Raw genomic sequence first — 60,948 nt, forward strand, 5'->3', positions numbered from 1 at the left:
TCAGTAATTTGATTAAGTTAAGTTCATAATTTGGTCTAACTTTATTCATATGAAATGTTCTACTATGTCTTAGGTTTCCATCGGTTCAAGAATCGCCTAAATCGGAGTTTTGTAGAGAGAGTTATAACCCTTCAAACATTACTGCTCAATGGAAATTCTGCAGAGTTGCAGGTTTGGTAACTCAACTTTGCTCAATAATTTGAATGGGTTAATGGCATAATTTGGGGTGGTGTTCTTCATGACAGTTTTAGATCTATATCTTATCTAATTGCTGGTAAAATTTCAGGTCAATTTGACCTTCCTAGCTCGAGTTATGACCAAATGAACACTGTTTATTTAGTCAGTTTGGTGCAGTGGCAGCCTGCTCTCATTTCACTTTGGTCAATTTGTTCACCCAGTTTTGGTCAGTTTTTGGGCATGGTTCCTTAATGAAAATTGTGCTCTTTTATGTCTATTTTCATCTACAATTGGTGGCATATCAATTGGACTTGTAAAATTTGAGTTTTGGTCCTTCAAAGTGGGTTTGGTCATGCTGCCAGTAGCATGACCATTTGACCTACGAATTTGGTTTTCATTCCAACAATTCCCACACATTTCCTTTGGTCATTATTGACCATTTTTCAGTTCACAAGTGGTCAAAGGTATCATTTATGCATTTCTTCAAAATTTGGTTCACAAACCCTAATTCCCAAAACCCTAACTTACTAAATTATTGTATTTCACTACATTTATGCATCTTTATCCTACTACCATACTCATACAAACTTACTAACACCTTTAATTCATTCAAAATATATCAAACTTTCCTACATCCATGGCTGGCCGAAATTTCAGTTTGTCCTTCCCCATATTTTTATTTCATTTTAACACATTACAAGCTAATTCAACAACTAAGATGCATTAAAAATGGAAAGTAACAAGTTAACATGCTCACCTTTCTTAAATCCTCAAAACCCTATCTTTAGCTCCTCTTTCTTCTTGAAATTCTCTTCTCAAGTTGCAACTACAAGCTTTAATGAAGTTCTTATGAGAGTTATTAAGGTTGGGTAATGAAAAATTAAGCTTAAAGGTAAGCTTAAATGAAAAGCTTTCATGGAGGATTTATGGAAGAGGGGAGGTGGCAAACAAGAGAGAAGAAGAAGGATTTTTCTAATTTGTTTTTCTTTTGTTTCCTTTATTTATTTAGGCTTAGGGAAGACCATAAAAAATCTAATTTCATAAATATTTAATTAATTCTTTTATGACATCATACATGAGGTCATGAATGATATCATCACCTTTTTACTTTTTGATTTTCCTTTCATTTTTTTTTCTATTTTTCTATCAATTCTTTAATTTAATTCTCGATCCCAAAGTTTTCCTTTCTCTGATTTTATTTGACAGTTAGGTCAGGAGTCAGCTCTCGGGGTCAATTGACCAAATTGCCCCTCGCCGGTTCATCCCGGTTTGCAAATAATTCCATATTTCTTTCGGTTCCCTGACCTAATTATTTGACTGACTTAACAGTTCTTTTTCATGATTTTCTCTTTTCCACTGTGTCCATAATGGTCCTAAGGACCAATGGCGTCACTTTTACGGTTGAAATTTGGGTTTAAAATGACTTGTGATCGTTCGAGGAGGTCACTCATCGCTGTGACTCTCGGCTCGTTTAACCTCTTATGTTCTGTTTTTCTTATTTATAGTTAACTAATTAAACATTACTAATTATTTGTATTTATGGCTTCTCAAGTTGTCTTAAGTGTGGCCCTAATCCCAATAATTGTCCGGACCAACACCGGTCACCGGAGCAGTGAAATATACCAGGCTATACCAATAGGGGTGTTACAGATCTCACGAATTCCTTTTAGTTAACTTCTGAAGTCCCCCGACTGCCATCGTTTCAAGTAACCCTCTAACGAGTGTTTATGCTATGGTAACTTATTGCCTCTTGATTTTGAGCGCCCCCCCCCCCCCCTCCTCCCCCTTATTTCTCCGCTATCTCTAACTAGGAGCGCTCTTTTCAGGTTTTCACCCCTAGATTTTTTTTTTATGAACTCCCTTTTCCAGGGTGCCCTCCCGGGTTTTCACCTTTCACTCATTTTATAGAAAAGCACCCTTATGGGTTTTTGCCTTCTTTCTCACATTTTGTTAGGAGCGCCCTTTCAAGTTTTTACCCCTACCCCTTTTTTTTTATTAACTCCCTTTTCTAGGGTGCCCTCCCGGGTTTTTACCCTTCACTCATTTTGCAGAAAGCACCCTTGTGGGTTTTCGCCTTATTTCTCACATTTTGCTAGGAGTGCCCTTTCGGGTTTTCACCCCTATCCCTCTTTTTTTTTTTTTTTTTTATTTGCTGGCCTTGGCAATTCTTCCCCATCCATGTGAGTCAAAATCAATGCACCACTAGAAAATGCCTTCTTAACCAAATAAGGCCCTTCGTAAGTTGGTGACCACTTGCCCCAAGAGTAGCTTTGATTTAGGAGGATCTTCTTTAAAACTAGATCTCCTCGTTGGAATTCACGTAGGCACACATTTTTATCAAATGCTCTAGCCATTCTTCTTTGGTATAACTACCCGTGACATACTTCTGCTAATCTTTTCTCATCAATCAAATTCAACGGATCTATCCTTGATTGAACCCATTCAGCTTCGTCTAACCCTGCCTCCTTTAGAATTCTCAAAGAGGGAATCTCCACCTCTACTGGTAAAACAACTTCCATTCCATAGACTAGCGAGTATGGAGTTGTCCCAGTTGACGTTCTTACTGTAGTTCGATAGGCATGAAGGGCAAATGGAAGCATATCATGCCAATCCCTATAAGTGATGGTCATCTTTTCAATTATATGTTTGAGATTCTTGTTGGCAGCTTCTACAGCTCCATTCAGCTGAGGTCGGTAAGGTGATGAGTTGATGTGACGTATCTTATATTAATCATATAACTTTTGAACATTCGGGCCATTCAGATTCTTAGCATTATCAGTGATGAACTCATTGGGAAAGCCATACCTACAGATGATGTTATTTCTGAGAAACTTCAGAAATGTATTTTGAGTAATGTGAGCATATGAGGTAGCCTCGACCCATTTAGTAAAATAATTAATGGCCACCAAAATGAATCTATGTCCATTGGATGCCTTTGGATTAATTGGACCAATTACGTCAATGCCCCACATTGCAAAAGGCTATGATGCGACAAGACTATAGAGTTAATGAGGTGGGACATTCATCCGATTAGCTTAAATTTAACACTTGTGACATTTCCAGAAATACTCAATGTAGTCCTTTTCCAAAGTAGTCCAAAAGTAACATCGCCTTAAAATTTGCTTGGCCATCATATACCCATTGCTATGAGTAACACAATTCCCTTTATGGATTTCAAAAAGAATTCTCTTTGCTTCTTTTGCATCCACACACCTCAATAATTCTCCATTGGAGCTCCTCTTGTATAGGATTTCGCCACTGGGAAATTATCCCAGCGCTAACCTCCTGATCATTCTTCTTTCATTTCTACTTGCTCCAAGAGGGTATTCCCTAGTCTTGATGTACATCTGGATGTCATGATACCAAGGTTTGTCGTCTATCTCTTCTTCAATCATAAAGCAGTGTGCTGGCTCACTCTGTGCTCTGATTCATAGTAACTGCGTTATCTATCCCTCCTCTATTTGAGTCATCATAGCTAGAGTAGCTAAAGTATCAGCGAATTGTTTCTTATCACAGTTCAGGTGAGTGAAGGAAATTTCTTCAAACTCCTTGATTAGTTTGAGGAGATATTTCTGATATGGGATCAGTTTTGGATCTTTAGTCTGTCATTCCCCTTTGACTTGATAAATGATTAGAACATAATCGCCATACACCTCAAATTTCCTTATCTTCATTTCGATGGCAGCTTGTAAGGCCCTCACGCAGGCTTCATATTCTGCTACGTTGTTGGTACAGTCAAATCTTAGCTTGACAGCTATTGGGAAATATTTCCCATCTGGGGATGCCAGCACTGCCCCAATCCTATTATCGGATAAATTGACTGCTCCATCAAAATACATTTCCCAAACGTCAACTGGTGCCTCAGCATCACTGTCTACTGCATTAATATGCTCATCTGGGAATTCAAAATCCAGAACTCATAATCATCAATAGGGTTTTTTGCTAGAAGATCAGCTATCACGCTTCCTTTTATTGCCTTTCTTGTCATGTAGACAATATCATATTGAGAAAGTATGACTTGCCACTTTGCTATTCTTCTGGGTATGAATGGACTTTCAAATACATGCTTGATTGGATCCATCATGGAGATGAGCCATATTTTATGATTCAACATATAGTGTTTGAGTCGATTCGCTGTCCATGCTAACGCACAATAGGTCTTTTCCAAGAATGAGTACATCGATTTGCATTCATTGAATTTCTTGCTTAAATAGTAAATGGCTCTTTCTTTTCTCCCAGTGTCATCGTGCTGCCCCAGAACACAACCCATTGAACTTTATTGGACTACCATATACAAAATTAATGGCTTGCCATCACTAGGGGAACCAATATAGGTGGATTTGATAAGTACTGCTTAATCCTTTCGAAGGCCTTTTGACAAGCTTCATCCCACTTCGCGGTATTGTTCTTCTTTAGTAATTTGAAAATGGGTTCAGCCTTAGCGATGAGATTAGAGATAAATCTTGAAAAGTAGTTCAATTTTCCCAAGAAACTAAGTACATCCCTCTCTGTCTTTAGGGATGGCATTTCTTGAATGGCTCAAATCTTGTTTGGATCTACTTCTTTTCCTTTCTCACTGACTATAAACCCCAGCATCTTTCCCGATCTGGCCCCAAACACACATTTTGTCGAGTTCAGTTTTAGTTGATACTTTCTGAGCCTTTCTAATACTTTTCTTAGTACCTGGACATGGCTTTCAGTCCCTCTGGATTTAATGATCATGTCATCCACATAGACTTTCACTTCTTTGTGCATAATGTCATGGAATAATGTGACCATGGCACGTTGATAGGTAGCTCCCGCATTCTTTAAGCTGAAGGGCATCACTCGATAGCAAAATACTCTCCATTGGGTGATAAAAGCAATCTTTTCTTTGTCATCTTTATCCATTAGAATCTAATTATACCCTGAGGCACTGTCAATACATGAGCATCTCCCCAATCCTACTGCATTATCCACTAGCACATCTATATATGGGAGAGGAAAATCATCCTTCAAACTTGCCTTATTGAGATCCCTGTAGTCAACGCATACTCTTACCCTCCCATCCTTTTTCATCACAGGGACGACATTAGCTATCCACTCAGGGTATTTTACCACTTCTAGGAATCCGGCATCGTACTACTTTTTAACTTCGTCCCTAACTTTAAGCAGCATATTAGGTTTCATTCTCCTCAATTTTTATTTTACTGGAATTGTTCTCATAATTAAGGGAATTTTATGTGTCACTATTTGGGGATCCAATCCTGGCATATCATCATAACCCCATGAAAACACATCAATGAATTCCTTTAACAATTGAATCATGGCTTCCAATTCTTCATTATTCACAATCTTGGGCTCCTTTTTGTATTCTTTAGTCCCCAAGTTTAAGGTGTTCATCTCATCTCCACAAGGCACCAGAGTGGGCTCATTTACTTCTGTTTGTTCTTTCATAGACTCTTTTTCATAATCACTTGTGTCAATGGCGATTGTGGGACTTTCACAGTTAACATAGGGAATTTTAGAGTCAATTGAATTATTATGTCTAGATTGATCAACGGTCCTGAAGAATTGAAAATGGAGTATATTAAAGAATGGATTTTAACAATGAACTTTTTAAAAGAAAATATTAGACACAGAATTTGGAAAAATGCGCTATTAATTCATAAATGTTTTATCATAAGAAAAGGGTCCATTACAGAATTACACTTGTTACTATGGATGGAGTAATCAAGTGTTGGTAACAAAATATACTTTACTCGAAATAAAGCATACGGATATCCTCAGCCTCCTAATTATCAAGTTCTTACTCTTCAGTGATTGGTGAAATAAGCATCTTGAACATGTTTGTTGGTTGTAGAACATTGATGGATAACTCTGAGGGAGATTCTTCATCTTCTTTTAGGTTTTCAATAATCGGTCTAGTGAAAACATCTGCAATCTTTGGGATGCTTTTCATCTTCCCGAGTGGTTTGTCAAATCTTTGATCCCTGAGCATGTTTCTCATCCAGAACCTTCCATCAGTCAGAGCATCCTCCCCATATCCTAACCCGGAGTGACCATTTCTCTGAATAGCTAATACAGGTTTAACAATTCCTTGTAATGTTGTGCCTAATCCCTTGCCTTCCTTATAACCGTTTCTCAGCATTACCTTTGGGACCATAGTTGCAGCTCCCCCATCACTCAGGATGGTTCCTTACAATTCTAATGCTTGGAAAGAACTCTCTAAGGATCTTTTAGTTGTTTTTATGTAAGGAACTGATTGGGGCTTGGTAACCAGCATAGCTTCCTCCCCTCTCACCATGATGATTTTGCCATCCATGATGTACTTGATCCTCTAGTGTAATGTTAAGGACACTGTGTTTGCTGAATGGATCCAGAGTCTTTCTAACTGCATGGTATATATAGGCTCAATATCCATCACCTGGAATGTGACGTTGAAAGTACATGCCCCAATCTGAAGCGGCAAATCAATATCTCCTATTACATCTCTCTTTGTACCATTAAATGCCCTCGGTACCATGGTACTTTGGCGTACAACAGATGAGTCAACTGGGAGTCTTGCCAAGGTCTTATTAGGAAAAACGTTGAGTGCTGAACCATCATCAATTAGAACTTTAGCGTCCATATATCCCTTACACTTAACTGTTACATAAAGAGCTTTGGTGTGCTTCAAGCCAGCCAAGTCTATTTCATCCTCTGAGAAACTGACAAAATTGAATGCCTAAATTTATTCAACTATCTTCTCAAATTCTCCCGGTGTGATGTCGAGGGTTACAAAGGCTTGATCCAAGACCCTCTGTAAAGCATGGCGATGCACCTCTGACCTCAATATTAGTGACAACAAGGAGATTCTAGCAGGTGTTTTTCTCAACTGTTTAATTACATTGTATTCACTCTACTTTATTATTTGTAATAACAATTCGTCTTCTTCTTTCTTCTCAATGAATTCCCCTTTCTCAACCTCTATGGCCCCTCCTTCTACATTCGTAGGTAACTCTCCCACCTTTACTTTCCCTTTATTTTTCCTTTCCATTTCATCATTGCCATAACACCTCCCACTTCTAGTGATAAATTCTATTTCTTGATCAGGCATGGGTGGGTTATTGGTTGGCACTAGTTTTGGTGTTAATTGGGGAGCAGTATCATTAGAGAAGTTAGAGGGTCCCATATAGGTCATTTTAAAGTGAGCATGGGGGGTGAAGCATGGTTTGGGGGTTATAATGTGTTGTGTATAGGTATGGTTGAGAGTTGGGGTAGAAGTGGTACTGGATGCACTTTGTGTAAAAACTTGGAAGTTGTAATTCTAAGGGATGGCATGAGTATTGGTGACCGGGAGCTGTAATGGAGTTTGTGTGACTGTTCTTAGCAGTACTGATGCTGCTGGTGTGGTAGGCGCAGAGAAAATTATTTTTGGAGTAAAACTCAAGATGTCTTCGCCATACTTAGTGGTGTTTAATTCTTTCTCTTCTTTTGACTTCAGTTGACATCTCAAGATTATAAATGATAACATTCTCAAAACTTCTTCCTTAAGTTAATCACAGTTTTGTAGCTCATGATTAGTTTTTCCCTCATGAAATGGACATTCTGTGCCGGGCTGACCATTTTCAGAGTTGGATCCCCACGGGCTTATGTACCCTTCCCGTACTGCCATCATGAAAATTTCATTAAAATATGGGACCAATTGATTCACTTTCATGATCAAATTCTCGTCTAGGGGCTCCGGCATATTCACACCATTCCCTTTTCCCAGGTCATGATTGGGTAATGGGTTTGAAGTCACATTAGGAGCAGAATCATTCCCTTCAATCTTCAACCATCCATTCCTAATTAGGGACTGTACCCTTTCTCGAAGTGATCCACAGTTATCTATTGAATGCCCCACAACCCTACCATGATATTCACATCTAGCGTTGGCATCGTACCACCATGGATATGGCAGCTGGACGGGGTCTAGTGGGATGGGTATAATCTGATTGATGCCCAGCAAGTAACAGTAGATTTCACTGAGCGGGAGAGGTAGTGACAGGTTAGGATTCCTTGATGGTCTTGGGCCAGGTTGAGGAGCAGGTGGTCTGAATGGAGCAAGTTGGGCAGGTCTTCTAGGATTATAAACAGCTTGGGGTGGATATTATGGGTGGACAACTATACCTTTACAGTTGTCAACATACCTGTGTCATTACCCATCAATAGTATATCATCCACATATAAGACAAGGAAAGTGATAGCACTGTCACTAACCTTTTTATATACACATGGCTTATCCTCATTTTTTATAAAACCAAAGGATTTAATGGCTTCATCAAAATAGATGTTCCAACTCCTCGAAGCTTGCTTCAACCCATAAATGGATCGCTTTAGCTTGTATACCTTGGAACCATCTTGGGATTCAAAACCTCTAGGTTGTTCCATGAAAATGTTTTCTTCAATGTATCCATTGAGAAAAGCTGTTTTGACATCCATTTGCCAAATCTCATAATCATAGTATGCAGCTATTGCTAATAGAATCCTAATTGATTTAAGCATGGCAACAGGCGAGAAAGTCTCCTCATAGTCGATTCCTTGCCTTTGGCGAAACCCTTTCGCTACTAGCCTTGCCTTATAGGTCTCTACCTTTCCATCAGAACCAATTTTCTTCTTGAAAACCCATTTGTTCCCTATAGGTACAATACCTTCAGGTGGGTCAACAAGATCCCAAACTTGATTCTTATACATGAAATCAATTTTGGATTTCATAGCATCAATCCATTTTGAAGAGTCTATATCTGATATAGCTTCTTCATAGGTAAGTGGATCATCTTCATGAGTAGACAACTCTTGTTCTTTTTCATGAAGGAAATCATATCTCACTGGTGGGTGAGATACCCAGGTTGTTCTACGAGGAATAGCTGTAGATGTTTCATCAATGGATATAGGTTGACAAGATGGATCTATATTCATCTGATCAGTTGGTTGATCAGAATTCTCCAATTCCAACTCTATTTGCCTTCGTTTGCCTCTTTCTTGAACAAACTATTGTTCAAGAAATGTGGCATCTCTACTCACCGCAACCTTTTATGATGTAGGCAAATAAAAATAATATCCAAAACTATCTTTTGGATATCCAACAAATTGACCCTTTTCTAATCTGGTTTCCAATTTATCAGTGTTCAGCTTTTTGATATAAGCTGGACAACCCCAAATCTTAATATGCTTAAGAGTTAGTTTTCTTCCATGCCATATCTCATAAGGTGTGGAAGAAACTGATTTTGATGGAATCCTATTCAGAATATACAAAGTTGATTCCAATGCAAATCCCCATAAGGAGATTGGCATATCAGTATAGCTCATCATACTACGTACCATATCCAATAGGGTACGATTTCTCCTTTCAGATACACCATTCAGCTATGGCGTTCCTGGAGGAGTCAGCTGGGAAACAATGCTGTGCTCTCTCAAGTATTCATCAAATTCAGTACTCAAATATTCACCTCCACGATCTGATCAAAGAGCTTTAATACTCTTTCCTGTTTGATTTTCTACTTCAGATTTAAATTCTTTGAACTTTTCAAAGGATTCATGTTTGTATTTCATCAAATACAAATACCCAAACCTTGATTTATCATTAGCAAAGGTAATAAAATAATGAAAACCGCCTCTAGCCATTTCCTTAAATAGACCACATACATCACTATGTATTAGCTCTAAAATATTTTCAGCCTTTAGCCCTTGTCCAATAAAGGGTGATCTAGTCATTTTACCCTGAAGGCAAAATTCACAAGTTGGAGTAGGCTCAGAGCCTAATGAGGATAAAATCCCCATTTTCTCCAATTTTGCAATCCTATCTTCTGCAATATGACATAACCTTAAGTGCCAAATATATTTTGAACTTGAGTTGGTTTTCACCATGGCATTGCATTTATTTAGATCACTTGCATTCATTTTGTGTTTGTCATTATTATCCAAATAATAAAGACCATCATTCATATAACCCGAACCAACATATTTATTTCCAAAATAAATATTGCAAACATCATCTGCGAACTGAAATTCATAGCCATTTTTAGTCAAACTAGATATAGAAATGATGTTCTTAAAAGCATCAGGTACATATAAAATATTATCCAAACACAAAACATGTCCAAACATGCAAAAAGATTTAGATCCTATGGCTAAAGCTTCAATAGTTGAGCTATTGCCAATCCGGACTCTAACATCTTGAGAACGCAAGCTGCTACTATTTGCTAGTTCCTGCATATCATTAGAAATGTGAGAACTGGCACCAGTATCTAAAACCCAAGCTGTAGATGAACTATGAGTATCATCAGAATCTAAATAACAAGATATGGACATACCTTCCGAAGGTGTATCCTTCTTGTCCTTCAGAGAAGCAAGATACTCTGGGCAGTTCCTTTTCTAGTGCCCATCCTTCTGGCAGTGGAAACACATTCCTTGCCTCCATCAGCTTTAGTCCTCCCTTTCTGTTTAGCTATTTTCTTAGAAGGATCAGGAATCTGAGGTTTCTTTTTCTTATTGCCCTTCTTCTTGTTGGACTTTCCAGCAGAAGAAGATGCAATCAAAGCAACCTCTTTTCCTTTATTGCCCAGCATATTCTTTTGGGCAGTAACCAGCATGTTGAGTAAATCAGCTAAAGTGCATTCCTGTTTAGTCATATGGAAATTTGTCACAAAATTCCCAAAAGACTCAGGAAGGGACTGAAGGATCAAATCCGTCTGTAGTTGGAAATCCATGTTCAAGTTAAGATGTTCCAACTGCTCAATCAGCCGAATCATCTTGTGAACATGATCCCCAACATTCTGTCCCTCAGACATCCTCATGCGGAACAGCTGCCTAGATATCTCATACCTAGCATTCCTACTGTGCTCACCATACAACTCTTGTAGGTGAAGGAGGATCTCACTCGCACTCTGCATGTTCTCATGCTGCTTCTGTAACTCATTACTCATGGAAGCAAGCATGTAACACTTAGCTCTCATATCATGCTCCTTCCACTTGTCCAAAGTTTCATGTTCCTCTGTAGTGGCCTCTGGAGGTAAGGGACCAGGAACATTTGAATCTAGAACATATCTTATATGTTCAAGGTTCAGGACAAGTTTCAAATTTCTTAACCAATCAGAGAGATTAGGTCCTGTCAACCTATTGCGATCAAGTATGCTTGCAAGGATATTGGATGGTGGTGGTTGTTCTGTGCTCATTATTATCAAAAAATTAACTGTAGAAAATAACCAGATTAATTAGTAAATGTATCAAATAATTAACCAAAATGATTATGGTCTTTTAATCAAATTGGTCCTCCCACTAACTTAGCGAATCTTACACTTCCAAAGTAGAAAACGGAAATCCTAGTTAGATGGATGATTGAATTCTTATAATTCTATTGATCATCCTCAGGTACATCCGTTATTGGAATTACAATAAACTATAAGTGAGCAACTCCTTGCCCATCACATCTCATGTGAGGTTCAATCCTTTACCTAGCCCCTAATGCATAAAATCTCAGGTACATCCATTATTGACTTATCTTGCATTAGTTAAGTTGATCCCATTGAGCCAGTAATTATGCAAATAATTTTAATGTCCTTAGGTACATCCAATATTGGCCACCAAACCATTTACATAATTATAATATCTCATGTTAAACAATTATTCTTAAGAAAATCTCTTAAATTAATTGCATCTTATGCAACTATTTAAAATTTCTTAAAATAATTGCCCCAGTGGAGGGCCTATGTTATAATTACTTTAATTATAGCATTTCCAACTTAATCATTTGTTTGGAAGATTTTATGGTCATCCTAATTACTATTAAGGTCTCCCTTTGCACATTATCCATTTAGCATGCATATATCATATAATTGCATACATTCCCATACATCTCATGCATTCATGGATAAGCAGTAAATATGGTATGATTATGGACTTTCTAAGGGATTCAATTCTGAGCCACCAAGAATTGAATCAGGGCATTCCTAGGTGCATTTCATTCATTCATTTTATAAGAGTTGCTGAAGGAGTACATAATCAACACTTGATTTTGAATTCCTCCCACTGGTCCCACCAATGCTCTTGAACTTCTTGCAATCCAATTACATAGTAATCCTTAGCAAACCAAGGCGAATTTACTAGAACTAAATAAATGAAATTACAACCTAAAAATTATTACAACCTTAATAATACATGCCCAAAATAAATTAAAATAAATTAATTAATTTACAATCCCAAAGAAACATAAAAGAAATAAATCCAATCACACTGGTCTTTTATAGTACATGATCATCCATCATGCATATCACTATTTAACAATTAAATAAAACATACATACTTAAATTAAATTGAATATCTCATAGTCAGCTTAAAAATCTAGATTTGAATATGATTCAAATAAATTTAAAATTTTAGATTTGAATCTCATTCAAACAAATTTAAAAATTCAGATTTGAATCACATTCAAACAACTCTAAAAATTCAGATTTGAATCACATTCAAACAATTTTTAAAAAATCAGATTTGAATCACATTCAAACAATTTTTAAAAATTCAGATCTGAATATTATTCAAACAACTTTAAAAAATCAAATTTAAATATAATTCAAACAACTTTAAAAATTCAGATTTGAATCACATACAAACAACTTTTAAAATTCAGATTTGAATCACATTCAAATAATTTTAAAAATTCTGATTTGAATCAAAATTTAATTGTGTGATTAAAATTCTAATTAAACAATTTAATTAGACATAGGATGAGCTTTTAGATCATACAACAATTGCAAATTAGAAAGCCAAACCTTGAGCCACTCATGAAGCTACAAACCTTGCGCACCATGAAGGTGTTCTCTAAGCATACCGCCACACCTCCATTGCAACCAGCAATGGATAAATCATCTCATGATCAAAACACACAATTAAATCATATAATCAACAATCTAAATGACAAATATAGTGGCTCTGATAACAATTGAAGGAACGAAAGCGTGAAAAACATAAGTTTATACCATTGAATTCAAAAATTTTCACCTAGGGTCACATGCATTATGCAAGATTTATTTTTATCTATTTGATTTCAATGATAAAAAAACATATTAAAACTCTTTTAATATGTTTTTGGATATGTATTTGCCATTTAAGATTTTAAAATTAATCAGATTAATTTTAGAACCCTAGATTAAATCAAGAACAAACACACTAACCTCTTAATGCACTGCAGTGTATTTGCGCCTTTGAGATGCGTCTTCAGGACACCAGATATTGTCCCTCTAGCTTGTCCATATCAAGAACACCTATGGAAGCCCTTGAACAGCTTTTAAAGCTTTTTCTATTATTTAGAAAATCAAGTTCTGCCTTTTAAGAGATTAAAGATGTAAACAGGACACTAGAAATATTTTCTAGTATTTTTAATTCAAGAGATTATTTGCTAATCTCTTGGAATAGATGAAAGAATGAAGAAGAAGAGGAGAGAGCCTCTTGGGTGGCAGCACCAAAGGGAATAGCTACTGGTTGTGTAATTTTCTTTTCATAACAATACTTATATAGCTAGATCAACACATTAAACCCTTGCCACATGTCACCCTCTAATTAGTTCTAGGTTTAATTGACCCAATCACATTGTGCCAAGTGTCAAACCTATATTTGATCTTAATTTTAATCATCTTACATGATTAAAAGACATTTGGCAAGCTTATGTGTAATGCCATGTGTCACCATCTCATGGTGCCACATGTTACCCTGTGAAATAACCAAAATGCCCCTGTGTTTTAATTTTGAGTTCTCAACCCAAAATAATTATTTCTCTTCTTTTAATCAATTTATATCAAATAGAAATCAATTAATTAATTTCTCATTAATTAAATTCGTATTTAAACACTTTAAATAAAAATTTAACTTATACTGTACATCCAATAACCTAGATTTGGTTTCAAGTCATGCTAGGGACTTTGTAATCTAATTGCAAACCAAACCTATTTAATTAATCAATTAAACTCTTTAATTAATTAATTAAATCATATTTAATTAGGTGATAACTTGTGTATGTGTGTGACTTACTAGGCTCATCACTAATTGGCAATGAGATATGATATCAACTCTTAATATCATCAGAACTCTTTCTTACCATAAATGATTTCTCTAAATCATTTTATGCACCTCATAGACCATAGTTAACACCTAGCATAGCATGCCATGGCTACCCAATCAATAATAAGGTTTACCTTAAATGAACCTATGATCATATATTACCATGCACTAGAATCTCTCTGTTACAAAATCCCAACTCAAGCTGGAGTCATGGTTTATGTCAAACTCGATTTGCTATGAATATTATGTTCTCTTTTAATTCCAATTCTTGATTAAAAGATTTTCTCATCAGAAACTCTTTTCTGATTAAATCTATCTGTCCTGGCTAGGAACTTGAAACATCAAGAACAATTAAATGAACATAGGATTTTATCTTTATTTACTTAGAGGAACAGATTCCATCTTGATCAACACCTACCTCTATATATAACTAGTAGGAGCCAACACATGCCCATATACACATACACAGTACAAGTATGAAAGCAGTATCAAACTCAAATTACCTATATACAAGATAATTGTACTATCTCAGGTCTAAAGATTATATGCACTAATATGATTTATGACAATACGTTGACAGTAGTAAACTCCATATGCATGTCATAAGTATCACTGGTTCGGCCTACTTATCATGTATAAGTGCCTATCATGTTTGTTATATGGCATGAGACTCACCATTTCATCTTATTATATCTCATATAAATAACTTGGGAACAAACATGAATACAATCTTTCTAGATAAGTCATGTCTTTATTATGAAGTATCCTCGATTGTGAACCTATTTATGATACTTTATACTATAAATACTGTCACTCATATTCTTAACAACTTAAGAATAAAATTTTTTAAAAAATATCAATGGAATTTTTCTATTATACATAAATATATTATGTAAACGGAAAAGTGAAAATGCCTTTTATTAATAAAACATGTACAAGATACAAACTAAATGATATGTTCTAGGGCATACTACTAACAAGGATGAGGATAATTTGGGAATGGGGGAGGAATGTTTGCCACCACTAGGCTTTGAACCGGAGGGTATGGGTGAAAATTATTTTGGGGTGATGAGGGAGTTTGCTTAGAAATGGAGTGTACATCCCCTTCTCTCTTTTTCCCAAAGTTAGTAGTCTTTTTCGAAGAGCTTTCCCCTGCCACTTCCTGTAATCTCCCCAACTTGAGATTTGCTTCAATCATTTCCCCCGTCTATATGATATCAGAGAAGCTATTGGAAGTGTTCCCAATCATTAAGTTGAAATATGGGGCTTTCAATGTTTCAATAAACAAGGGGTATAGTTCCCCGTCTGTTACCGAATGGTAAATCTCAGTCGCTTTTTCTCTCCATCTCTGTGCATATTCCTTGAAACTCTCCCCTCTTTTTTGCATTAGGTTTTGGAGATCTCTTTGTGTAGGGGCGATATCATAGTTAAATTTGTATTGCTTAAGGAAAGCATCTGCCAAATCTTTCTAAGAGCACAATTTACTCCTATCCAACTATATGCACCATTGTAATGCTGCCCTTGAGAGGCTTTCATGGAAGAAATGCACCAAGAGCCTATCGTCCTCTGTGAGAGTCGACATCTTGGCTATGTAGGTAGCCAAGTGAATGTGGGGATCTGAATTGCCACTGTACTTGTCAAATTCTGGGACTTTGAATTTTGGCGGTACCACCACATCTGGCACCAGTCTCAGTGAAGACACATCTACTGAGCCATACATATTTAGTCCCTCAATGGCCCTTAGTCGTTCCTCCAGAGCAGAAAATTTCTCATTCTCTTTCTCTATGTTTTCTCCCCCTGCTACATATACTATTCCTTTGGTCGGGAGATTAACCGTAGGGTAAACTGAAGGGACTAGAGCTGAAGGGTGAAATTCTGCATTTGGGATAGTCTGATGGTAGGAGACTGGTGGCTCATTAACTGGAAAAGTTGGATTGAAAGTAATTACTGGATCAGAAATAGGAGGTTGAAAGGTGAAGAAAGTTAAGGCTTGATCATAAAGCCTTTGGGTATGAGAGTCAGTTATGGGTGGGGTGATAACTGGTAGAATTGGTTCTTGCGATGGTCTGGTGGCTTCTTTATTTTGGAATGCTTCTCTCATCATTTTCATTAGTTCTGAAACTTGTTCCTTTAATTTTGAGACCCGCCCTTGCAAGTTTTGTACTTGTTCTTGCTCTTCCATTATCTTCTTTGTTCAAGATCTTGTTAAGTAAACTCTTCTTGGTGCAACAGCTTGCTCAGTTAGATTTGCTTTGTTGGGAGTAATGTTGGTTTCCTGTGGAGAAGATGTATTATCAGTTTCCTAAAATATTTTTATCATAACTAGCGTCCTGATTGATTAAAGGATACGATGGCAAACAATTACCAACATGGTGTCTGCTAAGGGTGAATCGCATCAACTTTATTATGGCATCATTCGATAGTCTAATCGTGAATGATGGGAATGTATGCATGTCTATGATACTTATTCATATGGCACATTCGTCTTTTCGCATAGCTCTAATGAGGATAAATCCTATGGGAGTTACACTATTCATTCATAACTTTCACAAAACATGATTCAATTAATCCATTAATCGTTTGCTTTTGAAGTATACATAGAATTTCGCTATTGCCTAGGCTCAGGGAGGCTCTTTAAAATATGATGACATCTTTTGAGATATTCATTGAGTCTTTCCTCTTGTTTGGCAGGATTAAATGTCTTTAAAGCGTACTCAGATTTTGGCAACAGTTCTTGTTTTCCTTATGCTATCATCCTTTTTAACCGGTCAATATTTTCTCACAGCTCTTGATAGAGGGTTACTTATCTCTCCTTTTCTTTCATTTTCTTGGCATATTCCTTCAAAATGTCACTGATTAATTGTGCCTGCTCCTTCAGTTCAAGCTTTTTCCTTTTATTTTCTTGTTTATATTCTGCCACTAATATCTCATGATATTCCAGCTCTTCTCGCAACTTATCGCCTTATACCCCTGCCTCTTTTATTGTGCTTTGGAGTAAAGTTTTCTCTCTTTCCCATTGGGCTTTTTGTCCTTTGTACTCTGCCTCCACTGCTGTCATTCCCTCTCTGAGCCTTTTTACTTCTTTTTTCAAGATTTGCTGTTGACCTTCTAACTGCTTTATACGTTCCTTCAATTGCTGATTCTCAATGGTTAAACTTGGAATAGCTGGCCCGATGCAAACTTCTTCCATGCAGACTTCTTTATGAGGCATATTGTATTCTGGTTTTATTAATTTAGGGACTTGATACCCCTTATCCCTCCTGTTTCTCCATATGAGATATTCTTCTGTCATGCTTGGCCCTTTGGGTGATCGTTCCATCAAGATTATCTTTTCCCAGGATTTGCGTAGGACTTTTAGTTCACTCTCTTTACTAGGTTCATAATAGAAGTGAGCTTGATAGAACCCTTTAGTGCTGGGAATAAACTAAGTCGAACCAAATTTTCTCATCACCATAGCTGGGAGATAACTTGTGCATCTAGTTAGTCCTATCAAGGGTACGAAATAATAATCTCCTATACTGAACAAGATGGATTGGCCAGTGGTCCACAATTTCCTCCAGGAATAGTTGTGGCTATTAAAGCTTAGAATCTATTCTTGCCATTTTTGCTCATTTTTCACATTTATTGCTAACTTTGTCATCTTCTCAACAATTAGCTTATTGAATACCAAGTTAAACCCTTAGTCTCCAGTGGGCAGACGTGACTCAGGGTCCAAAGATACAACAATTGAAGGTAGCACTTAATGATCCCTTTATCCTGTTGTTGGCAGGCAGCACTTAATGATCCCTTTATCCTGTTGTTGGCAATATGTCAGGGTCAAAAATGTTTTAGCAAGAACGATAGGGATCGGATTAATATTTTGTTTTTCTACTGCCCAAAACATCTCCACACCACCTTGGGTTACAACTCCCGGGGGTCTAGGGAATAAGATCAGTCCATAAATACCTAGAGCTAGTGTTGACAAGGCTTTTTTCCATTTCTCCTCCTGAATATACTAGTCCAGATGCTTCTTAACGTACGTCCAAGGCCACCCATGTGAATTGCCCTTAAAAGTTTCGTTTGCTTTCGCTTCTTCTATTGAGACTCCTATTATGTGTGCGAATCTTTTCCATGTTTGCTTGTGATCAAGATGAAGATAAATGTGATTTTAAACCACATAAGGGATCTCGAGCAGTGCCTGATATTCCTCAATTATTAGTGATGTGTCGATGTCGTTAAAAGAGAAGACTCTATAACTAGGGTTCCAAGTAGATAATAAGGCTTTTAGTGCAGGAATTTGTACTTTGACCCGTATCAAGGTGGCAATTTTCCCATACTTTTCCTCAAATTTTATCTGAATATGGTTGGGCAACATTCTCCAATTGTTCAGCAAATCGTCAAAGCCGACTGTTCTGATTTCAATTTTGTTATGGTCGAATGGAGGTAATGGGCAAGCCTCTATTTCTACTTCATCTGTCTATGTAGTTTTTGAGTCATGGATCAATCTGGACCATTATTGAGCACTCTGTTTTTATTTTGAAACCTCTTCGGCTGACTGACACGAAGATGCCATTTTAAAGTTTTCCTTGCCCCCCTTGCAGACACTTGACACCTGGCAGAAAACAAATTAGAAAAACAGATGCATGATTCAAGTAATTTTGAATGATATTGCTACGACGATAATAACTGCACACCTATAAAAGTATTAAGGCATTTAGATTATCCTGATAGTATAATTCAAAATTACCCTCGTATTATGTAAGGAAAATAAAAGAAGAGTAGTGTGAGAGTAATCATGTCCCTTTTGTCCTAGAATAAGGGAAACATTATCACCGGGTGAGTGCTATTTAATGACATGGTTCTACCTTAAAGGGTGGCTTACTATGGTTTCAGTTAGTGTGATAGTTTAGCTTGAGTTCTAACTTTCTAAAGTTCAAAGGTCCCCAAATTGTCCCTACTGTACACAGTAGAGCCTTATCCCATCATCATGATACTAACGGGAAAATTCCATGGGCATCACAATAAATGGAATAAGTTTCAATCTAAGTAGAAGCCTTCACGGATACTAACAGGGTAGATCCCATGGGTACCACTACTCGACTCCCTCCTACTTCCTAAAGGGTAAGAAAGCCTGGGTATAGAGCTAAAGTGTGTGAGGACATTGTGTAAGTGTTTAGTGTGTAAAGGGACATATTTTACCTCTTCCTTATTTAGGGGAATTCAAATGAGGCTTGTTGTAACAAATAATAGGTCAAATAATTAAAACAATCAAAAGTAAAAAAGAATAGTGATAATCTAAATGTTAAGGTCTTCGACTTCGTAAGTTAAACCCCCATAATTATCGATTTTAATTTACAGGAGTATAAGATTAAATCTGCTTTTGGACTTCTAAACCGGGGTTAATTTGAAAACTCTCCAGTGGAGTCGCTAAGCTATCACAAGGGTTTTGCGGTCGCCGAACGATTCTCACCGAAGTAGAGAAAGTGAGGAGTTACCACTTTAATTTTGAGGAAATTAAAGAAAACCATTTGTAGAAATAAGATTTATGAAAACCACTTCTGAGACAGAGATTCTAGGTTCGGGGTCCAAATACGGATGGAGAAGGTGTTAAGCACCCCATCTCGTCCCTCAACAAGGGTAAGTAGATTTAACGATATGCTCTTCATAATCTAAGATGGTAATTTTTGGGGTTAGAATTATGATGTTGGTCCCTGTTATTGGTAAAAGGAACATTCAATATTTCACCATCTTGGGTTTCCCAAGAACACAAGTATATGGGGTGACCCTACAGTGAATTGATATTGTGTTTGTTTCATTTGTTATGTATTTATTAAGTTCCTCTCTCTTCAAATTAGGACTCTAATTTCGAAGTGGTGTTATTTGATTCTTAAATATTCATGTGAGGATGACTCTCGGCTCGCACATTATGTACCTTATCATTGGCGTTCCGAATAACTGAGAGTGCGGTGTGTGTAATGGATTTACAAGAACTGATATAAGTATAGATTTTCATCCCTCTTAATTAGGAATCTAATCCAAAAGGGATGCGTTAATTGAAACCTAGAGAGCTCTCTTCCTTAATGAGGACTCTTAGTTAATGGAGGGAGGTCTTATCATCGGCATAATTACCTATGAAATCTTTACCCATATCATTTCATGCAAAATTATTTAATGTCTTTTTTTAATAATAATATTTCATTTAATTAAGTTAATCTGGGGGAAGAGATTCTTCCTTGGTAATGAGGAGACCTCTAGAAGGACTCTCCTTCGGGTCTCAAAAATTTGGGGTTCTTAGAATGACTCTCTCGTGAACCGAACATTGAAATGTGTTTCATAAGTTCTGTTAAAAATAAGAGTTGGTAAGATATCCATAAAAATAAATTTAACATTGGTAATTTCAGGGAAAGGAGTTGCCCGATTTCCGCAATGAGCTTTTTGTAAAAAGGTGTAAAAATAGTGAGAGTTTCCAGAAAAGGACTCTCTCCCGATCTCTCCCATTTTATATTGGAATTTTAAACTAGGTATTCAAGAAAGGACTTTTTCCTGATCTTTTAATTTAACATTAGGGTTCGAAGACACAGGCACTTTCAGGAAAAGACTCTTTCCTGACCTCTGTGATCTGGAAGATATGAAAAGGAATGCGAGGATGTTGAACCGAACTCTTTGCTGAACTTCCACGTAATTTCTCGATCTCTTGGTTCTTTGATCTTTCTTGATTCTGATCTCCTAAAGCTTTGTCCAAACGCTTTGGCTCCGGATTTCACGTCTAACAGTCTGAGGCCGTCTCGGGTTTTTAATTGCCTATCTGTTGTTCGAGCTTGTCCTGATTTCTGATCTTACAGCTTATCATCTGAGCTTGTTTCGCGTTCTGATCTCATGACTTACTTGTTTGGCCTAGTCTTAATTTGTGACACCTCCACCTATCTTAATCTTTCTATATCGATCCTATTCTTCCCATTATTTTCCCCATTTGTTAAAATCGAGTAGAAAAATTTCGTGTCATTGTTTCCATCCACATTCCTTATGATATTTATGGGATCAGTAGCCTTTGTACCACCCGAACTCATATTTACAATATAAAAAGGTAAAAGGTGACAATGATAAAAAAAAAAAAACAAAGTTCGTGGATGTCATGGTATAAAGTCATAAATAACATTAGTAAAATGAATTAAATTTGGTGCTGTCCTATTCTGAAAGCACTACGTGACATAGTAACTCAAAGATTCTTATGTCATGAACACCAGCTAATCATACTCGAGTCATAAAGTTGGAACGCTTACCTATGGAGAGCTAAAGCAATAAAGGAGCCAATATTGACGTCCCATGAATTTGGAGAGATTAAGATCGAGACGACGAAAGAACTTGAGCTGCCAAAAGTGATGAAGGAGAAAACTTGATGACAAACTAAGATTGAATTTCCAGGGTAATGCACAAGTATTGAAAATATGGATCACAGGACTTATAGCTCTTCAGATGAGATACTTCAGAAAACTCATTTCTAAAGTCTCTAAAAACTTTAAGAGCCTTTTGGATCAAAGACCATAGTCTTTAATTTCAGAGATTTTTTTTTATCATTCCCACCCTCTCTACAGTATTGCATGCAGGTATTTATAGGGAATGGGTACTCAAAATAGAGGGTCAGGATTCCAGCAGGAAGAGATGGAGGGCTCGGATTTAAAAAGACGTGATCCAACGTCTTAGAATTAAAGAGAATCAAGATTGAGGGTTGGGATTTGTTTCAGAATCTCTGTCCTTTCATTCTTTAATCCAACGATCAGGGGTCTTATCTTACAAAATATATCTAAGGGCTGGGAATAAAAAGTGTCGAATCTGTTATTTACTTTTGATCCGAGGGCCTCAAATCCATCCTTATAATTATGATAAACGGTGTAAGTTGAGATGTACTGGGCTGCTTTAACCGTTTGAAATCTAACGGCAAAGAGTGTATCCTTATAAATGAAATGGGTGGTGAGGGCTAAATCGTACCCAAAATGCTTTAACTGACTCAGATCTGACGGTAGGAGAATTATTCTTATGAATTAAGGGTTATGATTAAAAGCAATTTGACTCCCCAAGCCCTCCGATCTCTATAAGTCATTCCTCGGTCTACCTGACCTCTCATTATGATTGACTGATTTGAGGCTCGTTATTCAGATCTCTATCCACTTTTCTGCATCTGGTCTTCTCTTGCTTCTTGATCTCTTCTTATTCCCCGATTCTTTCCCATCTTTCCTCTGTATTTGACATGTATTGGTCAAAGTAATAAATTCTTCAATTACCGATGAGTCGCTTCGAGTTCTGTAGGCATTAAATGTCAAGGCCCTATATATATGCGAGAGGGGACCTGTCATTTTCATACTTATACTTTTCTCTCTCCGGCTAATTTCCCATGTGCTACTTCTCTGATTCTAACTTTTCCCACAAGAATTCCCATCATGATGACGCTTCGATCTTTTTCCGATCATTTTCTTTGCACATCGCCTGAAAATGGATGACTCTGGTGATCAGAGAATTATGAGAGCGTCATCCGATGACGATGAGAGAACCAGACTAATTTACCGATCAGGGTCCAAAATGACTATCGTATCGATCTCCAATCAGTTTACCGGTATGATCTGCGGACCAATCTCGGACAAAGGGACCGCTAATTTCAATCTTGATGTCGGAGACCGCCTCTTGAAGTTCATTTGGCGTAACCATGTCAAAGGTCTCGATTAAGGCTCGATTCTGGTCGATGACACTGAGCTTTTCGTAGTCTTTACCATGGTTGATGAGAGTTACCCTCCCAATCTCCACATATCTCTTAAACGGCTTCTTGAGATTAGGGGTGATCCAAACTATGAAAGCAAGATAGGTAAAATGTAGTGTAGGGACATTTGTAATTATTGATCTTGAAAGATAGCCCAAATGATGTAATCTGATCCTTTGGAAATGAAATGAAGTCTTATTTATTCAAAATTGATTCAATTTATTCTTCTTTTCATTATTGCATTAACTATTATTTTGATCTTTGATAACTATGTCTGATCTGATCCCTCATTGAATCCCCATCCTATAGATCCTTTTGGCTCAAAACCTTATTCTATCGGATATATGGCTGATCCCCATTTGCCGATCTTACTTTTCCAATCTCCTTGCCATGCTTCTGGAATTTTCCTTTGTTGCATCATGGAAACAATCAGATCCCGCTAACTGATGCGTCACCTAGGGCCTCGTGAGCATTTAATGCTCAGACGAGTATAAATAAGAGGGGAGTTAGCCATTTACATACTTTTGTTATTTTCTAATTCTCTGCTCACCCCAAATCTCCTTGAAGGCTTTTCTTAAGTTCTTGATTTCTTCAGTGTTGATTCATCATTAGGTAGTAGTTTTAATCTTTTTCCAGTCATTTTGTCTTTGTTATTTGAAAATGAGTGGCACCGATGCTCAGAGAGTTGCAAGCCCGCTTTTTGTTCACGTTTCTTGGTCTTCTAATGAAGGTGATGAGGCCGAACCGAGCAGGTGACCCGAAGCCGTTAGGGCTATCGTTCCAACCACTAGTCAGCCTATAGAGCTAAACCGGCAATAAGCCTTGATCATAAAGAGAAAGCCTCCCACGGTAGATGAGCTCACCTCATTTCTGGGAATGTCCGATCTTGAGTTAATAAGCCAAGAGTTCAATCTTCCACCCGACTCCTTCGAACTCATTCAATGACGAGGTCGATATGGTTATGGTATATGAGTAGCAGTTGAAGGCCGAGCTGTGGTTTCCTCTAGAGTCATTTTACAAGGACGTTTTAAAGTACACCTGGGTTTGCATCGCCCAGGTACATCCGAACTCGTGGCAAACCCTGGTGGCTTTTAGAGGATTATGCCGACCTAAAGGACTCGAACCTTCGTTGAAGGTCTTCACCGAACTGCACATGCTTGTTCGGCGGAAGGACAATGAGTTCTGGTTTTTTCAGGCAAAACTACGCTGTGGGTTGTTCATCGATCTCCCATCTTCGCTCAAAAATTGGAAAGATCGACTCTTCGTACTTTGAAGCAAAGACCCTCGTGGTTTCGAGGAGATTCCCAAAAGTTGGAATTATTTGGCCAAGAAGCCAGAGAGAAGGGTTGTGCTGACTGATGTCGAAAGTGCCATGGTAAAGGAGCTCAAGAGCCAGGCGAACTCTTGTAAATATTCGAGCCTAGATGTGATCATGGCTGAACTTAAGTGGTGGTTAATGAGTGTGATCGCTCACGAGAACATCCAGCTACAACTCTCTGATTTGGGTCTTGGGACAAGTAAAAACCTTAATCTTTAATCTCTTAGTCCATAGTGATCTCACTAATCTCGTTTTTCTATACAGATATGGCTGGGAATGAGGCGGCGAGGGAAGCTCAAAAATGGAATAAAGAGCTCAGCAAGAAGGTATTAGAAATAAAGAGATTTGAAGCTCAAAAGAGAGCCTGAACTGAAGAGACGAGCTCAGAAGTTCTAATTCAATATCAACTTATCCCAAAAGGGCAAATCCTTACCATGGAGCCTCCCACTCCATCTAAAACTCCTCCCCAACCTCCAATCACTTCAGCTTCAGATGGTGGATCCTTAAGGTAGGGAGCTTTTTCTAGACGACCTCTTTCACAATCTGTAAGAATACTACTCTAATCATTGGAGAAGAATAAATCGATGTGGGGCAATCTCGATTTGGTAAAAGTAGTGAGCACCACGATCTATTTCCCTGAGGATCAGACCAAAATGGGTCCTGAAAATATTGATGATCTTTTTAGCCTTTCAATGAGCTTGAGCTCGGAAGTAATGGCCACTTAGCACGCGATCAGAGAGAAGGTTTATCTTATGAAGAGGGAGATGTTAAGGATGTCTCAAGACATGGCGTCAATGTAGAACTAACTCTCTGCCGTGAATGCCCAAATCATCGAGCTGGAAAAACAAACGAAGTCTTCCGAAGAGATGGCAGCTCAGCTGGAAAAGAAGCTTAACGATGTCCGGGTCAAGTTCGCTGAAGAGATTCAACTGAAGGATGAGGAGGCTCTGAAGAAAGAAGCTGGAGCTTATGTGAAAGCTCATAGTGATCTCCTTACTGAGCTTGTCAAACGTTATCCCGATGAGGACTTCACCTAGCTCGAGGAACTTACTCCAGGTGATGAATCTGAGAGTGAGGGTGAACAAGAGAGAGAGGAGGGAGTAAATGTTGAGGATGTAACTAAAGAGCAGGCTAGGGAAGATCCTCTTTATTTGTGATCAAATCTTGGTAAGATAGAAAAATATTAAATTAAGTACAGATGAGTATTGAATCAACTCCCACTTGATCGAATAAGCTCAGACACGAAACTTAAGATCGGTTATTAATTATAAAACAACTGTTTAAAGGGATTAATCGCGAGTGCAAGATCGGAAAGGCTTGTGACCGAGAACCGATTAAAATTCGGACGCACATATAAAATGATTTGAGAATAGGTGTTAGCCTGAATTTGATGAGTTTGGGACTGCTTATTAAAGATCGGTTAAAACATTAACTTTTTTAAAAACTTGAACCATTTGAGAGAGGTAACTAATCACAAGACATCCCAGAATTTGGAATCTCGGATGTGAGGAGATCAAAAAACAAAATACAAAATCGAATGGTCCGAAAATTAATCAAAACGGGTTGGAGGGAATGGAAATACTTGGTTTGAACGCACTTTGAAGTTTATTATTTATCAGGGAGGTTACTAGCTCAAAGAAAATGACCTAGGGTTGGATAACTAGTTGAGATCAGTCAAATGCCTATTAGGGGGATCGACATAATTGCACTTATTTGAACTATGAAATTTGAAGATTGACCAAAATATGGTGTCTACAGAGATTATTCAAATTTTTTATTCATTATAGAGACCCAGTTATTGAATGTCTGTCGGTGCATTGGCCATTGCAAAACACTATTCTTTGTTAAAAAAATCAAAACTTGAGATCTATTATAGATGGAGCTTATTCAAAAAAAAAAAAAAAACTACATTAATTGCATGGATGCAAGCAAATGTTTTATTTGATGATGCATGTTCATTGGCTTATTGTCAATTTCCAATGTATTGGGTATGGAATGGCAAAGATAAAATATTGACCAGGCAAAAAATAGGACATTGTATAGAAAGAATGTCATATATACATCCAAACTCAAGTAAGCTATATTATTTGTGAATGTTACTAAATGTTGTTAAAGGCATGAGAAGTTTTGATGAAATAAGAACAGTCAATGATATTATTCATCCTACATATCAATCTACATGTTTTGCAAATGGTTTGTGGGTAATGATAAAGAATGGATAAAAGCAATTGAAGAAGTTATACTTTGGGCCTCCTCATCTAAATTAAGAAATTTGTTTGTAACTCTAATTATTTTTTGTGAGGTTTCTAAGCTGAATAAATTATTTGAGAAATTTTGGAATTTTTTTTATGGTGACATAAAGTATCAAATGTAAAGTATGCTCAATATCCCTCAAGTCATGATTTCTAAAAAATATTTAAAAATTATGTTTTTCTTAAATTAGAAAAAAAACTTCAATAAAAATTCAATTTCTTTGGATGATTTTACTTTACCTCTCCCTAACAAGTCTTTTCTACTTGATATTAATGGGTATTACTTGAAGAGTTAAGTTATGCTGTAAACCAGTTAAAAATAATCATGACTGTATGATTGCTACATTAAATTTAGAGCCAAAAGCTATGCATGATGAAATTTTGTCATCTGTCAATAACAACGACATTTAACAATTTTTTTGTTTATGGCCATAGAGGAATTGGAAAAATATATTTATATGAAACAATAAATTCATGACTTAGATCAGAAGGCAAAATTATTTTAGTCATAGCTTCGTCGAGTATTTCAGCTTTACATTTGACTGGTGGATGCCCAACTCATTCAAGAATCAAAATCCCAATCAAGACAGATGAAAATTCAACTTGCGAGATTGAAAAAGAACTCTGTTAACTTCACTTATAATATAGGATGAAGTACCAAGGAATCCCAGACATTATTTTAAAGTATTTGACAAATCATTAAAAGATATTATATCTCATGACTCAATCATACAAAATCTCCCATTCAGTGGAGAAACAATATTGTTAGCCAAAGATTTTAGGCTAATATTACATGTCATTGTTAAGGGAAGCAAAGAAATATATGAAATACATCAATAACTTGATCTTACCTATGAAAATATTATGCATCTTTTAAAAGGAAAATCAAATGTCAAGCTTGTTGGTTGCTAAAATAATTTTACTAATTGGATTGTATTTATTGGAGATGGTTTAGCTGAGACAATTAGAATTCCTAATATTGATAACGAAAATAACTATGTTGAACTACCTTTTAAATTGCTAACTCCAAATATTAATGATCCATTAACAAGCATGATATCAACAATTTATGGAAACTTCACAAAAAACCATAGTGATCCCGTATACCTTAAAGAAAGAACAATCAACTCCAACTAGTGAAATTGTACATGAAATCAATAAAAAAATATTATATATGGTACTAGGTGAACGAAAAATATATTATAGCTTTGATTTGATTTGTAAAACTTTTACCAATACTGATGAACTCGAAGTTTTGTATTCTGTTAAATTTTTAAATACTTTAGAATTTAACTGTTTCCTACAATATGAATTACACTTAAAAATAAATATTCCAATAATGTTAGTTAGAAATTTAAATCCAAGCATAGGCCTTTGTAATGGTACTCGATTAATAATAACTTATTTAGGTAAAAGAATCATTGCAGATGAAATAATTATAGGTTCTTTTGCAGGAAATAGAGTTTGCATTCCTAGAATTGTTTTATCAGCTAATAAAAAAATGGACACTTATAAAAAGAGACAATTCCCAATCAAAATTTGTTACTATATGACTATTAATAAAAGTCAGGGGCAAACTCTTAAACAAGTTGGAATTTATTTAAACGAATCGATGTTTTGTCATGGCCAATTGTATGTTACTCTATCTAGTGTTATTTCCAAAAGAAGGAATAAAAATAGCATTGCCATCAATCGAGCGAATGCCAATAAAGTGTTTTATACAAAAAATATTTTATACAATGAAATCTTTGATAAATTACCTAAATCCCTTGATTTCTAGGTATTACTCATTGCTAATCATTTTTAAATTATCTTCTCTTTTTTTACTATAGATTAATGACTTTTTTACTCTGTTTTACACTACAATTTAATGTTAATATTTTTGGGCTCTAGTTAATTAATGAATCTAAGATATTAAATTAAATTACCCATTTAATATGACCTGGCCCATAACTTAAGCTGGTAGAAGACCAACAGTTGTGGTATTAATTATTTAGAGTTGAAACTAGTTAAATAATTACCTATATTAGTGGGTGGTTATTTAATTAATGGATAGTTATAGATATGTGGTATCTCCAAAATATCTTTAGGAGATAATGGCTTGTTGTTATCCTAAAAGTAAGCCAAGTGGATGAGGGCAATTTTTTAGTTGTAACAAGTGAGGAAGTGGTGCATGTTTATGAATAGAAGTTATAGGTGGTTAAGTGGTTGCATAAAGTGAAGATAATGGTTGCAAGTAGTGGAGAAAGTGATGCAAATTTGGTTATACACAAACTTGGTTACCAAGCAACTTTGCCTATAAATAGAGGTGTTGGGCTTTATTTTAGGATAACACAACCAATCAATCAATAAACACTTGACAAACACAATGTCATAGCTCAATTTTCCTTTTAGTTTAGCATTTTCTTTTACAATTCAACAGCTTTCTTTATTTTTCGGTCTAGTATTAATGTCAATTCAGCCTTATTATTTTCATTCCAAGCAATCATTTTCTAGTTCTTCTGCAAATATTTCAATTCCTGTAATCAGTCTTTTAAGTTTTCAATGCAATTTACGATTTCCTATTCATATTTCAGTTTCTGCAAATCAGCTCTTTAATTTTTCAGCATGTCAATTTATAATTTTCTTCAAATGTTTACATTTTTAAGCAAATTAGTCTTTCAATTTCGGCTAAATTTCACTCATAGTCATCGAACTTTATAGGTTATTATAATAAGGTCACTCAATTTTAATTTTTCATTTAAAAATTATTTAACTTTAATTTGAGTATCATTAAAGTCTTTGTGACCAGATATTGTAGGTTCTCCAGTTAACTTATTGATTTATCATCAGCTTAAAAATGAAATTACCACATTACCCTTTATTAATAACCCCATTTCTTATTTTTCCTTTTCTTATTTTATATTCTATGTCTCTCCAAATTTGCATACCCTCACCTTTCATCTTCTCCTTCTTTTTCTTTTTTAATATTCCTTGCCTTATCCAGAAAACATCTTGCCACCTTTCCCAATTCACCCACCCTCACCTTTCTTCTTCTCCTTCTTTTTTTCTTTAATATTCTTTGCGTCATCCAAAAATCACCATGCCATAGTAGAAAGAAAAAAAAAATTGTATTACCTTTTGGCCATTCCTAAACCTTTAAAATGGGAAGTATCAAATACTCACCAATTACACACACTTTTATTCCAATACTAAAAAAACACCCAGAATCAAGAAGCTCATAGCTCTCTCACGATCTCTCATCTACTCATTTCATCTCCTTTTTTTTGGAAAAAAAAAGCTACATAAGATTTTTTTATCTTCTTACTATATATTGCTTTGGATTTCATCAAGGTGGGTGTGTATATTTTGGTGCCATTTAATTTATTGGTTGATGGATTTTTTATTTGGAAGTTCTTAAATTTGTCTACTTTCTTGAAAGTTTCATTTTTTTTTCTAATCAAGGCTTTAAAAAAAATTACTAGTATGTGGAAAGAAAAAATTTTTATAATGCCCTCACTTTAGGTAGTTTCGTATATTCCACTATTTCAGCAACTAACATCTATTCGGATGGCTGGAATGTCTGAAATTATCCTTAAATTAAAGTGAGGAGACATAATTTAATCTTAAATTAGTCAATTAAGGGTGAAAGAAACCAAAAGGAATGGATTAGAAATAGTTAAATGTGCTCAAGTCTCGGCGATGAGTAACTCCTCTAGGAAATAGCTAAAAATCGGTAATTTGATTCTGTTGCTATTTTTATAAGTTTTGGACTTTATAAGACTCTTATTTAAGATTTAATTAAGGTATAGTTATAAATTAATAAGCCAAAGTAATGAAAAAGAAGCAATTAAGTTAAATTAGAATAGGAAAAGGACACATTTAGCATAATTAAGGAAGATTTAGGTAATAATTAAAAACTAGAATTAGTCATGTGACTTGCACATGACCCATACAGCTAAAAAACATCCCTTAAACCATATTAGAGTGCAGAAATAAAAGGAAAGGAGAAAGAGAGAGAGTGGCCGAACAAGGGAGAAGAGAAAGGGGAAGAAGAAATTCCATCTTTCAACTTGATTTCTCACTTCTAATCAAGGTAAATTCATTCCAAATCAATTCTATGCAATTTATTTTCACTTTTTCTTAGTTAATTCATGATTTGGGGGAGAGGAAAGTTAAGGTTTCATATAGGTTGGAATATGGAAGTTGATGGAAATTTGGGAATTCATGAAAGTAACTTGATTTAATTAGGTTTAATTTGATTTTTAGTATGATTTTAGCATTCTAGACACAAAACCAATAAGAATTTTGCATGAATCAACAAAATTCACTTAGGACTCCAAGTGTCATGGTTTAGCCAAGATGGGGGAGTTTAGGGAAAATAGATTTTGATTCTAATAAATAAGTTAAATGAGCTAATTAAGCATAAATTATGGCATTAGAACACTTGTTTGGATGTTGGATTGAATTTCTTATGAATTAAAGTGTAGAAAATGTGTGAGAAAATGAAGAAAATGTACTTATTAGGCAGCCACTTTGATGAATTTATTTGGTATTGTGTGGATGTTGGTTGGATGATGGTGAATAGCAAGATTAATGTGCTTTTGACAGAGAATACCAAGGTATTTTTCGGGGGTCCAAAAAACAAAGGAAGCTAGTTTTTTTTTGCATGTGAATCTTGCACACTAAGTGTTTGATAAAATGCCTAAATAAACTTGATATAATGTGAGAAGAATGACTAATTGAGTAAAGAAAATTTTTATTGTTTATCGGATAGGAAAATTCTTGAATAAACAACAAAATTAACTCAGTGGGAGTGCTTGTTAGGAATAGTTGAGGAATTTATTCTGAACTGTTTGTATTTTTTTGTATGACAGCAGTTCATAAGGAGAAAGGTGAAAGTGTTGACGTAGGGACCAAATCCACCTAAATTGGAGATAAACAAGTTTGTGCACAACCAGTATTAAACTATTAAATATTTTTATATATTTATGTTGATAAAATGGTTTTATTGTTATATATTTTATATTCTCCATGACAAGATTTTTCTACAATAGCTGATTGAGTTCATTATGGTTATGAGGAATTTTATTTGAAATTATGATTTTATATTGTGTTTTGCATGAAAAGTATATGAAGCTGAGATTTACAGAAAATGGTTCCACATGGTAAATTCATATTCATACAAAAAGGGAAATGACTTTATGATATTGTTTTCATATCGCATAGCTAATGCTGATATGGTTATTACCCATCCCTCATTTATTGAGGTGACACACTATTATTCGAGTGGATGTGATATAAATACCATAGTATATGCACATTGTTATAATATGGTCTCCCTTATGTAAGAGGTGAGATGAGATTTGAAGACAGCCCTTTCGGATTATATACATAAATGTGGTGTTATGGATGGCATGTGCATATTATTATGTTATGGTCTCCCTCATGTATGAGTGAGATGAGATTTGAAGATGGCCTTTTCAGATTGGTCTTGCATTAGGCTAGTGAGATTAAAAATGGAATTGGAAATGTGCAAATGTATTTTAAAGATAGTACCTTGTGAGTAAATGATTTATAAGAAACTGATTTCTATATGTGACCCATACTTTTATGTTTACCTTGTGAGTATAATTGAATATCTATTTTCATGACTTGTTTTGAATATTGTTTTCATGACTTATTACTTCGTGATTTATTTGGTTTATGGTTTAATATTTGTTATGCACCACTACATACATTTGTACTCAGCTTTAGTTGTTTTCTAACTAACGCAAATAAAGGAAAGGAAAAGATTTCAGGCAAGTAGGAGCAGCACTCATTACTACAGTGATCAGGAGCCAACATGATGTAGGTGACTTGGTTCCTTGATTTTTTGCATATATATGTGATGTTAACCATGTGCAATAGGATATTCTGATTTAAATATCTAAGCAGATTAGGATAATATTTTGTTATCTATATATAAATATAAACTTAACGAAATAATTTATAAGTTATTTGAGCAAAGAAAACTAGTATGCAATTATGATACCAATGGGACTGTTGAGTTATGGACTTGCCACAGGTTTTCCACAGGTGTTATTTTAAAGTATTATTTGAACTATTTTAGCAGAAATACAATAGTTTCAAAATTTAAAGTTAAAGCTTTTCTGTAGGAAAACTTATATTTTGAAACTATATCATTTTCTCAGGAAGGTATACTGCAACTGATTTTAAAACAAAATATAAAATTGTAAAGTACTTTGAAAATAGATTAAAATGAGTGACAACGAATTTCTGATTTACAATTGTTTGATAATCTTTTTGTAGTCTGAAGTTCAGTAGCTAAATGTTTATTACTATATTATGTTTAAAAATAAAAATGATTTTAAATTTTTGCCCAATCCCTAGTAATGTTTTCACCGAGTTCTGATGATTCGATCTCGGCATCCGTTGAACATATTACGGGAGGCATGTTACATCCAAGAGAGGGGTAAGGCATGACATTTTTTAATTTGTATAAAAAATATCAAAAGAATATTTGTTATAGCATAAGTGAGGTGGAGATTGATAGTCTATTTTATTCAAGTTTGCTTATTTAAACTGATTCTCTATTTTTGTTTATTAATTTACCGATTCAAAAAAAATACTTTCTCGTTTAATTTCTAGCAATTCCAAATTATTGGTTGTGTGTTTGGTATTTATTGATTCATGGATATTGATTAACACTCTCTTCTCTTTCCTTTCTGCCCTAGATTTTCTTCCATCCTAGATTTTCTTTTGGGATACCTTCATTGCCTTCACAATTGCTTTCAAGCCGCTCCATAATACAGTGCTGACTATGGCAATTTGTCCTTCCCTTAATTCACTAATTTTTGTTGAATTTTGGGTTTCAATAGTTGATATTTGATTTTGTATTTGAATATTTATTTATTGATTTTGAATGTTGGATTCATTGATTTGAAGTTTCAATTAATGGGATTTTGATGCTTGAATATGCATTCTTTAATGTACTTTTTTTTTTTTTTGGGTATCTCTTAAATTTTTGTTCTTTTCTGAGTTTCAAAGTGAGAGTGCAAAGTAGAGCAGAGTGTAAGAAAGAGAGAAAATGAGAATGTAAGGAAAAGGTAGTTAAGCAATTTTATTTTGTAAAATAATGATGGATTATCAGTTTAACTGAAAAACCTATGATAATTAGTCAAAATGACTCTAATAAACTTCAAATTGAAGTTGAATAATTTTATGAAAAAAATTAAAGTTGAGTAACATTACTGAAATAACCTATAAGTTCAGTGACCATGAATGAAATTTACCCTTTAATTTCTCAAAGCTCTCATTTACACTTTTTGTGCATATTTATATTTTCTCAACAAGCAATTTAATCTTTCAATCAAGCACAAATTTTACCTTGTCTGCACAGATTTACTTTTCAAAACAATCAATCATGAACAACCTTTACTTTTTAAGCACAATATTTACTCTTTCATACACAAGCTGTCTTTTAATTTCTCAACAGTCAATTCCAATTTTTGAATTATTCAAGTTGATCAAGTAGAGATCTTAATGAAGTGCATCTTATCAGAGTTAATGAGCCCAAGGAAAAATTTAGTTCTTTATTTTCCACCAATCGTTTCAATTAGAAGTCAAACTAGTGTAAGTACATTTACAAATGGGTTTATACGTGTCCCTAACACACCCACAATCTAACACATACATGTGAAAAAGGCCAGATCCGCTTTTAACATGTTCAAATTGAGTAAAATCAATTTAGCGCAGAAATAATTTTTAGCACAACTAATGGGATAGTCTCACATCAACTTTTTCAATTATTCCCTTTCAACATTCAATTCACACTGTCACATAAAAGTTTTGGACATCATGCCCGAAACAAGGATTTGTTATAAAAAGGAAGCCACAGGGCCTGACCCTGAAAAAGTAGTTGATGAAGCTAAACTCAATGACAATGAACAAGAAGATCCTAATAACGAGTCACCCACAAGACAAGAGGAGGCTCTAGTTACATTTGATATGGCTAGTATTGGCACTTAGATTGCTTAACAAGTAACAGAACAAATTGAAGCTAGCATCAAAATTGATTTTGGGACTAGCTTCAAGACACTATTTGTTCAGCTGGAATGGATTAGCTGAGAGTCCATGAGAATTTTACCAGAAGCTAGGTCGCCCAAAAGGCAAACGACAATCTTAGGCAGTCACGCAATGACTAACCAACAAGACTTTAAAGAGGTGCAAGTAACACTAACCCAGGAAGAGTAACATTACCAACCACCTCAAAGGAGAGAAATAACTCCAATGGCTACTCTTACACAAGTAGTAAGGTCATTCAATGGCTGACAATGAGGTACCCACATGTATATAATGCTGCAAATTTAAATACTGTCTTGAATAATTCAATGAATAATGTGGATAATATTAGGATTAATTATGTAGCACCACCACCACCACCTATGCGTGCACTCATGTTACATCACCCCAAGCCTCATTTTGAACATAAAGCCCTTAAGACTGTTGTTGAAGAGTTGTATGGACCTAACCTTTATCAGATAGGCCATCCTGAGTTTCATAAACCCTATCCAACCTGGGTGGACAGGAATAATCCCTTCCCTAGGGGTTATAAAATACCTAAGTTCACTTCATTCTCAGGACATGGGTTACAGTATGCTTTAGAAAATATTGATAGGTTTACTATATAATGTGGTGCTAATTATGAAAATTTTGACATGTTTAAATTAACGCTATTTCCCAATTTCCTAACTACAATTGCTTTTTCTTGGTATGTCTGATTACCTAGAGATTCTATACAAACTTGGCAAGACATGGAGCACTTATTTCACACATAGTTTTACAAAACAGAACATAAAGCGTCTATTGTTAAGTTATCTAAAATTTACCAAATGCCAGGAGAGTTTGTAGACTCATACATATCTAGGTTTAAGAATATCCAGAATAAATGCAAAGTATTTTTGTCTAAATGTGAGTTTTTCAAGTTGGCCCAAGGTGGTTTAGAAATTAAGCTAAGAAAGAAGTTTTAAGAGATAGAGTTTAGAGATTTCTTTGAGCTTACTACGAAAGTAGTAGGCTATGAAGAACTACTTATGGAAGAAAATCAGAAAAGGAAAACTTCCATTGGTATCTATATTCAAAAAGCTTTTCAAAATGATGGTATTGTTGATTTTGTTAATATGGATAACTATGTTTGTCCTATGTTATCTAGACAAGCAAAACCTCTAGAACCATGGAGGAAAGCCTCTTATAACCATCTACCACCCCACTAATAATATTGTAACATCCCCACTGTACGTGTTCTGTACGTTCTATTGCTCTGGAGACCTAATATCAGTCCGGGTAAGTCAGGATGTCTGGAACTACACTTCAGTGATAGTGAACAGACATATAATGATGAAATAAATAAAAAGAAAATACAAGAAAAATTAAAGAAAAATAAAAGAGAGAAAATGAAACTAAGTTAAACGAGCCGACACCGTAGCGATGGGTGACCGCACCAGGAAGTTACGGCGAAGGCAATTGCTGACCCCAGGACCGCGGGGAACCCTCGGAATTAAATATCGGGACATAATTAAAGGTTTATTGAAATATAATTGACACTAGAAATATCAAAGAAAAATTAATAAATTAGTACAAAGAAAAACGAAAAATCGATAAACAGACAAAAATCGGTGTTACCGAAAAATCGGGAATACAACCCTAAGTGGGGCATTTTGGTCATTTGACACCTAGAGTTGCCTTTTGACCTTAATTTCCATTAAAAATAAATGATATTCCACTTGAAAATGTCATAAAAAATTTAATTGTGATACATTATATAAATAGTGAAAGAAATTAGGTAAATGTGCAAATAATGAAACTTTGAATAATTAAACAATAAAACTAACCTAAGTGCTCCACTAACTCCTAATTTGGGACGCATATGGGACTTTGGGATAGTAGATCCCACTCATTTCATCTTCTTCTTCTACAATCTTCTTCTTACCGAAATGGAGCTCTCAACCAAAACCTCCATGGACGCACACATTGAAGCTTTCTCTCTCCATTATCAAGCAATAATTTCTGCAATTGTTCTTCATTAAAGTTGATCTACACATCTTGGGAAACCTATAGGCAGTAAAAAGTAGAGAAAATTCCAAGGTTTTATCAAGGTCAAGTTGAGGTAAGTGTCCAAATCCCCTCCCTTGCTTTAGTAAACTTCATGTTTAGGTTGAGGTGAGTTGAATGGTGAAGAGAATGGAAGAATTTATTGAGTTATGGGATTGTTCAATTTTGGCAGCCATGAGAACCTATGTTGCTTGAGTTTTTCTTACCTTTAATGGATGGAAAATAATGTTGATTAGTCATTTTAAAGTTATAGTAATTTAATTTCCATGTATATGTACATTGAGCACTTGAATTTGAGGGTTTGGAAAGCAATTTGTATATTTTAGCAAACTGCCACTTTTGGCAGCCTTTAAATTCATGAATTATTGTTTGGTTTCATGAATTTTCTTGATGAATTATGATGAAGATGAATTGAGGGCAATGTATGTGAAGTAATGGTTGGGAGGTATATGTTATAATCAAGTGTTTTCATATATATATATTATGTTAAATTTAACTTTGCAAATTAGGGTTGTATAATGTACATGGAACACTTGTATATTCTGTCCAAATGGACATGATTGAGATATGATGAATGGTATAAAAGTGTTATGAATGTATATTTGTAGTTTTGGGAGGAGGATAAGTGTCATTTGGAAGTGTTCTTTGTGTGTAGATTTTGTGTTGTGAAGGCAGTAGGTAAATTGAACCATAAGTGACAATTGGTGACCCCAATTGGTATGAAGCCAATGGGAGGTGAAACTAAAAACAAAATAGGCCAAATTTCATTCAGAAATGTTATCAAAATTCTACCTAGAAACTGACCTTAAAAATGACCTAATCCAGAATTGGTAAGTGCAAGCCCAGATTTTTGACCATATGAATAGTAGTCACTAAGATGACCATAACTCACTCAAAACAGGTCTAAATGACCTGAAATTTTTACCACGGAAATTTTAGACATAGAGCTACAATTCTTATGAAGACATCAAAGCCCAGAAATGGCCAGAACTAAGTCAAATTGCTTGCCCAAGTTCGGGTACCAAAACTGCCAAAATTGAATTTGACATAAAATTGACCAAATTTTGCACTAAAGATGCAATCTGTCCAGCTTTAGTAAATTGACTATATCTTGGTCTATACAACTCAGAATGACCTGAAATTTGTGCTAAAAGTTCAATAAGACATAAAGCTACAATTTTTCTTATTTGACTAGAAGCTAAAAACTAAGAGAAATAAGACATTAAGCTAGACCAATCTAGCACACTAAAACTAAAAATTTGACATTTACATACAATGAAGCTTGAAGTAATATGGCAATGAATGCCAACTTGTGAAAAGGGTAAATTGCACTATATTGGCAGCATATTGAATTACAAATTGTGACATGTTGATGCTAGAATCAACTTATGCATATTATCTAAAAAGGTCAACATTTACATTGACTTGTGAATTACATGATAACTAGTAAACTCAAAAAAATGAAGAATTAAACAATTAATTTGTAATGTGCCCTAGTTTGCCTAGTTGACTAGTTTGGATAAGTTGGCATGTCAATAGGATTCTAACAGCTGTTCTGTAAATGGCTTTATGCCATATTGTGTTTTACGGCATATTATGCCGCACTATGACTTTAATAGCCTACGGCTATATGGATTGTGTTATTATACTTGGCTTATTGCCTGATTGACTATATGGCTTTTTAGCCACACTGTTTGCACACCGGGAGATACTTTGTGATCGATGGTGTGACGGCCCGAGGTACTATATACCCAGTGGCAGTATATTCGTTTATCCAGTCTGGTCAGTATATAGACTACACAGACAGTTAATTTAAGCATTATTAAATTCAAATAGTTAAATTCAGTTAATTAACATACAACACCACCAAAAATTAGCAAAAATGAAAGGTTAGCAAATAAAAGTAGAATCAACAACTGCAAAGAATATCGATGTCATAAATTCATAAACAATTCATTTATTTTATTTTAGTGTGTATTTCTTTATATTTGGCATTGGAAGGTTGAGATTATCATATTGAACTGTTTTTAACAGGTTTAGAAGAACAGTTTATCTGAAATACAGATGGTACCTTTCAAAATTTTTATTACTATTTTTGAAACACAGATTTTATTAAAATATAAAAATAGAACCAGTATGTTATGAATATCACATAAAGACTTCTTAAATCAAATTGAGTTCAGAAAATGAGATAATCACAAACTAGGTACTCCAGCACGCCGTGTAGCACGCCTTGTTCCGCTACACTGTAGATGGGTGAGGGGTGTTACAAATATATTTTTTACAAATCAGGAGGAGGAGATTTTTTATTTTCTCTTGTAGGAAAAATTTTTGACTTTTCCACAAGGATACAAGATGCCATCTAAAGAAGAAATAAAGGGCAAAAAATACTACAAGTATCAAAATGTTTGGACTCATCACACCAATTACTGCTCGGCATTTAGGAATTTGATCCAGGATGAGGTCAACAAAGGTATTCTCAAGTTCCTTGATAAAAGTGAGACTTCAATGTTAATTGATGAGGATTTGTTTCTACAAGTGGAAACCATTCATGCCACCAGTGTTGATCAAAAAGCACTATTGGAGGAAAAGAAAACTGAGAATCAAATGAAAAAAAAAATCTTAGCACAAAGATAAAATGGGCCTAGTTCCAAAGCAATAGATTTACAAGGTTCCTGACATACAATAGATGAGACCAACAAGGAAGATTGTACTTGTGAGGCAGATCGTAGGACTTGGGCATCAAAAGCCAAATGCAATAAAAGAAAGAGTTCATTTTGTGGTGCATCTGGAGATACACCTGCTAGTGAACGGAGTCTATTTGGCACAAGAAATTTCCTAAGAAGCTAGCCAAGACATAGAAATGAAGACCACAATCGCTAAAAGTTAAACAACACCATAAAAAGAATTTAATACCAAAGGCTCTATTGGGTGTCAGAAAGTGGCTCAAGCATACAACAAAAGAGTAAACAAGAAGAGTTTTATGGAAAGTGAGCTAGTATGGAAAGTCATCTTGCTACTAGGGATAAAAGACAGAGAATTGGGAAAGTGGTCACCTAACTGGGATGGGCCATTCAAAGTGCACACAATTCTAAAGCATGATGCATACCGACTAGCTAGCTTAAACAGAGTCCCACATAGGAAATTCATCAACGCTGGCACAATCAAAAGGCTCAAGCAAAATAGTGTAAGTCCATTAACATGGCCTACATAGGGTTGGCCTCATAGCCAACATGCTTATGGTATCATCAAAGTCAAAGCAACAGTACAACGAGTAAACAAGTTCTCAAGAAGTCATTCTATTATTTGTATCATGCATATATAAATTAGATAAAGCATGAAGAGGGCTTTATAGCCTGTTGGGTACTTGCTAAAGACAATTCATATACATAGTGAAGTGGGTGACAGTGGCACAGTAGAGGGCTTAGCCCTATTCATCAATTCACAATCATAAGCAAGGGCTCAACCCCAGTCATCAAGTCTTATCATTTCTCAAAAGCCAAAAACACAGGTGTCCAAATCATCAGCAAGATTCTTGAGTTCAAGCAAGATTCTGAGTTCAAGCAAGATTCTGAGTTCAAGTGTAGTAGATAAACCTCAAAAAAATAATACAGGATGCATAGCTACATTAAAAAAAGCTAAAAGTGAAAAGAGGCATGGAGACAATCTCTTTATTCTTACTGCTCTCTCTCCTCTATTAGGCAAATTGTTGTCTCCTGGTGAGCCATTCCTTAGCTTACTGGTATCTGGAGCTCAAGGAAGATATAAAGTCATTGTAGGCAAGCTTCCTCTTTAGTCTGTAGGCAAAAAATAAATAAATAAATTATTATACCTGAATAAATGGAGAAGCTCTAGAGCTGTTAACTAGAGCAAATGAGTGAAAATTGAAAATGGAGTAACTGTAGTTAAGAAACAAGTTAGAATACAACACATCAAGTACACTGTATGTAGTAGAGATTAATGGTGGTACCTAGAGTGATAGCTATGGTAGTATGGGATGCCAACACTCCCATAGTTGTGCTAGCGGAACTTGAATAGTCTATAGAAAGTCAATTGAAAGCAAGCAAGCCAGTAATTTTATTGCATGCACAAGAAGGATTGTGATACTAACTGAGATTAATAAATGAAGGCCTGTCCATGATGGCAACAATAGAGGCAGCAAAATATCTTTCGAGAGTTTTGGTGGGATGCCAACTCAACTCTAGCTACTAAAGCACAAATACAATCAACAAGGAAGCTTGAAAGGTATTATCTTTGCCTTAGAATTTTCATTTTTTGAGAATATAACTTTACTAGAATGATTTCCTATGAGTAAGGCTGGGGGATAGCTAGAGATGAGATTCTGATGAAGTATGTCTAGTCCTAGGTGTTGAGGTTGAATGGCTGGAAGTGATTTAGAGGGCTAAGTTGAATTATAGTGAGACCTAAGGATTAGCTTTCTACCATTTGGCATATTTTCCATCAAAATTGCCTTATTAAAAAAATTTTGGGAGTAGCCTTGGATCTTGGAAAAGATGAAAGTGAACTATGAAGTGGAAGTATAGTGAAGGATTTTTATGGTTAAAGCTGACAAGTGCACTAAATCTTGGTATCATGAAGTCAAGTTGTGTTTCTAAAGTGTTTGTGCAAGTCTGGTGGTGAATTGGTACAGGATTTAGTGAAAGACAATTGAGAAATAATGAAAGGATATGTTGTAGTATTGTGAAGTGAGAAACTAAATGGTATAATTATGCAAAATATTTTTACAGTTTATCTACATTGGGCAAGCAGTAAATAAATTGCATTGGCATCACAAGTCAGTGTTACAGAAATTTGGCCTAGAATTTCTCAATAAGCAAAAATATTAGTCTTATATAATGGATATTAGTTTTGCAGTGAGTAAGAAAAATTGGTGTTATAAGGTACATTGTGATGCTATAGAAATTTTGATAGCATCTCCTCATAATGTTTATTGTGCCAAAATTTTATTAACACTGCAATGGTCACAATCAAGTCCATAAACCACATATAATAAAGATGTTGTTCAAGGTCTACAAGTTTTTAGGTCACATAGTGCGAAGGTTCAACATGTGAACAAGGTTTTTCTCAATATCAAAGGCCTAAAAAAATTCACATACTCTCAATTCACAAGTATCATCAAGCAGTTATATGGTACTGCCAATAATCATGCAGTACAATTTCAGTTTTATCAAAAGTGCATTACCAGAAAAATTCTAATATCCATATTCATCAGCTTTTGTCAAAGGTGCATTACCTAAATAAAAAATCGTTACAAAAAAATTCCAATACCCAAGATTATTAGTTTCTATTAATTATTCGCTACCCGAAAAAATCTTGATACTCATATTTGTTAGTTCTCTTTAATTTTTTTCATTACGCGCAAGATTCTGATACTCAAATTCCATAAAATTCATCAATGATTCATTACCTGAAATGTTTTCATACCTAGAATCATGTAATTTGACACCAATTTCATCAATTCTATCAATTGCCCATTACTCAAAAATTTATGATACATCAAAAATCGCCAAAATTCTCAAAGATTACATACCTTTTCTTTGTGCTTTTCTCTTTTCCTTCTTTTTCTTTTCTTTTATGTTCTTTCACTTTCTTCTATTTTCCTCGTTTTCTTCTCCCTTGGCACCACCCTTTGTAACACCCCCCACTATAGGTAGTCCGTACATTCTACTGTTTCGACAATTAACATCTGTCTAGATAGACTGGAATGTCTAGAACTACCCTTAAATTTAAGTAAAAAGTCATAAATTAAATTAATAAATATCAAGTAAGGTTGAAAAAAAAATAAAGGAAGTGGAGCATAATCAGTTAAATGAGCACAAGTCCCGGTGATGGGTGACACCATTGGGAAGTGACTACGGGTCTAGTTGTTACTCCAGTTCCTATAGGATCTTGTGAATTAATAAGTCAAGAAAATGAAAAGAAATAAGTTCAAATAAGTAGATTAAAAACCAAAGCTAGAGACTTATCGGGTATTATGGAAAAGATGAACAGAAACCCGGTAAGAGTAAAATTTGGTCAATTAAATTTAGAAGTCAAATATTAACCAAAAATGAGATTTATTAAGTTAAAGAAGTTAGATTAACTTAACTAATTAAGATTAAGATAATTAAACATAATTACAATAATTAGTCAAATCAATGATTAAAGATTTCCAAATAATTACAAGTTTGCCATTTTCACATATTTACAACTTTGCCATTTGAGATTAAAATAACATAAATATCAAATGGAAGAAGACAAATAGCATCATTTTCTTCTTTACCCATCCATTGCCGTCCACTCTCTCTCCTAATCCCTCCATGAAAGCTTCATTTCAAGCTTCAAAAATCCATAATTCCTCCATAATTTTTGTAGCAAATTAAGAGAAAATCATGAATTGAGCCCTAATTTAAAGAGAGCAAGCAAGAAGTCAAAGAAACTTGGAAGATTTTGTGAAGAAAGGAATTTTGGTTAGGGAGATCAAGAAGGAGAATCAAGTTTTGTTAGAATTGAAGGTTGATTGAAGATGGATTAGAGCTTGAAATCGAGGTTAGTGCTAAGAATTTCATAAATTTTAAAGTTATTACTAAGTTAGTTAGGGTTATCTTGGTATGGAGCCTTTTTAATACTATTATGGTTGTATTATGACTATGTGATATGTATTGATTGCAAAACATAAATGATTTGTTACAGAAACTAAATGAAATGGGTGTTAGATATTATGGGTGAATTGGGACAGCTTGAGTCTAGTAGAGTTAAATGCTCATTTCTTGAGCTACAAAACTCCAATTGATGTGAAACTAACAGCAATTTAAAGCTAAGACACTATACTAACATTTTCATGAAGATAAGTTGTCCAAATTTTGTGTGTAAATACTAGAAATAATTGCTAGAAATTAAGTTATAATACCTAAAACCTAGGTGCAGGGCACCCTGGATAGTCTGGATTAGAATGAGTCTAACTCACTCTAAAAAACTCAAAATTAGGTAATTCTTAATTTTTTGAAAAGCTAAAACATAAAGGAATAACTTTTCTGAAGAACAAAATGACAAATTCAAAGTGTAACTTGTTCAAATCTGGACTCTAAAAACTACCCAAACCCTATCCTGTAATTAGTAAAGAACATACCTGAACATGTCCTATTTACTTGGACATAACTCATTGTGTATAATTCTAGATGAGGTAAAATTTACCTTGTTGGAATCTATGACATAGAGGAACAATTTTATAAAGAAAACTTGACCTGAAACTGACTAGAAGATACCTGAATTAGGACTGGAATACGGAAGTGTAAATCTAGAACCCTGAAAAATAATTAAATGAATAGTACACACTAAATTGAGCATAACTCTCTCTACAAAACTCCAAATTGAGTAATTCTTAAAACTGTATAATCCTGAGACACAGGGGAATAATTCATATGAAGACCATGATGATAAATTATGATTGTAACATATCCAAATTTGCTTGAAAAAATGAGTCTAGAAATCTACTTGGATTCTGGAAGTGACTTGAAAAATTGGAAATTGGTCACCTGAACAGTTTTGATAAAATGGCCATAACTCAAGCTATATAAATGCAAATTGAATGATTCCAAAGCCAAAATAAACATAAAACATAGATCTACAATTCTCATGAGGAAGGTATGGCCTAATTCCTACTGTACCTTGGCTAAATCTACTAAGGAAGTTGAGGTATCAAATCCAGAAATTATGAAATGTAAGCATAATTGCTTGAAATGTGAATTGTGCTTAATGCCAATGGCATGATAAGCATGAATGGCACATGAAATTGTGTTTGGGACCTATGGTTCCTATGATGAATGAGATAATGATGAAATGATGAAATAATGAAAACCATAAATTGCTAATGATGATAAATTAGCTTGAGTATGCCTAGACAGTAGTGAATGGATTGGATAGATTAGCATGCTAAGAAAGAATGAGATTAGTAGTATTGCCCATGGCTTTTATGCTCGGATACCATTGGCAGGTACCGAGTGTCCAATATGGTTATCCCTTATTCATAATTTCTTTGAATAATCATTGGCAAGCACCAAGTGTCCAATATAATTATTCCATGGCTTTTATGCCCACTATATTGCATACTCGGCAGGCACCGATGTGTCTGACGGTATGATGGCCCAAGGCACCGAGTATCCAGTGCCAGTAAAACCCGCATATCTAGTCTAGACAGTTCTATTAAACATTACTTTGGACACTGAAATAAAATAAGAAAGTTGAATATCAAAATAACAAAAAGGAAAGATCCTATGAAAATAACTACTTCCAAAGACCATGAAAATATGAAAATAAGAGAAAAACATTGTGAAATGACTGCCAAAGGTTGAGGTTATAAATCCTATATCCTTAAAATGATGTATGAATATTTAAATGTGCATTTTCTTATTTTACACAAGCATGAAATTATTTTTGTTAGTATATTATATTTTCATTATGCTAGTGCACCACTAAGTAGAAATGCTTAGCGCGATGGTTTCTCCTCGTGCAGGTCCAGGTGATAAGACCTAGTAGACTCAAGACAGAGAGTTTGGGATTGATCTGAAATAAGATTCATTGTCACCTCCGCACTTCATTTTGGCATAGATTCTTGGCTCACAGTAGTTCATGATTATGTACATTGAAATTAAACAAATATGTAATTAAATTTTTTTGAATGTATGATAAATGTGTACATATTTTTTAAATGAATGAAATGAAGAAAAGTTACCTATAGACATGGATGCGAATAGATGAGAAATATGAATTGTGATGTTAAAATTATGATATATTTGAAACATTCTAATATGGGATATTTAAACAGGTCAATTCTTTAACAGGTAAAATATTAAAAATATGGGAAAACTCTTGTAGTTTTCCCATTTAAAATTTCCTCAATTAAATTATGATGAAATAAAAATTGATCATCAATTGAATAGGATAAGATTAAGTACTTTAGCACAGGATGTGGCATTATTTTGCTCGGCTACACTATAGATCAGGTAAGGGGGTGTTACACCCTTCTTCTTCATCAATGCCACTTGTTCTTCCTTCAGTGCACTGCCCTTCTCCTCTCCTCATCAATGCCACTTGTTCTTCCTTCTATGGTGGCCATCGATAGTGGTCCAAGGTTCCTCCCTTGGCAGCTAATGGCATTTCAATAGGGCGGGTTTTTCTAATGTCTTGCATGGATGAGAGATTAGATGAGAAAATTGGAAAGAAATTGAGAGAAAATTGAAGTTTGGGTGTTTAATTTGAGAGAAAATTAGGTGAGAACAGAGAGAAAATTATGAGAGTTGAGAGAGAGAGAGAGAGAGAGAAAGATTGGTAGAGAGAGGAAGAAGCCGATTGGGAGAGAGAGACAGAGAGAGAGAGAGAGAGAGAGAGAGAGAGAGAGGTAAGAGTTTGATGTGTCTTGATGCTTTGGGTGCTTGTGTGAAATTTGGGTCTAAATGGGTGAGAAAGCTTATGGGCCTCTTAGGGTAAAAGAGTTACGAGATGCGTCCATTAAATTTAAGAGAGCTTATGGGTCCATTATGTTTGGATAAGAGAAATTGTCTGATTGGGCCCATTTAAGTAAGGAAGCTGATGAGTCCATTATGTTTGGGTAAAGAAATTTGTGAGATTGGGTCCATTTGGGTGAGAGAGTTGATGGGTCCATTGTAATTGGATGAGTGAAAATGTGACATTAGATCCACTAGGTGAGAGGAAAATAATTGTGATTGGGCCTTTGAAAATTAAAATACCACATTATTTTTAATTTTTAGGGTCATCTATGGATAGAGAGAAAATTTGATCCATGGATTGTGAGCTAAAAAAAAATTGAGTGGGGTGTTAAAACAAAATAAAAATAAAAGAGTTAAGAGAAAAATTGTGTGCTCAGTCCCAGGAAAAATTCAAAGCTAAATTTTATTACATAAATTTTCGTTGACACATTACTAGTTAGTTTTTTATTTAATAAAATTAAAATGTTCTCTCACTTGATTTGTTAGGTAAAATTTTGACTCTATCATTATTGCTAATTTTTATTCAATATATTAAGTTGTTCAAGAATATCTCCATAGAAACAAGTCAACAAGTGCTACATGAGAAACAACAAAAATTCAAATCTAGTTCAAGTCAAGCAATTGTGGCCGTCGAGGTGACATTTAATTTTTCTCTACATGTGTATAGCCTAAATTCTCAAACTATACACATGAAGGGCATCTATTTACACCACAATTTAATGTTAATATTTTAGGCTCTAATTAATTAATGAGTCTAAGATATTAAATTAAATTGCTTATTAATATGGTTTGGCCCATAGCTTAAGTTGGTATAAGACCAACAATCAGTAAGTATTAATTATTTGGACCTGAAATCAATTAAATAATTACCTACATAAATAGATGGTTATTTAATTAATGTGCAGTTAAAGATATCTACAGAAGATAATGGTTGGTAGTTATCCTAAAAGCAAGCTAAGTGGATGAGGGAGGTTTTTTAGTTGCAACTAGTGCATCATTTATGGATAAAAGTTACAGTTGGTTAAGTGGTTGCACAAAGTGTAGATAGTGGCTGCAAGTAATGGAGAAAGTGGTGCAAATTTGGTTATCCACGGACTTGGTCACCAAGCAACTTTGCCTATAAATAGAGGTGTTGGGCTTCATTTCAGGACAATACAACTAATAATTCAATCAACACTTGACAGACATAATGTCTTAGCTAAATTTTCCTTTTAGTTCAGCCATTTCTTTGACAATTCTATAGCTATCTTTATTTTTTGGTCTAGTATCAATTTCAATTCAACCTTTTGATTTTCATTCCAAGCAATCATTTTCCAATTTTTCTACAAATATTTCAATTCATGTAATTAGTCTTTTCAATTTTCAGTGCAATTTATAATTTCCTATTCATATTTCAGTTTCTGCAAATCAGCTATTTAATTTTTTAGCAAGCCAATTTACAATTTTCTGCAAATATTTACATTTTCAAGCAAATCAACCTTTCAATTTCTCAAAGCTCTCATTTACACTTTTTGCACATATTTATATTTTCTTAGCAAGCAATTTATTCTTTCAATCAAATGCAAATTTTACCTTTTCTACATAGATTTACTTTTCGAAATAATCAATCATGAATAACTTTTCATTTTCAAGCACAACATTTATTCTTTTATCCATAAGCAATCTTTTAATTTCTCAACAATCAATTCTAGTTCTCAAATTATTCAATTTGATTAAGTAGAGATCTTGACGAAACACATCCTAGTGGATTCAAGGAACCCAAGGGAAAATCTGGTTCATTATTTCCTGTCAATTGTTCTAATTAGAAGTCCGACCAGTGTAAATACATTTGTAAATGGGATCATATGTGTCCTAGTACACTTGCAATCCAGCACACACGTGTGAAAAAGGTGATATTTAATTTTGACATGCTCAAATTGAGCAAATTCAATTTAGCACGGAAACATAATCATAATTTATTTCTTGTAGAATCATGCCATATACAATGTTGTTAGAAATTAATCCAAACAGCAAAAATGTCAGACTCAGATTGAGGATCACATGAACTTGTGACTTTTATAGTCCATATGATCCGAATGAGCTCTTTAGCTTTGATTTCTTGATGATAGATGAAAAGGAATATAAACAATAAATATAAATTTAATTAATATATACTTATTATGACATATAAAGACCACATAATTTATATTATTTTTATATAGGGAGAAACAACGCAAGGATTCATAAAAAAGCAAGATGTTGATGTTTTCCAGTATTATTGACAGAAGAAGAGGCATACAATATATCTGGCTTTATTGTGCTATCGAATCAAAGGAAATACAAGTTAAGCCACCATCCTTATCGAATTGAATTGCCAAAAAATGCATCCATCGAAAAAGCAGATTTAGTGGAAATATTCATTCCATTCAATTGCTTTTCTTTTTTGAAATTTATTGACATTGGTCCATTATGAGGGGATGATACATGTTTTATAGGTAAACATAAAACCTTTTTTTTTTGACAAATTATTAAAATTTCTTTTCTTATTTCAATCAATCGAATTTTTTTTTCTTATGCAGATGCTCTTGGATAAATTACCTATATTGGTCATGTTCAAACAATGCACATGGATGCCAAGATTTGTCGAAAGAGAGATATAAAAATACAAAATAACAAGTAATTATAATAGTAAATAAATAATCTTTTTTTGTTTTATCATAATTCACTTTTATTTAAATTCAGTCCTCTTTTGCGAATGCAAACTGGATTCAGTCCTAGAGGATCACAGTCAGCTGCTAGAGGTATAGGCAGAGGTAGGGGTCCTAGTAACACTCCTGGAAGTCAAAGCACTATTAACCAGCCAGTACCCAGTGGCGCACCAGTCAGAGTGTATACCATGCATCAGAGGGAGGAAGCTGAAACATCAGATGTAGTAGCTGGTAATTTTTCCATCCTTGACCAAGATGTGCATGTGTTATTTGATCCTGGCTCCACACATTCATATGTTAGTGCTAGTGTGATGTGTTCTACTGCTATTCAGTGTGTACCAATGGACTATGATGTGCTAGTAACTAGTCCATTAGGCTAGGAGGTCAGGGTAAATAGGCTATATAGGGACTGTCCTTTGGTGATCCAAGGACACACTTTTCTGTCTGATTTAATTGAAATGCCCTTCAGAGATTATGACATTATCTTGGGCATGGATTGGTTAGCCAGGCATCATGCCATGATTGACTATAGACTGAAGACAGTCACTTTTGGTCTTCCTCAGTATGGTGATGTAGTAATACATGGGGAGAGACAGTTATTACCTTCAAACATCATTTCAGCTGCACTAGCTAGAAAAATGATTAGGAAAGGGTGTGAGGCATACTTGGCACATGTGATAGACACCTAAGTGGGGAGTCCAGCACTGAGGGACATTCCTACTGTATGTGACTTTCCGGATGTATTTCCTGAAGAATTGCCAGGATTACCTCCAGAAAGAGAAATGCAGTTTGAAATTGATGTTATGCCTTGTGTGGACCCAATCTCCATAACACCATACAGAATGGCACCTGTAGAACTAAAAGAATTGAAAGTGCAGTTGCAAGAGCTGCTTGATAAGGGCTTTATCCGCCCTAGTGTGTCACCATGGGGAGCGCCAGTATTGTTTGTTAAGAAGAAGGATGGCACTCTCCGGTTATGCATTGACTATCGGCAGTTGAATAAGGTGACAATAAAGAACAGATACCCATTGCCCCGCATTGATGACTTATTTGATCAGTTGAGAGGTGCAGCTGTGTTCTCCAAAATTGACCTGAGATCAGGTTATTATCAGCTGAAAGTACAAGAGCAGAGTATACCTAAAACTGCCTTCAGAACCCGCTATGGCCATTATGAGTTCTTGGTCATGCCATTCGGGTTAACTAATGCTCTGGCTGCTTTTATGGATCTGATGAACACTATCTTCAGACCATACCTCGACTAGTTTGTTGTGGTATTTATTGATGATATATTGGTTTATTCGAGGAATGCAGAAGAGCATGATAGACATCTGCGGATTGTACTACAAACTTTGAGGGGGAAACAGCTATATGCCAAACTGTCGAAGTGTGAATTTTGGCTGAAGGAGATATCATTTTTGGGGGCACATAGTATCAGCAGAGGGTATTAAGGTAGATCCTAACAAGATTGAAACTGTCCTTAATTGGAAGCCACCTAGAAATGTCACAGAGATTCACAGTTTTCTGGGGTTAGCTGGATACTACCGTCGATTTGTGAAGGGATTCTCCATGTTGGCATCTCCATTAACCAAGCTACTTAGAAAAGATGTGAAATTTCAGTGGACGGACAAATGCCAGCAAAGTTTTGATGAATTGAAAAGATGTTTGACTGAGGCTCCAGTCCTGACTTTACCTACACCGGGTAAAGAATATACGATTCTGACGATGCTTCTCACAATGGGTTAGGCTGTGTATTGATGCAAGATCGAAATGTCATTGCCTATGCATCACGCCAGCTAAAACCGCATGAGAGGAATTATCCGACATATGACTTGGAGCTTGCAGCTATTGTGTTTGCTCTTAAGATCTGGAGACATTATTTGTATGGGGAGAAGTGCTACATCTACACAGATCATAAGAGTTTGAAGTATTTGGGCACCCAGAAAGAGTTGAATTTGAGACAGAGGAGATGGTTAGAGTTGATAAAAGACTATGATTGTCTAATAGACTATCATCCAAGGAAAGCTAATGTTGTGGCTGACGCCTTAAGTTGCAAGACTATGGCAAGTCTACGGGTTACTCCTTTGTCTTTGGTGCATGAGTTAAGGTCACTGCATGCCAGCTTAGAGATTAATGATGATGGGCAGACAGCAGTTGCATGGCATGTACAGCAAGTGTTGATTGATCAGATCAGAATGGCTGCTCAGAATGATGAAAGGTATCATAAGTTGTTGGAAGAAGTCCGACAGGGCAAGAAACCAGAGTTCTCAATCAGAAATGATGGTCTACTGCTACACCATGGTAGAATATGTGTTCCTAATAATGTTGATTTGAGGCAAATCATTTTGAAGGAAGCACATGAGTCTCCTTTTGCTATGCACCCTAGTGGTACAAAAATGTATAGAGGGCTAAAGGAGCATTACTGGTGGATGGGTTTAAAAAGAGATGTGGCAGAGTTTGTATCCAAATGCCTGACTTGTCAGCAAGTAAAGGCAGAGCATCAAGTACCAACTGGGTTATTACATCCACTACCAGTGCCAGAATGGAAATGGGAGAGAATAACAATGGATTTTGTAATGGGACTTCCAAAGACACAGAAGAGTCATGATGCAGTATGGGTCATTGTCGATAGACTGACTAAGTCTGCTCATTTTCTGCCAATTCGAATGGACTACAATTTGGACAGATTGGCCAGGTTGTACATTGATGAGATTATGAGACTTCATGGAGTGCCAGTATCCATTGTATCAGACAGAGATCCTAGGTTCACTTCTAGATTCTGGGGTAGTCTTCAGAGAGCCCTAGGAACTAGATTGAACTTCAGTACTGCATTCCACCCACAGACAGATGTCCAGTCTGAGAGGGTAATTCAGATCTTGGAGGACATGCTATGGGCTTGTGTGATTGAGTTTGAGGGTAGTTGGGATACACACTTGCCTTTGATTGAGTTTGCTTACAACAACAACTACCAATCAAGCATTGGGATGCCTCCATATGAAGCTTTGTATGGCAGAAAATGTAGAACCGCGTTGTGTTGGGATGACGTGGGCGAAAGAAAGATGATTAGACCCGAAATTATTCAACAGACTGAAGAGAAAATTAGGGTGATCAAGGATCGACTTAAAGCTGCATCAGACCGTTAGAAGTCCTATATTGATTTGAAAAGAAGGGATATTGAGTATGCAGTGGGTGAGAAAGTTTTCCTCAAGGTTTCTCCTTGGAAGAGGATTATGAGATTCGGCAGGAAGGGGAAACTAAGTCCTCGTTTTATTGGCCATATGAGGTATTGGAAAGAGTGGGTCCTTTGGCTTATCGTTTGGTACTACCTCCAGAGTTGGAGAAGATACATAACGTCTTCCATGTGTCTATGTTGAGGAGGTATTGATCAGACCCATCTCATGTACTACCAGTAGAAGAAATTGAAGTGAATCCAAACCTCACATATGAAGAAGAACCCATAAAGATTCTGGCTTATGGGGTGAAGCAGCTACGGAACAAGTGGATACCTTTGGTAAAAGTGCTGTGGAACCATCATTCGGGCCAGGAGGCTACTTGGGAACGAGAGGAGGACATGAGGAGACAACACCCACAGCTGTTCAGAGATTGATACCAGGTAAAATTTCGAGACAAAATTTATTTAAGGGGGGAAGAATTGTAACACCCCTATTTGTATAGCCTGGTATATTTCACTGTTCCGGTGACCGGTGTCGGTCCGGACAATTAAGGGGATTAGAACTATACTTAAGACAACTAGAGAAACCATAAATACAAATAATTAGTAATGTTCAATTAGTTAAGTATAAATAAGAAAAACAGAACATAAGAAGTTAAACGAGCCGAGAGTCACAGCGATAGGTGACCTCTTCGGGAACGACTGCGAAGTCATTTTAAACTCAAATTTCGAACCGTAAAATGTGACGCTGCGGTCCTTAGAACCCTCATGAACACAGTGGAAAAGAGAAAATCATGAAAAAGAACTGTTAAGCCAGTTAAATAATTAGGTCAGGGAGCCGGAAGAAATGTAGAATTATTTACAAACCGGGATGAACCGACGAGGGGCAATTTGGTCAATTGACCCCGAGAGCTGACTCCTGACCTAACTGTCAAATAAAATTGAAGAAAAGAAAATTTTGGAATCGAGAATTAAATTAAAGAACTAATAGAAAAATAAATAAAAAAAAAGAGAAAAATGAAAAAGTAAAAAGGTGATGACATCATGCATGACCTCATGCATGATGCCATAAATAAATTAATTAATATATTTATTAAATTAGATTTTTATGGTCTTCCATAAGCCAAAAGAGATAAAAGAAAAGAAAAGAAAAAAAAAATAAAAACCTCTTCTTCTTCTTCCCTTTTACCGCCTCCCTTCCCTCTCCCAAAGCTCTCTCACAAAACCACCATGAAAGCTCATTTTTGAGCTTGAAGAACCCAAAATCCAACAATAGAAGATTGTCCTACCATAACTAGACCTTGTTTGGGCAACTAGGAAAGAGGATTCAAGGAAAAGAAAGAAGAAAAATTTGAAGAAAAGAAGAAAGAAAATTCTGCACAAAGTTAGTAATACAAACTTCAATTTTTTTTAGTTTAATTAGTGTATGTATGGCATCAAGAACTTGTAAATAAACTTAAAATGAAATAAAAAAATGTGTGAGGGACTAAACTGAAATTTTGGCCAGCCATGGATGTATGGGTATGATGTGTTTTGAATGAATTAAATGTGTTAGTAAACTTGTATGAGAATGGTAATAAGATTAAAATGCTTAAGTGTGATTAAATGCAACAATTTAGTGTGATTAGGGTTTGGAGGCTTAAGGTTTTGAGGCAAAAATTTGGAGAAATGAGTAAATAATGTGTTTGACCTATTGTGAAGTGAAAAATGGTCAATTGTGACCAAATGAGTTGTGTTGGAATGGTAGGAATGAAAGCTAAATTCAGAGGGTGTATGGTCATGCTGCTGGCAGCATGACCAAGTCAACTTTAAAGGACCAAAAATGAAATTTTACAAGTCCAATTGATATGGCACCAATTGGGGATGAAAATAGACATAAAATGACACAATTTTTATTTAGGAACCATGCCCAAAAAGTGACCAAAACCTAGTGAACAAATTGACCAAAGTTGGATAAGTGTAGTCTGCCACTGTACAAACTGACCTATTTGTTCATTTGGTCATAACTCGAGCTAGGCAGGTCCAAATGACTTGAAATTTTACCAGTGGCTAGATGAGATATAGACCTAAAACTTTTATGAAGAATACAAACCCAAATTCTGCCAGCAACCAAGTCATTTGGCCACCCCAAATTGGTGACCCAAAACTGCCAGCACCAAATTTGCCCAGAAAATCTGGGTTGTTTCCAATCCGGCAGCCATGGTTCAAATGGCCATAACTTGAGCTAAAAAACTCCAATTGGGGTGATCCAAAAATGAGAATAAACTTAAGACAATAAGGAACATTTTCTATGAAGGAAGTTTTATCAAATTCCAACAGTAGATTGACCAATGGAACAGTGCAATTAGGGACACCAAAACTGAAAATTTGACAATTTTGCCAAAAGGACTTAAGCTTTGAGAAAATGACCAAAACCAACAAATTTAATGACCAAAATGTGGTATGTGGGTAAAGTTGGAGTTTCCATACCTATTAAGCCTTAAAAAGTCAACAATTTGACTTAAATAGTGTAGTGAATAGTAACCCGAAATACAAAAACTTCGAGAACGTCGAAATTAGCACATTAAAGCTAGGTAAAAATGAAGTGAAATTTATTTTTGGATTTATGTTAAGTTATGGTACTGAAACACTGTGAAATTGTGTGTTTCAGCTGAAAAAAGACTTGGAAGCTCTGAGAGACTGAGTCAAGGCCTAGAAGCGACTCACGTCAGGTCTGTGCACAGTCATTGTTGTTTAAATATATGATTCTTGAAAATTTGATTTTTCTTGAGTTAATTACGAATTGTGTTGCCATTTATGATTGTGAATATGACTTTGAAAATTTACCGGATTTCCAATAAATTATTTGAATAAATTGTTTTGAATTGATTTTATGTTCACACTTAGCATGACAGTATCACATTATTTCTCCTCTATTTATGGGGTTGAGATCGTTTATTTTCCTCCCTCTCTGGCTTGCCAGTTGAGGTTGAGATCGGATGAGTACTCATTAGCTAGCTAGCCACCTCCCTCATTGATTTCGATTAATGGGGTTGTAGATTGCTTTGTCGTGGTGTACAACACGGCATTGATCGGAAATTTTGTGTCATGGCTTAAGTGTATATGATTTTAGCAACACTGTGTTTAATAAATTATTTAACTAAATGGTGTTATTATGAGCCTTGATATTTGTGAAATATTATTGGGAAGTATTCAAAATTGTGTTTCATCAATGAACGATTTATGTATTGCATTTTAAATTTTTATTGTGGACCACTGAGTATTTTATACTCAACGATAGCTTATTTTGCTGTCGCAGATAAGAGCAAGGAGAAAGCAGCAAAGTGAGCTGCTATTGAATTGAGGCCTCCACTAATCTTTTTGTACGGGTATTATTTTATACCCTTGTAGTTAATTTTGATGTAAATATAGTAATGTTGTATGTATCAATATAAGTTGAGCAGTTGTAAATAAATTGTAATCATATTATTTTTGGATTTCCTTCTGTAAATTAATAATTGTACATGTGAATTTCATATTTTATGCCTTGTGAATGGAGTTGTTAAATATTTTGAGATGATAAATTTTGATTTGGATTGTGGAATTACCTTGAAGTGATTTGAATTGAGTTGATTGAGATTTATTGGAGGATGGGAGTTGTGGAGAATTTTTTGGAAGTGTTTTTTTTTTGGTATTTGAAGAACGGTTTTCTCCAAATACAAACGGAACTCTATTAAAATTTTTATAAAATTTGCGGCAAATTAAAATGGACAAAAATTTTTACTAGTATTTAAACTTTGAATAAATGGTTTTTAATTCCTACCAAAATGCTCACCACTTCCAAAATGTAAGAAAATTGTTTTATAATCCCTTGTAGGGTACTTAATGAGTTATCGGTAAGTGAAGTTCGGTAGTTCATTAAGTATTCTACGGGATCATGTTATGCCTTACGGAGGGGTAAGGTGTGACAGTCTGACATTTGTCCAAAGCTTACTTCTAAGAAAAACAAATAAAAGAAAATGTTTGCAAAAAGCTTGATTTATCACATGTTGAAGGTAGTGATTCTATCATCGCAATATCAAGCATGGCTTCTTCTCAATCAGATCCATCTTCAGATCCAGAATAGTTGACACTTTAACCTTAAGTAAGATGGAATCAGCTATAAAAAAATAATAAAAAAAAAGAGCACGATTGGAGTACTTATTAAAACATTTTTTTCCCCATGTGTCACTTTGAATTAATATACATTAATTTTTATTTATATAATTATTGCAAAAAAGAAGGACAATTAATTGAAGTTGCAAATTGTTGTGTTAAACACTGTCTTTCCATTATCTATGTTTTGGACATATAATATTATGAATACCAACTTCGCTGCATCATGTGGGCGTCTTTCTAGTAAAAATTTGTAAATTTAAAGAAAAAAACAATAAATTTGTGCATTTGGAGGAATCAATTTAGCATAAATTAACCTAGCTTAATAGGTTGAAAAGCATTTTTGGTCTCTAAACTTGTTCATCTGAAAAGTCACTTGATACCCTTTTAATTACATCCTTCTAAGTGTAACTATTTAACCCTGTGATTGGTGAACATGCGAACGTAATATGCAAACGTAACTTGCACGCATTTTGACTTTTTGTCACACTTTTATAAGGTCAAGAGGTTTAATAGTTGCACTCAAACAAGGTGAGCTCACAAAGTGACTTTTTGTGCAAAGTTAGGAGCACAAAAGATACTATCAGCATGTTTCAATATAAACCTAAATGATCCTAGAAAAGATCACGGAAGAGAAGCAAATGCAAGGATAAGGAAAAGCAGAACAAGTCTCATTGTTTTAATGTAAGAATGTGTACTATGAAAACTTTTACCCTTTGTTTGGATTGAGGGAAATGGAGAGAAGACAAAAAAAACAATGATTTCTCTAAATTCTTCTTTTTTTTTTTTTTGACATCAAATAGATGAGAGAATTAAGGAGAAAGGAGGAGAAATTTTAACTCAAAATATTTCTCTCGAAATTGGTGGGAAGTGGAGAGAAAGAGAGAGAAATGATTATTATTTATACTAAAATACTTAAATATCCTTCTACAATATATAGACATAAGAAAGAAAATGAGAGTATAATAGTTATTTCCCTTCAATTCTTTTAAGGAAGAAACTACATTTCTTTCATGTTCTAATAATCTATCCAAACAATATAATAATAAATTTTTTCTTACTTTTCTTTTCTCTTCATTTTCTCTCTTTAATTTCTTTCCATTTCCCCTGCCAAGTTAAGGATCCAAACAAACAAAGGGTACGATATCGCTATGTTATTTAGTGGCACCATTATGTTATTATTTATAAGAATTTGAATCTTCACTTTTAGTCAGTCTTAGACAAACAAAAGATTACTCTTGTAAGTACAACATTTTTATCAGAATTTGAACCTTTATTTTTAGTCTGTTTGAGCAGAGGGCTGCTACTTGTATGCCATGTCATTTCAATCAAATACCACTCGTATGTCTTTAGGTATTCATATGCAGGTGGGAGCATTTGCACCATGAGCAGTTCAATTTTGATTAATCAAGATGCACAAATGAAACATTTGCTTTCCAGCTTAATTCTCTTCAATCATTCCTGTCAATAGGACTACATATTACAGACTATGCTCTGAGAAAGAGTAGTAAAAAGCAACTTCCCATGATAAATTAGGCTGAATTTCTTCAAACTCACCAGAAAGTAATGCTATGAACAAAATCATACAGGAGAAACTTATTATCTGAAGCAGTAGGCGGTCTGGGTCATCTTGCCAATAACTAGCTTCTTGTGACTCATTGTGTATAATGTCCAAGTTATATCCTATACTCTATGAGGCCAATTGACAGTTCTATTCCTTGTTGAATATGCCAAATAGTGATTTGATGGCATTGATCGCATTCTCGTTGATAAACGATTCATCAAACCTTTTGAGAAGAGGCTCAAATTCTTCAGATGCTCTTAAACAGGCAAGGTCAGGATCTGTCCGGATTCTCTGTAACATTATCAATAATATTAGGTTGCTTTAGGTTGCTTGTATTAGATAGCATATGCTGTTTAGAGTTATCTAGCACTGGTTCATCAGTCGTTACCTTGAAATCTTCAAATCCTGCTAGCATGGCATCTTCAAGTGCAGACAGCCCAGCTTTTATCTGTTAGCAGTTTCAGGCAATAAGGATTTCAGCATCAAGTAGCTGTAGTTCAAATTAAGGTTTTTTTTTTTTGGGTAGGGGATTAGGGGAGTGGGACTTGAACTTAGATCTGCCAAGTGAGTAATATGCCCTCAGCCATTAGACCAACCCAGCTAGGTGTAGTTCAAATTAACATATGAAGAAAACTGCAGATTCAAACATGCACACACACAAACAGAAAAACCCAAAAAAGCAGTAAGTTCTATACTTTAAACATGCCAAGAGCATTTACCTGATTAAGCTTAGAATAACAACAGGCAACATTGTAACTTGCCACTGAAGCTTCATTGGGGTCCGGTTTTGATCCCAATACAGATTCAAATTTCTCCAGTGCTTCCTCATATTTGGCATTTCTACATCAATTAACCGAGAAGAATAAAAAACAAGATAAACGAATAAGATATTGCTCTTTGAAGAACCAACTGAATTTCCATATCCTAACATGCTCATGGCACATGTGCAGCTATAACACCCCAGTCCAAATCTCCAAATAGTGCCTTAAATGGTTAATCAAGTTATTTTAGTAGCTGAAGCTGAGGTTGTATAAATTTCCCAACGATATCTGACTTGCATCCCACCGCTTGGAACGTTACAGCAGCAAATGAAATGATGGTTCATCTGGTCATCCTAACTTGGACATGAAAAAAGAGAAAAGTGGAATTGCCAGTGGAAGCAAGCCCTTACTTGTATAGTATCAGGCCTTCCCGAAGATCCTTTTCTCTTTGTTGTTTCTGTTCTTTTTTCCTCAAGTAATTTTGCATCTGAAACCATTTGGGAGTTGGATACATAAACATTAACATTAAGCAAAAGATGCCACACACATCCCATGAAATTAGAGGACATAACATAATATGCAATTCAGCTTTACTCACTTGAATTTCCCTCACTCTGTCACTAATGACACCTGAGTTCCTCTCAGCTCTGATGATTTCCTTTTCTGTTAATTCGCCTGCATTTTCCGTCTTCCCTAGAAAGTAGAACCAAAATGAAAGTAATTATGCATGTTTTGATCTTAAATTGAAATTTTTTAAGACCAATATGATATGAACTAACCGTATCTCTTCTGCATTTTCATGAGCAGTGGACCAATTCTTTGGCGGATGGTGTACATAGTCCTCCCATACTCAGCAGCTGGCCATATCTCTGTCCCAAACACAGCACTGCACAAGGTTTAGAACTCCAAAAGTCACATTCTCAACCTAAATTCTCAATTCTTCCACAATATCAATAATAATTTAGCCAAAGAAAAAGGTTAATGCGATTCACTTGCAACTACAAAAGCCCATAAAAGTATGGACACAAAACCAGTAACATGAATAAGATATGATTAATAAACTGAGAAAAGCAATTAGCTTTCCATAATCTCCTGAATTACATATCTATGCAAGTAATCTTGTCACATGATTATATCATCTAGAATGGAAAAAAAAATTAAAGAAAGAAAATTAACCTGGTGGCAATAACTTTATCCCCAACAGTGAACAACCCAGTCTTATCAGCATCTCCACCAGGTGCAATAGCATCAATATAAGTCCCACCATCTCTGCCCTTTGCAAACCTGAGGCCATAAGGCTGAACCAATTCTACTTCATACTCTTCATACTCCTCTTCTCCTCCTTCACTTCCACTCTCTGATTCGGATGTCTTGGACTCAGTTTCCGATGCTTTAACAGTAAAATTCGAGGGCTTTAGTAAATGGTCATTGGAGAAAGACGTTGAAGTCCAGAAAGATGAGTAATTCTTAGATGAAAAGGGATTGGTTTGGGAGAAGAGAAGTGGGTTTTGCTTGGTGGTGGAGATACATATACTTCTTGGCAATGTTGATGAAGAGTAGAGAGATGGATAGCTACTTGGAGCCAGAGACATGGCTGGCTTTCTTTCCAGAAGTCAAGAATCCAAAAGTATAGAGGTTAATTAATGGAAGCTGTAACGAGAAGGAGAAGAGTTTTCAGAGAGGATTACAAGTGCATGGCTAGTGGCTCTAATGGATAGTCTGTGATTTGATTCGACAGTATTGTGCCACGTATCATTCTTCTTGTGGATGGTTGTCTTAGACCATGACTGGAACACATTGCCAGGATCCTTGGTTTTAAGAACTTACAAATTATAACCAAAAATTTCTTATTCTTTCTCACTTTTTATTTTCCATCATTTTAATTTTATTCATTCTTTGCTAAAGTATACACCTTTTTAGGAGGGAAAAAAAATTCTTATTCCCATTTTTAGGATGTCAGATTCATTTTTTTTTATATATATTTTTAGTTAAAAATACAAATTTCCTTTTAAAATAATTTTGTAATGAACATAAAATTGTCAACTTTGTGAGAAATACACCCAATATTTGAGAGTCAAGCACACCTACAATCCTCTAAACATTAAGATTTCGTTTGAAATATGTAAGAAAAAAAATTTAAATTAAATTCTCATATAATTATATTATTTTTTATTTAATTTTTATTTTTTTAAAATAATTTTTTTAAAATAAACGAATTGAATTTTTTTCATTTATTATATTTTTAAGTATGAAAATTAATAAAATAAAAATAATTAATTTGAATTCTTAAAAATTTATAATTTTTAAACAGACTGTAAATGAGAAGTCGTCCAAAGTCAATATATAAAGCAGACCAACATCTTTCCAGACCAACATCTTTCCATAGCTCTAGTGAGTATAAGCCAACAAAGTCAATAATTTAGGCCTGAAGAATTGAATCAAAAGGAGCCATATCCAAATAGATGGAGCATCCCAAGTTATGGGATAATTAGGCCAATAAGTGAA

The 60,948-nt window shown here is 35.1% G+C and overlaps 1 protein-coding gene and 1 long non-coding RNA gene across 2 annotated transcripts; one reads left to right on the forward strand and one right to left on the reverse strand.

The window, feature by feature from the left end:
* The first annotated feature begins 31,195 nt into the window (after window positions 1–31,195).
* On the forward strand, window positions 31,196–33,500 carry LOC131179045 (uncharacterized). Its single transcript, XR_009148050.1, has 2 exons — window positions 31,196–32,359; window positions 33,247–33,500. It is a non-coding gene; the product is annotated as an uncharacterized LOC131179045 (long non-coding RNA).
* A 24,031-nt stretch (window positions 33,501–57,531) lies between these two features.
* LOC110644157 (protein MET1, chloroplastic) lies at window positions 57,532–60,210 on the reverse strand. The gene is made up of 7 exons (XM_058145638.1): window positions 59,620–60,210; window positions 59,223–59,329; window positions 59,042–59,136; window positions 58,854–58,930; window positions 58,402–58,522; window positions 58,071–58,130; window positions 57,532–57,973 (listed from the first exon to the last, which is right to left on the reverse strand). Exons 1-7 carry the CDS (start codon window positions 60,033–60,035, stop codon window positions 57,830–57,832), a joined length of 1,020 nt encoding a protein of 339 aa, XP_058001621.1. The 5' UTR covers window positions 60,036–60,210; the 3' UTR covers window positions 57,532–57,829.
* Window positions 60,211–60,948: the final 738 nt, after the last annotated feature.

The sequence above is a fragment of the Hevea brasiliensis genome, chromosome 4 (assembly GCF_030052815.1).
Source record: "Hevea brasiliensis isolate MT/VB/25A 57/8 chromosome 4, ASM3005281v1, whole genome shotgun sequence".
NCBI lineage: Eukaryota > Viridiplantae > Streptophyta > Magnoliopsida > Malpighiales > Euphorbiaceae > Hevea > Hevea brasiliensis.

What these genes read in the sequence shown, in the direction of transcription:
- LOC110644157 (XM_058145638.1), bottom strand. Translation starts at nt 60,035, where the DNA reads ATGTCTCTGGCTCCAAGTAGCTATCCATCTCTCTACTCTTCATCAACA. An exon ending in GAAAATGCAGAAGAGATACG is followed by an intron (nt 59,137 to 59,222) that starts GTTAGTTCATAT and finishes TCTACTTTCTAG; the next exon opens with GGAAGACGGAAAATGCAGGC. An exon ending in CAGGATTTGAAGATTTCAAG is followed by an intron (nt 57,974 to 58,070) that starts GTAACGACTGAT and finishes ATAATGTTACAG; the next exon opens with AGAATCCGGACAGATCCTGA.